Here is a 72089-nt window from a genome sequence, read left to right as displayed (position 1 = left end):
CGTTCCTAGAAGCATGCTGTTGTCTTTGCAAAACCGAAGCCCGCCTTTCCTGGATCCCTTCCTACTAAAGGTTTTCACACAAGCTTTAACATTGTACAGGGGCATGGAGCCTACAAAGGAAATATTTTTTAAATCACCTGCAGGACTACAAGATCCATCATGCTATGCGGCATCAATAACAGCCACGCCCACTAAAGGCTGTTCATGTTGAATTGAATAAAGAGAGAAAACACAGGTGATGTCTTTTCCAATGCCTCTGCACAACCGCTCATGATTAAGAGGCAGAATACCTCGAAACGCGTCGAGCATGAACAATAATTGGATGACAGGAGGGTGAGCTGCAGCGAGGCTACACAATCCCTGATGGGCACAGCAGCATCGAGTGCTCTCTCAAGCGCAAGGGCTTTTGTATGAACAGAAAGACGCGGCTGCCCTAGCCGCGGTAATGAGATGAGCACCATCCCTGGTGAATCAGGAAGGCTGTGGAGGACAACGTTCCGTTCCTAGAAGCATGCTGTTGTCTTTGCAAAACCGAAGCCCGCCTTTCCTGGATCCCTTCCTACTAAAGGTTTTCACACAAGCTTTAACATTGTACAGGGGCATGGAGCCTACAAAGGAAATATTTTTTAAATCACCTGCAGGACTACGAGATCCATCATGCTATGCGGCATCAATAACAGCCACGCCCACTAAAGGCGGTTCATGTTGAATTGAATAAAGAGAGAAAACACAGGTGATGTCTTTTCCAATGCCTCTGCACAACCGCTCATGATTAAGAGGCAGAATACCTCGAAACGCGTCGAGCATGAACAATAATTGGATGACAGGAGGGTGAGCTGCAGCGAGGCTACACAATCCCTGATGGGCACAGCAGCATCGAGTGCTCTCTCAAGCGCAAGGGCTTTTGTATGAATATATATATATATATATATATATATATATATATATATGTATATATATATATATATATATATATATATATCTCCAATGTTGCTCGATTCAGCCACCAACTCCAGCAGGGTTAGAAAAGAAAACGAGGCAGACCCATCTCAGTGCAGTTTAGTTTATTTCACCAGTCCTCACGACGCGTTTCGGCAGATCCCTGCCTTGATCACATGACAACACCTCAGTGAAGCACATCTCCTCTTAAAGTGCAAGTGCCCATTAATAAACATAGAAGAGATATTTACACATATAAATATAGACAGTCTTTCTTTCTATATCGTTTTGAAACTCCTTTTCAGCTTTGTAATTATATATATATATATATATATATATATATATATATATATATATATATATATATATATATATATATATATATATATATATATACATATATCCACAAGTGCAGGAAACCCACATTGAAGAAAGGCCACAGGAAGTTGGATAATCTGCTCACTTTATTACTTGTTTGGCAGCTTGCTGGCAGGCCCCCTGCACTGAAACACACATCCCAGGTTCAAACACCAGACGGGTTTCGGGTAATAAAGTCCCTTCCTCAGCACTGTAGGTCCTTTGAAGAAATGGAAGCACAGTTCATTGCACACTCTTTTCTTATACACATCTTCCCAGTTGGGTATGGCCATCACTCTAGCCTTCTGGGATGTGTAGTGCCAAGACGTAATCAATCAATCAATCAGTGACACTTATAGAGCGCGCTACATACCCGTAGGGTCTCAAGGCGCTGGGGGAGGGGGGTGCCGCTACTGCTCGAACAGCCAGGTCTTCAGCTTCTTCCTGAAGGAGAGGTGGTCTTGGGTCAGGCGCAGGTCGGCCAGGAGGGAGTTCCAGGTCTTGGCGGCCAGGTAGGAGAAGGACCTTCCTCCTGTAGTCGCTCTTCGGATGCGGGGGACGGCGATGAGGGCGTGGTTGGCTGATCGGAGGTGGCGTTTGGGAGCGTAGAAGTTGATCCGGCTGTTGAGGTAGCTCGGGCCTTGGTCGTGTAGGGCTTTGTGTGCGTGCGTGAGGAGGCGGAAGGTGATTCTTTTGTTGACGGGGAGCCAGTGAAGGTCTCTCAGATGTCCGGAGATGTGGCTGGTTCGTGGGATGTCGAGGATGAGTCTGGCTGAGGCGTTCTGGATCCGCTGGAGTCTCTTCTGGAGCTTGGCGGTGGTACCGGCGTAGAGGGCGTTGCCGTAGTCCAGTCGGCTGGTGACGAGGGCCTGGGTGACGGTCTTCCTGGTCTCGGTGGGGATCCACCAGAAGATCTTCCGTAGCATGCGTAGGATGTTGAAGCACGCCGAGGAGACGTTGTTGACTTGCCTGGTCATGGAGAGGGAGGAGTCCAGGATGAAGCCCAGGTTGCGTGCATGGTCTGTCGGTTTGGGTGCGGTGCCCAGGGCGGGAGGCCACCAGGAGTCGTCCCAGGCGGAGGGTGAAGAGCCCAGGATGAGGACCTCCGTCTTGTCAGAGTTCAGTTTCAGGCGGCTGGTCGTCATCCACTCGGCTACCTCTTTCATCCCTTCGTGTAGGTTGGCTCTGGCGGTGGCGGGGTCGTTGGTCAGGGAGAGGATCAGCTGGGTGTCGTCGGCGTAGGAGATTATGCTGAGGTTGTGTTGGCGTGCGATGGCCGCGAGGGGGCTCATGTAGACGTTGAAGAGGGTGGGGCTCAGAGAGGATCCTTGAGGGACGCCGCGTAATCCCACGTGGGTGCGCTGTCATTTCTTGCCAAAATAAAACCGACTAAAACCCATGTGGGCTGACATGAAGTCCTGGCGGGCGTCTGCCTTGCTTTGTAGATGCGGATGCGAGTGTCAAGCAGCCAGCTCCCTGCAAAGCGCCAACTTGGCTTCCTTCCAAAGTTCGAACACCAGTGTGGTGCCAGAACGGACCCGCAGCAGCGGTGGGCCTCCTTTCACGACTGGGAAAGCCATAGTAAATCCACAAGAGCCGGAACCCACATTGAAGAAAGGCCACAGGAAGTTGCATAATATGCTCACTTTATTAGTTGTTTGGCAGCTTGCTAGCTGCCCCCTGGCCAGAAATACACATCAAAGGTTCAAACGCCTGACGCGTTTTGGGTAATAAAATCCCTTCCTCAGCCGCCTAGGTTTGTTGAAGAAATGGAAGCACAGTTCACTGCGCCTTCTGGGATTCAAAACGTAATTCAAAGTGGGTGCGCTGTCATTTCTTGCCAAAATAAAACCAACTAAAACCCATGTGGGCTGACGTGAAGTCCTGGCGGTTATCTGCCTGACTTTGAAGATGCCAATGTGGGCGTCAAGCAGGCTGCACACTGCAAAGCGCCACCTTGGCTTCCTTCCAAAGTTCGAACACCAGTGTGGTGTCAGAATGGAAAGGGGCGACCACTCTGTCCCCCCGAACGTATGATTGGGTGCCCCGATCCCCCGGGAAACCATTTTGGGCGGGGGGCGTGGCTCGGCTGGTATGCCCAAAGTGGCGTAGCCGGGGCGCGCCCTTTCCCGCCCAGGAGGGGTTGTCCTAGACACCCGCACGGAAGACCACACCCAGTAGGCGTACCGGAGGAGGGTCCCCGCCCTCCCGCAGACGGATAAAAGAGCGGGAATCTGAACAAGCGTCCTCTTGTTCCTGTGCTCTGAAGGCTGCACCAACTCGTTGCTCGTGAGCCCTCGACGGAACAAGCGGCAATTTTGAGAACTTGTAATCTTGTTGTTTCTCTTTCAGTTATTTGGAGTACGAAGGACCTGGGACCTCGTTGATCGACTAGAGCGGAGTAAACGAAGCTATGGCCGGCAAAAAAGCAGGAAAGAGCTCCGAGTTGGAGAAGGTACTGCGCACCTTGTCGAATCGGATGGCGATCATGGACCGAAAAATCAGTAAAGTTGACTCGATCGGTCGAGGTTTGGCCGAAGTTAAAAAACAGTTAGCAGCTCAGAACAGCTCAGGCCATCCTAAGAAGGTAATAGGCCCGGCCTTGCCGGGAATCGTCCCTGAGGGTAGGGGGAAGCATATTAAGAAGAGGGCGGTCTCCGGGGAGGATCCGGTTCCTGAGGTGCCCCCAGTCGCCCCCATCACACCAGCAGACACCCCGGTACCAAACCCAGATATAGGTTTACCAATCCCGGTTGTAATTACCCCTGTTAATGATGAGGAGATGCCCCCGGAACTGGCCATCCAGTGGGGGGCAGTGTTACCCTGGCTCAAAAAGAAAGCGGGGGGCAGTGGCCGCGGGGGACCCGGACGAGGAGGCTAGACTAATAATCGAGCAGTTACGGCAGTCGAGAGAAGCCGGGACGGCGAGTGTTCCTCTTGTTCCCCCACAGGTGGCGCCAGGAGTACCTACGGTTAGCCGGGAAAAAGCGGCGGACACGACGGTAGAACCCGGTAAGCACACATTGCCAATGGCAGGGGAAGGTTCGTTACCTTCAAGGCGCGAAAGGGTGGCCCAGCACATCCCTGCGGCCACAAAGGAATTGATATGGGGGGAAAAATATGTGAATATGTTTTCATTGTTGACTGACCATCGCGAGATGGAATATGCAAAATCGTAGAAAGATTTATGGCACCCCAGTGTATGGCGGGCCAAGATGGCGGAATTTAGGGTCGATGAGACCGTAGCGAATTGGGTGAAGGCGTTTTCGATATTTACGGCAGTCATGGGTGAACGAAAGCCGGAAGTACTTACAGAGTTGTCCTGTTACCAGAATAGGATTATGGATTTTTATACTATGTATGAGGGGGACGAGTGGAAAGGATATGACATGAAATTCCGAAAAGCTACAGAGTTTGATACATCTTTGACCTGGGACTGCCTCGACTCGGTGTCATGGCACAAGCAGCTCTTGCCTGGTGCGGCGGGTACGTCCTCGCCGGGCGGGAGCGGGTCGGGGTCAGTTCGCCAGAAGCCTGCGGTGCCCTTTCGAGCTGGCGCCGGTGGGGAAATTCAGCCCAAGACCGGTGGAAATGGCGGCAAGCGGGGGGTTTGTTGGGGCTTCAATAGAGGCAACTGTAGCAGGCCCCAGGGAACATGTAGGTTCAGGCATGCGTGTGCGGGCTGTGGAAACTCCTCACACCCGTAGAATAACTGTAGATCTAAGAACAGCGGAACGGGAGGAAAAGGAGGGTCTAAGCAAGAATGAGGTGATGCTTGTGAACCGATTGCCTACACCTGTCGATATCATGGCTCTGACTCCTTGGTTGAACAAATACCCTGATCATGTATCCGCCGGGGTGTTGAGGAATGGATTCCTATATGGCTTCAACATCCCGGCGGGGGATTTTCTGGGGGACTCCTTTTGTAAAAATCAGTTATCTGTCCAACAGAACCCAAGCATAGCAGCAAAGAAAATTTCCAAAGAAGTCGGCTTGGGGCGGGTGGCGGGGCCTTTTCATTGCCCGCCGGTGGCGGATTTTGTGTGTTCCCCGCTGGGGGTGGTTCCAAAGAAAGACCCAGGGGAGTTTAGACTGATTCACAACTTGGAATCTATATTATCTTCAATTCTGAGTTTACTTGAAAAATTTGTTGGAGGTTCTGAGTGTATTTTTGACACGGTAACTCAAATTTTACAAGTTCTCTTGCTAAGTAAGAATGGTCTAGTGTCAGATCGCCCTCCAACATCGGCTACTCTGTTGGTGCCTCCCAAAATGAGTTCTCCTACTGCTCAAGCAGTGTTGGATTCAGCTCAATCTCCTCTTTTGACGGAAGGCCAAAAAGCAACGAATCCAGTAGCGCTTCCAGCTGACCCTAAGTTTTCCAAAGCGGTCTCGGCTGGTGCTAATTGCATAGCTTCCATTAGTGATAAGATAGAGGTAGTATCAACGTCCCCACTCATCCATAAAATTGAAACTCCCTCTCTCTTCCCCATATTTTCCTTGCCGTCAAACAAAGAGGAGGAAATCACTAAAGCAAATCCTGGAATGATTGAAAAATCGATTCCCCCTAAACACAAAAAGATCAGAATAAAGAAGAGAAAACCCATTCGAAGATTCTCTAAAAAAAGACAGAGAAAACTTCTATTTGATAAGAGTGCGGAACCAATACTAGAAGATCTCCCTCAGGCTGAGCAGTCTTCTACCCCTCATGAAGAAGATATGATTGTTTCCCCTAAAGGGGAACTCCCGTCTATAGGTTTAGGTCCCATAAGTTTCACTAACCCTTTCTTCCCCAAGGTCACCCTACCCTCCGTCAACCCTTTCCTTTCATATTGCAAACCAACAGCAGGGCCCTTCCAAGTTGTTCCCAAGGTTACTGCTCCCTCTGTTAATCCTTCCCTCTCCTCTCTCAATCCTTCAGCAAGACCCTTCCAGGATCCTTCCTCAATTGTAGTCATTCCTCCTAAAGAAAAAATTAATGTAGATACTTTGTTTCTTGATTTTTCTCCCTTATTTGAACCCGATTTAATTCTAAATAGATCTGCCCTACTTATCTGCTTCAAAGAGATTGAAAGTTTAAAATTAATTCAAACGTCTGATTTAGACGTAGTATTCCTTCTTAACTCCTTGGTAGGGAGATCTACAAGATCTACAAGGGTGAAATTCCAATCTAAAGTTGTGTCAAACCTTATTCTACAGTGGGCCGAGGAATTACAAGTTAGAGGGATAGATGTTATGCCATACTTTGGGGAAAAACGAACTCAAAGTATTCTTTCCAATTTATCATCTCCCTCCAATACGGGTGTGTTGTTGTCGGATTGGTCTAGTTGTAGATCGGAGGACTTAAAAATATGTGTGTCTAGGAATGAAAGGCAAGTTTCATATAAAAATCCTCCTCTTAAACAAACGGTGAAGGATGATCAGTCTAAATGGAGTTGGTTACCTGGAGTTCTAGCGAGTAAATCTGCTCTCTGCCCCAAACCGCATTCAAATTTTTAACAGAGAGCTGAAGCTCATCTCATGGAACACTGCAGGTTTTAAAGATTATAAGGAGAAATTATGCTTCTTGCATTCCCAAAAGGCAGATATAATCTGTTTACAAGAAACATGGGTGGAAGGTAGATTAGCTTTAGAAAAAGATTACTTTGTTTTGGAAAACAGTGCAACCACCTCCAGAAGAGGCCATGCAAAGGGAGGAATAGCATGCTTGTTATCAAATAGATTACAATGGAATTATTCACATTATCTCGATCCAGGGAAACTGTTCCAAGCAATAACCTTAAAAGATGTATTTGAGGATTGCCCTAATAGATCGTTGGTTGTGATAAATATCTACATTCCCCCAAATTGTTGCTTTAATGATGGTCTAAAAACTTTGTTCTCTTTTTTAACTAAAACGATGGACACTTCCCCGTCTCCTCATGTATTAATGTTTGGGGATTTGAACTGTAATATATCCAATTGTGGGTTGGATTTGTTTAGAAATATTCAAAGGGAAAAGTCCCTGAATATACCATCGGCCCAGTTACCTGCCTAAATTAAAACTAACAAAAGAGGCAAACTTGTTCTAGAAGGTCTACATAAAGTTGACTGTTTAATAGTAAATGGGAGGCTTCCTTCCGACACCCCGGCAGCCTTTACGCATAAATCAAATAAGGGAAAATCTATTATTGACTTTGTTATGGTAGATTATGCTTTTTTTTCCCAGTTGAAAGATATGAAAGTCATTGAGTCCAACCTTAGTGACCATAATGCGTTGATGCTTTCAGTCTCCGTCAGTCTCCCGAAAGTGGATTCCTGGAGTTTGGATACAGATTTGGTGAATTTTGACTCCAACTCAGGGAAATGTTTCTGGAATTCTCGTTCCTTTGAAAGTTTGGTGTCTCTTTTGTATCTAACTGTCGAGAATTTACCTCTCTGGGAAGGGAGAGAGCTGTTGGGATTTGCTAATTTTTTAGAATCTGTAACTTCCATAGCGAAAAAGAAATCATGTGTGAAACAATCTTTTGCAGTCCCTCATCCCCTACGGGCTATAAATATATAAATAAATAAAGTTATAAGGGGGCAATTTTTATTTTTTACCCAAGAAGCCAAGCACAAGTTGTCAATTTTAAAAAGAAGGAGAGTTAGGCTTAAGGCCCGTTTAAAACGCACCAAGGAAGATGCTCTTTGGGTACAACTGAGGGAAGCTTCTTACAACGGCCAAGCCAAGACGTTCTGGTCTTTAATCGGCAAGGGTTGTGGTACCAGAGCCAGTCCCACTCCTATTGCCATTGAGGAACAGGTGTGGGTTCAATACATTGAGAATTTGTACAGTAACAATAATTCACAAGTATACAAAGTGGAATTTAATAATGTATCACGTGTATTTGATTGTCCAACGGAAAAGGAAATTGAATTTGCTATTAAGAATATGCGTTCCTCTGGTGCGATGGGTCCAGATAAAGTCCCAATCTCGGTATTAAAACAACAGAGTGAACTTTGGAGCAAAATTCTCTTTCCAGTGTTTAAATTTTGCTTTTCCAGTGGAACAGTCCCCCCCTCCTGGAAAGGAAGTATCATTGTTGCTTTATATAAAAAAGGGGCAAGAGATCTTCCCCAAAATTATCGTCAAATCGCTTTACTTGATGCCATTGGTAAGGTTTTCGCAAAATGTATTCTTATTTTAATGAACCATTGGGTAACCGAATCTAAAATCCTCCCCATTGAACAAACAGGTTTCAGACAAAATCACGGAACTCTAGATAACTTGACGGCATTGCAAGTTATCACGGAAAAATATGTGAAAGTCCGTGGTGGGCAGGTATATGGCGCTTTTATTGACTTCTCCACCGCATTTGATAAAGTGGATAGAATACTGCTGTGGAGAAAGTTATTTGATTTAGGTATGCCCCCCTTTCTTATTAAGTTAATTCGCGCCCTCTACTCAGATACCTGGTGTAGAGTTCTACTGGGAGGTGAACGTGGTTTATCTAAAATAATTTCTACTTCTAATGGGTTGAAGCAAGGTTGCCTTCTGGCTCCCTTGCTATTTTCCCTCTATACAGTTGATTTACCCGTTGCCCTCCAAGCCTGCGCCGGTATTGCCCCGTCTTTGGGTGGAGTTCCAATTGCATGCCTTATGTATGCAGATGACATCTTGATTTTGGATCTGACCCCGAAGGGCTTAAATAATCGGTTGCAAGCGCTTTCTGAATTCGCTGAAAACCATTACCTATTGATAAACACGGCAAAAAGTAAAGTGATGTGCTTCTCTGGTAGGAAGAAACCCAAATTCCCTAACTTTCCTTGGGTTGTGGGGGGTCAAAAATTGGAAATTGTGAAATCCTACACCTTCCTTGGCAAAATTGTCACAAATAACCTAAGTGACAAAGCACATATAGACAATAACTCTCGGAAGGCTATTTCACAGGGAAAGAGCCTAGTTTCCTTGTATAAAGCCACAGGTAGAAGGCATTTTTCTATTCTTCTAGATGTATTTAGAGCGAAAGTTCCTGCCTCCCTGTTATACGGAATAGAGTTAATTGATCTAAAAAAGTGGAGTTTTTTAAACTCAGCGGAAGGGAAAATTTTGCGTAGTTTAATGTCTGTTGGTACAGCAAATTCGACTGCTTCCCTGAGACAGGAACTTGGTATACGCAGTAGCTGGGTTCAAGGTTTGGCCAGTATTATACGTTGGGTAGTAGGTTTATCTAAAAGTGAGTCTAACACCTTAAGACATCTTATAAAAAATGAATTATTGGGAACCTTTAATGACTTTTCCTTGATTGTAAAAAATTTCAGATTTGCTGTGGCACAATTGAAATTGGATAAAGAGATTTTATTTTCTTTATCCTCTTATCAATTAAAAACCATCTTGAAGTCTGCCACATGGGAACTGGGGTTCAGTCAGGATAGAGATTCCCGACTGTTGAAAAAAGGTTGTACTCCTGTTATCGAGTCTTGTATTTTGCGGAAAGCTCAACCTTATATGTACTGGAACATCTCTCATGGCGTTAGACGCTTAGTGTACTTAATAAGACAAAATTTGCTTCCGTTGAAAGTCCTCTGTGCCAGTTGGTATGGCCATTCGGCACTCTGTGATCTTTGTCAATTGTATGACCAGGACTTAGATCATGTTATTTTTGTTTGTCCTGCCCTAATGCCTTTCAGGCGTAGATGGTTAAGACCAATTTGCTTTCAACTCAACATTTTATCAGCTTCTTCATTTAAGGCGGCCTTGATTAACCCACCTAATGAAATGTTTTGTTTTAAACTGTACAATTTTTTTAAATGTTTCTTGGACCTGTATTAAGATGTTTTCCTCTATTGTTGTTAAATGATATCTTATGTGCTTCTTGTTTTGTATGTATATTTTTGCTTTTATGTGGACCTCATAAAGAGTTCCTTTATCATAATAAAATAAAAAAACTTGATTCACAACTTGTCTGCCCCAAGAGGTTCCTCGGTGAACAAAGCCATTGACCCGGATATTTGTTCGGTGCGGTACGCATCGTTCGACGATGCCGTTGCCATATTAAATCACCTAGGCCCCGGGGCGCTGATGGCGAAATCGGACATCGAATCAGCATTCAGGTTGCTCCTGGTACACCCGCGAGACCAGCGCTTGCTAGGTTTTGCGTTTCAAGGGAGTTATTACATGGATAAATGCATGCCTATGGGTTGCTCCATTTCTTGTGCATATTTTGAAATGTTCAGCTGTTTTTTAGAGTGGGCATTCACCGAGGCCACGGGGCATAGGCACGTTATGCACTATCTAGATGACTTTCTGTTCTTGGGAGCGGCCGGCAATGCGAAATGTGCGCAGGCGCTGCAGGATTTCTGCATCCTCATGCGGGAGTTCGGAGTCCCATTGGCACCAGGTAAGACGGTTGGACCATCTACTTCACTGGAGTTTTTGGGAATTGAGCTCGATTCTGTGGAAGGATGTTTCCGTTTACCGAGGGAAAAGGTGGCCAAGTTTAGGGCTTCCTTGACGCAATGCCTGGGCAAGGAGAAAGTGACCCTGCACCAGTTACAACAAACAGTGGGTCAGCTTAACTTTGCCTTAAGGGTGATACCAATGGCCCGCCCCTTCTCACGCTCCATTGCACAAGCTATGGTTGGCCTCAGGGAGGGACACCACTGTACGAGACTGTCGGCCGAGGTTCGCCAGGACATGCGCATTTGGTTGGCATTTCTGGCAGACTTCAATGGTCGAGTTGTGTGGAACAAACCACCAGCATCTTCGGATGAACTAGGTTTGTGGACCGACTCAGCTGGGAGCGTGGGATTTGGCGCCATCTTTGGTAACCGATGGTCGGCACAAGTATGGCCGACGTGGTGGCACTCCAGCGGTCTGACAGGTAACATTGGATTCTTAGAGCTATTTCTCATTTGGGTTGCTCTCATGGCATGGCCAGACGACTTCAGGGACCGCTCGGTGGTGTTTTTATCGGATAATATGACTGTGGTTGAGTGCATTAATCAGCAGGAAGCCCGCTGCAAGTGGATCTTGAGATTGTTGAAAGAAATTGTTTTACGTTGCATGAAATTGAATGATCAGTTCAGGGCAAAACATGTGCCAGGCGTACTGAATTTTGCAGCTGATGCACTCTCTCGTTCACAAATGCAGGTTTTCAGGGGCCGTCTACCCACAGCGGACCTAGTGGCGGCACCATTCCCGAAGTGCTATGGCTAATCGGTGCTCCGGATTACAAGACCTCGTGGCAGCCAGCTTAGCTCCCAGGACAAGGAAGGCTTACGAAGGAGCGTTTCATTCCTACTGCACATTGTTGGGTCCGACAGGGAGACAGAGCTGGGGGCAGGAGGAATCCTTCCTGGGGTTCCTGGTAGCGCTGCACAGAGAAGGCCGATCAGTGGCAACTGCCAACAGACATAGGGCGGCCATTTCGTTCATGGCACAGCTGCACGGCATAAGTGACCCGACGGGTTCCTTTTTGGTTAGGCAGGCACTCCGCGGCTGGCAACGCCTCGAGGGTCGCAAACAGGATACGAGGTGCCCGATTGGCTTAGACAGATTGTCTCTGCTTTTAGCAAAGCTGGATGAGACGTGCTCCTCCCCTTTCGAAGCAGTTCTGTTCCGGGCAGCTTTCGCCTTGGCATTCCATGGGGCTATGCGGGTAAGCGAGCTCGTAGCAAGGAACAAGAAGGATATGGAGGGAGGCTTGTGCAGGGATCACTTACAAATAAGGGGTGATTCGATGGTAATCTCGGTAGCCAGGTCCAAGACAGACCAGGGAGCTATGGGAGATAGTGTTGTCGTGCAGCGCGCACGAGGGTCTCCCACTTGTCCGATAAAGTGTTTAAAGGAATACTTGGCACTGAGGACGGCTAGATGGGGGGGGAGCCTGCTTAGGCACAATGATGGCACCCCACTGACGAGATTTCAGTTTCAGAGGGTGCTAGCACTGTCAATCGCTGCCGCGGGCATGGACCCGTGCGATTTTGGGACCCACTCATTTAGGATAGGGGCTGCTACTGAGGCTACGGCCCGGGGTCAGAGTGCGGAGGAAGTAAAACAGCTGGGCCGTTGGTCCTCGAATTGCTTCAAAAGGTATGTGCGATTGCACATGTTGTGAAGGTCAATTGACATGCACTCACGCTTCTTGTCTTTTGTTTGAATTACAGTTTCGCGAGCCTGTCACGTGGGGCGGAATTGGAAGTCGACCCAACATCAGAAGACCAGCGGTCGAGGATCACCGACTGGTGAGAGAGTGGTATGGGTCGTGGGCCACTCATATGTGAGGCGCGCCGGGGACGTATTCAAGGCAGGTGGCGCGACTCGTGCATCTGGGGAATACGGGTACAGAGTGACCTTCCATGGGAAGGGCGGGCTCTGTTTTGACCAATTTCAATCGTTTTTTGAGGGTCTTTTAGGGCGGCAAAGGTCACCGCCATCTATAGTCATAGTACACCTGGGGGGCAATGACTTAGTAAAGCTGGGAAGACGAGTGTTATTAGAACACATCCTGTCGGCAGTTGGCTGGTTGGCTAAGAAACTCCCGGGGTGCACGATTGCCTGGTCCCACATGATCCCCAGGAAGATTTGGCGGGGGGGTCTTTCAGTGTCAGCGTTGAACCACTCAGTGAAAAGGGTCAACAATAAAATTGGGAAATTGTTTTGCTCCGCGCAGTTGCATAGCATTCCTCACGGGTGTATTCGGGGTGATCACATGTATCTGAATGATGGGGTTCACTTGTCCAAGGAGGGGAATGATTTACTCATAGGAGACTTCATAGCTTGGCTAAGGGGTGTGAGGAAGCATGACCTTTAGGAGGAGTGGGGGGGCCGGATAGTCGGTCAACTATCCGGCCTGTGGCGGTAAGGTCATGATCGGTGAGCAGTAATTTCAAGGTCCCTAGAGGGGGGCGCCACCCAGAATGGATGGGAGCGCCCGGGGGGAGGCGGCCATTGGCCCCTTCCACGGGGAGGCGGCACCCACTAAGGATGGGTCGCCTAGTGGGAGACGGCCATAGGCCCCTCCCAGGGGGGAGGCGGCTAGATGCCCCTCCTACGAATTTCCCGGGGGCCGGATATCCGCGACGGCGGAAGAGAGTGTGGGGATAGGGGGGAATCCACGCTGTCCTTCCTACAGATACCTCACACGGGAACTCGGACGACCTTTAAGATGGCGTCGGGTGAAAGGGGGCCCCCACGACAAGGGAAGTTACAGTTGGCAATGAGGGTAAAGACCTCTGCGCATGCGCCACTCACACCGTGAGGGCGGGATTTGGTAGTAGGGATCTGACACCGGTTAAGACCTTGCCGTTGGCCCTTAATGCTAGGATGTACAATTTTAATTTAGAATGTATGCATTTTTCAGGATGCTAGACTCGGCTAGGAAACCTTTGTATTAGAGATCTGTTAAGGTTAGCCAAAGAACATGTCTTCATCAAAATGTAAGAAAAGTAAAATTGTACATAATTCATGAAACTTTTATTTAATGTTTTAAATTTTGTTTCATATTTTAATAAATACGGCCGGGGGGGTTACTCCCCCCCCCCCGCCTTCCAAAAGTTCAAACCTGTGTCTGTCTTCTCCCGTTGGGAAGTGGTGTTAGGAGGGGGTGGCGGGCATCCCGGCCATATGGAAAGGGGCGACCGCTCGGTCCCCCCGAATGTATGGTTGGGTGCCCCGATCCCCCCGGGTAACCATTTTGGGCGGGGGGCGGGGCTCGGCTGGTATGCCCAAAGTGGCGTAGCCAGGGCGCGCCCTTTCCCGCCCAGGAGGGGTTGTCCTAGACACCCGCATGGAAGACCACACCCAGTAGGCGTACCGGAGGAGGGTCCCCGCCCTCCCGCAGACGGATAAAAGAGCGGGAATCTGAAGAAGCGTCCTCTTGTTCCTGTGCTCTGAAGGCTGCACCAACTCGTTGCTCGTGAGCCCTCGACGGAACAAGCGGCAATTTTGACCCACCCACCAGCCCCTATGGCAATGTTTGTTTAAATAAAGTTTGATTAGAAAGAAGTGTATAAGCCTTTTTTCCTTTGTAGAGAAGTAAGGGAATGTTTCATATAATGAGGTTGCTTCTGCTTTTAGGACAATTTTTTCCTTTGTAGAAAGGTTAAGTTGATGACTCATCAAGGCTATGTCAGAATTTTCTTCCCTTAGTAGATAAAACAACTGTCGTATTTATTTTTGGTCGGGCGGTAAGGTCATGATCGGTGAGCAGTAATTTCAAGGTCCCTAGAGGGGGGCGCCACCCAGAATGAATGGGAGCGCCCGGGGGAGGCGGCCATTGGCCCCTTCCACGGGGAGGCGGCACCAACTAAGGATGGGTCGCCTAGGGGGAGACGGCCATAGGCCCCTCCCAGGGGGGAGGCGGCTAGATGCCCCTCCTACGAATTTCCCGGGGGCCGGATATCAGCGACGGCGGAAGAGAGTGTGGGGATGGGGGGGGAGTCCACGCTGTCCTTCCTACAGATACCTCACACGGGAACTCGGACGACCTTTAAGATGGCATCGGGTGAAAGGGGGCCCCCACGACAAGGGAAGTTACAGTTGGCAATGAGGGTAGAGACCTCTGCGCATGCGCCACTCACACAGTGAGGGCTGGATTTGGTAGTAGGGATCTGACACCGGTTAAGACCTTGCCGTTGGCCCTTAATGCTAGGATGTACAATTTTAATTTAGAATGTATGCATTTTTCAGGATGCTAGACTCGGCTAGGAAACCTTTGTATTAGAGATCTGTTAAGGTTAGCCAAAGAACATGTCTTCATCAAAATGTAAGAAAAGTAAAATTGTACATAATTCATGAAACTTTTATTTAATGTTTTACATTTTGTTTCATATTTTAATAAATACGGCCGGGGGGTTACTCCCCCCGCCTTCCAAAAGTTCAAACCTGTGTCTGTCTTCTCCCGTTGGGAAGTGGTGTTGGGAGGGGGTGGCAGGCATCCCGGCCATATGGACTCGTAGCAGCGGTGGGCCTCCTTTCACGACCGGGAAAGCCATAATAAATCCACAAGAGCAGGAACCCACATTGAAGAAAGTCCACCGTAAGTTGGATAAGCTGCTCACTTTATTAGTTGTTCGGCAGCTTGCTGGCAGGCCCCCTGCCCAGAAAAACACATCAAAGGTTTAAACGCAAGATGCATTTCGGGTAATAAAATCCCTTCCTCAGCGGCGTAGGTTCTTTGAAGAAATGGAAGCACAGTTCATTGTCCACTCTTTTCTTATACACACTTATATATATATATCTATAGGGCTCTGTGAATCCCGAAACGAGTCATGGCGGCCGAAAAAAAGCACAAAGTTAAATAATGCTGCACCAAGGCAAGAGGAGTCCGTTCCGTTATTTCTTCGAAAATTGGTGAAGAAAGGAGGTATCGAATATATATATATATATATATATATACATGGATTATACTTAGCTGGTAAGTTTGTACCACACATATGTCTTTGTCAAACATACCTTAACAACGCATATTTCATCGTAAAGGCATGCTTGGTCAAGGCATATATGTGGTTAAGACTTGCGTGGTTAAGACCACGTTGTACCGGTATGTGTGGTAATGGCCTGCATGGTTACATCATACAACCGTTCAATAAATATAAAATAAAATGGGAGAATGCCTGGCTCCACCTCTTTAACATATATAAATTATAAGAGAGAACTACTTTACGTTTCGCAGTGAAATCAAGACTTTGTCAATATGTAAAATTCTGCATTGTGCTGTGTCACCTTAAACCCATGGATTGTGCCCTAGAACAGTATAAATACACATTCAGTCATCAAGGACGTTCAGTCAAAGATGCTGGACACGGCATCCATATTGTTTTCAGCCATCAGGTGTTCAGGCCAGGATGGTGGATAAGCAATCTGTATTGTAGTCAGCCAACAATGATGTCCAGGCCATGATGACTGACAAGGCGTCCACATTTGAGAGCTCAAAGAGACCTATTATGTGTAACTGCCACATGCAAACAGATGTCTTACGCAAAGGTTTGTTGACAGTCATTCTAATGACATGGACAGCACAATGCTTTTAAAATGCCTTCAGGAAATATTTAATCACTCTATTTTAATCAGCAGTATCAGAGTCTACTAAATGGGCATATTATAGAAATTTTGCACTGGTGCAAAAAACATGATAAATCCCTTTTCTGCTGTTTTGGAGAGGGTGCAATAGGGAATGGAGTGAGCAGAATATTCCTGCCGTCCACATTATAGAAATCGTTTTTTATCAGGGCAAAAATGGGGAGACGGGATTGCACTACTAAAGATAATCACATATTGCACTCTTTTTCGATCGATTTGTTTGTACGAATGCAATTGGGACTATGGTACAGAAACCACAGGCCTTGAACAACCCTTTAAAAAACAGAAAAAAAACAACTTGCACTTTTTTTGCTACTAAAATAACACAAGTGGAACTAACTGATGTACCTTCATTCTTTGTGACATTTTTCATATTTGAAATGGAGAACATTTATTTTTCCAGTTTAATATGTAACAAGCACTGACAAAGCTAATTCTTGTGACCGTGGCAAGTTGGCCCAATGCTATATTTTTTAAAAACAATATGATGTCTATACGCTTGCAATATGACATATTACATTGAAAACACACATTCACCGTTGGATATAATTTTAAGTGAAAAATATAGGTGCTTCCTAGCAGCCAAGTGTACTTAGGTAGAGAAAACTTTTTTTAGTTTTAATGTACATCACAGGAAATGTTGATACTTATAAGTTCAAACACTTCTCTTGGCTTTAAATTACTGTAACTTGAAGACATAGTATAACGGAAAAAATATATAAAAGATAAATAGTGGAAAGAAAAGGTATCAGTTGCCAACCTTGATGCTCAAGTTCACTTCTGTTAGGCAGACATACACATCTCATCGCAGACATTTTTTTTCTCACAGTGCAAAGATGCATTTTAAAGCGGGCTGACCCATTGCCCAATGGTATTTGCTACAATGGGCGGAAGCAAAACTAAATGACCATTTAACAGAACAATGGACGTATAGCTAACCAAAAACCCCTCTATGTGTGAATATATGTATATATTTTTTATGACTTTCTTTTAGACCACGACACTGGCAAGAAAGCTAAAGTCCTTTGTAGGCCGCCTAAAAAACACAATTAAATCATTTTGCATCAGGTTTTCCCTGCCACACATACAGTTTGCAACATTCCATATTGCACAAGCTGATAAAATGGTGCAAGCACTGTTTGTCATTTTTACACCAGTGCGAAGCTACTTTTATATGACCCAGCTCTTAACTGAGTGTTAAATTCAGATTGATGCATCAACTTTATATTGTGACCTCTGACCTTTCTATTCCACCTCCTTCTATTTACTACATTAAGCTGCAGGAGGCAGTTTTTAGCCTGAGCCTTGTGGAACCTTAGAAATATTTACTACCCCAGCAGCCGTAATGTACACATTGAACCAGACACAATCAGAAGCCTTCATTCTTGAAATGTAAACTGTGAGCCACATTTACATTGGAAAGTGTCTGTAACTCCTCACATTCATCCTGTTTATTGATTGCTATGGGATCTACGCCAGGAATATTACACCTCACTATGTAAGTGTATATATGAATTGAAATGTGCATGAAGCAGAAATGTAATTAGAATAAACTATTATTTGATAACTAGAAAACCTTTAGAATCCTTTATTGTGGAAGCCACTATAAACAGTTTGACTATCCGTTTCTCTTGTATCACTATTCCACCATTTCAGATGGAACCCCTGATAGTGTCAAGGTATAGCATGACGTCTATATTGGTTCATTGCCATCTCACCCACTAAATGGCATAATCATGTTGCACCATCATAGAATATAGTGCACGGTACTGGTGGATGCACATGAGGGAGAACAGCCTTTACAACGCGGGTATTAGCACGCGCTACCATTACAACGCTGCTATTACAACGCAAGTCGTTACAACGACTTGCGATGGAGGGCGGTGTTGGATAGGGAATAGTTTAATGTTCTATTCCAACACCTTCTCTACTGTAACGTGGGCTGGAGTTGGAATAGAAAATTAAACTATTCCACTATCCAGCGCTTACAGCGCAAGTCGTTGTAACGACTTGCGTTGTAAAAACAGCGTTGTAATGGCACTCATGGCAAAAGCCTGCGTTGTAATGCCATACAACCTGCTCGTGTAGAACTCTTTCATGCCTTTGATTTGCCCCAAACATCTAAACGTGGGAATGAAATGGGAATATTCATATTCAATTAGCACTGCATTGTACTGTAACATTTGTATAGTGCTTACTGCAGATAGAAAGGACTGTGCCTTCTTTGCACTTTTACTAATAGGGAATTGGATGTTTCGGAGCTGATTCACAAAGGTGTGCAAGAGTACGTAAAAGAGTACTACTGTAGTATTACTTTCCATACTCATAAATACAATTATGTATCGTCTGTGTAGTTTCTCAAACAGACGCACAGAGCACTTCCACAATGGAGTGAACAGCACACAGTCATGTAGTGTCAGCTGCACTTGGCTTGTTTCTCACGAGTGTGTGAGTCTGACCCATTCCCCTAAACTTGGGAGGAAACTGCCGACTGCCACAAGAGTGAGCGCAGTCCCAGCATGCACCGACAGGCTGCATGCGTGTACACTCTTGGCCACATCCTGGAATAAGGCCAGTTTTGTTTACTGTGTTCTCATGAATTAAAAGCTGTGAACAACTCAGTAAAGCACTGGGCCATGTGCAGGCACACACTATTTGATGTCTTATAAATGTAAGAATACAATATTTAGGTACACTGTAGTTAAAGATTAGGGGTCTGATTAATAAGGAGGTCCCACAATGCAGTTACTGCACCGTGTTGCCTGAATGGGATAGAGCAGAACAGCATCATATCTACTAAAAAGTAGTGCAGTTCTGCTCTCTCCCTGCTCTGGTGCACTTGTGGCAGCCATGCGCCATTGCAGACACCCCTGCGCTATGATGCATCGTTTTTCGGTAGGAAGCGGTCGCATCCTGTACAAAAACTATGCTTTTAAGGCATTTTCCACTTTCTATGTGTGCTGTAGAATGCAGCACATAGACAAAGAGAAACAAATGAGGCGCAGGAAATTGAAGCAAATCCCTTCCTATATTTCTTTTTTGTCAATGCCCTTGGGTGGATGTTTGGGAACGCCCACGCACCCCTCAAGGAAAGTCCCCTTGATGCAAAGTAATGGAAGGCAGCACTTTGTGTTGCTAATATTGAGTTGCAATCCTAAAGAAATTCTGATTTGCGTTGGATTGTAAATCCCACTTGAACACCTTGCATTGGCTTTGCATTAGAAAAGTAGTGTAAACCCAACAGGGCCGGACTGGCAGTTGCGGCACCGGGCAATTCCCCGGTGTGCCGCAAGGGAGGGGGGTGGTTTTGGGCCCCTGGGGGCCGTTCTTGCAGTATAGCTGCAAAATCGTCCCTGAAACAAAATCGGCCGAAAACCGGCCACAGCAAAGAGCTTGGTCGCACCCCCAACCCTCTCCTCCAACCCCCCCAACCTCCCCCTCCCCGGGGGGCCAGCCGAGCACTTTGCCAGGGCCGGTTTTGGTTCCTAGTCCGGCCCTGAAAACCAAGAAAAAGTTTTTGTTAATCTGGGTCTTTTACTTTTGGAATCTCAGTATGGCTGTATAGGATGGCATCCATGCCAGATAATGAACCGGCCTCGTCATAGCTCTCCTGGCTCTTCACCTGATGCGCTCCTCACTGGACTCGGCCGATGTGGCCAGTGTTACTTCAAGGTTTGGTCAAATAGGCTCCAGAAAAGTGTCTACATTTCCATGATGGGTCTGTCTAGATCAGTGTAACAACACATCACACTTTCCAAAGCCACTACGGCTCGAGCTCACATTTCCTACTAAAAACAGCTTGTAAGTTGTCAGCAAGTAAGTTATGGCCCACGGAAAATCCTTCAGGGTCAGCTACTACTCACTATAGATGAAAAGATGTTATAAACATAAAGTTAGATTTTTGTCAGTAACAGGAAAGCTGCTTATCAACTGACAATATTGAGACTAGGTAGCTAATTTGAGAGGCGCTACTTTGTGGGTGCCCACAAACACCCACACTCGTCTGTCGACCAGCAATAGAGGTGCATAAAAAACATCAATACATGTTTGCTGGACAAAAAGAGTACAGAAGGTAGAGGTCTCATTCCATAGCAAGCATCAAAAATCCGAAAGTTTGAGAACGATATGAAATTTTGAGAACAGCAAAAGGAAAGTGACACAAGACAGATACAGGATGCATTTTAGGTGATACAAGTGTGAACATTTTAATCGAATGTCTGGAACGAGGTCTGGGGCGATCTTCCAGACAGGGTTTCATGAAACGGTGAGTGGGCTGCACTGCCTCCCGAGCACACTTCCTTTTTTAGGAAGCAGAGATTCTCCAAGGATAAATCTGACTCCTTGCAAGGATTGTGTGTTTGCACTGTTACTTCTATTAAAACCCTCTACACTCCCCATACACAGCATCCAATGAGAAGTGCAGATCTGAGCTTGAGTGCACATTTCAGTACAATCTAGACCAGGTGTCTCCAACCAGTCGATCTCAAGCTACCAGTAGCTCCCAGACACCTTCAAAGTAGCTTGCAGCCTTGAATTCATTTTTATATAAGCACAGGGTCATAATTTTGTTTAGAGTTAAGGGAAAGCTGTGTTTATTTTCCATTATTATCATCAGGTTGCAGATATCAGGGCATTATAATGAGGTGTGATCAGTCAGATATATTACCCAGACTGCGCCTGGGTCACAGAGGTGAAGAACTGAAGCACTGAGGTATTTACCTCTTCAATAGAAGTCTTTATCAACGCAACATTGGGGCATGAGTACAGAATGATGTTTCTAAATGCTTTTAAATGGGAGAAATGTAAAATTAAAAGTTTAATTAAAGATTAAGTTAACTCTTCATTTGAATTTTCTCCCATTTCAAAGTGTTGCGTTTACAAACAGCAGACCTTTTGCTCCTTGTGGCCAGTAGACATAGTGCCATTTATATTTACCTGGAAAAGGCAGTATTTTTTTAATGGGATACATTTAAAGTGCAGAAATATGTTCCATATTTTTAACATTTTTCCAGAAAGGTTTTCCACACGTTAAATTTCTCCCATTTAAAAAAATGGTTGTAGGTTTGTGTGATACGTGTAATGGTGCCACATATGGCGAAAGGTATATCCTGTGCCATAAGTACATACTACACAGACTCATTTACCCATACACATATAGCTCATTCATACACACATATGCTCCTACAGCCGCAAAGACCACATTCTCACTGACACACATGGCAGCCCTGTCATTGTGCCCCTAATCAAACCATAGTATCTGGATCTATAGACTTTCTGCTTAAAGTCAGTGCAGCTGGGCATCTGTTTTTCTGGAAACAATGCACAAGTGGCTTGGCCTTCTGTAGCTCACGATGACTTTCACTGATAAGAAGTAGCACTCACTACAGAAAAGGTTGGAAACCCCCTATTTAGGCTAACTACAGTTAAAAGGAACTGTGCTTCCCTCTGTGTTGTCCCCTTACACACTTAGATTAACATTTCACATCCAAGGGGCAAGCTATTTTATTTTCAAACACTGCGTGCTGGTGTGTACTACGTGCTGGCAAGGGTTGAAAGCTGCTGCAAGAAATCATTTCTGCCTCAAAAACATGTTTCTTGAGACCTGAAGGGTTATTGACTCCCTGAAGGCTGCCTGGTATCCTTCATGGTAACAGCATGCACGCTGGAAGGTCACAGCAACCTCTCCTCAGCTCCTGCACTGTTTGTGCACCCTTACCATGTATGGAATGAGAGTCGTGCAGGATGAGCCTGTCTCTGCAGTGTAGCTGACAGCATCCCCTCTCCTGCAAACACTACTTCTGTGCAGTGTGCGCAATGCATGTACACCAGGGAGTCAGATACTACGGGGCAGATTCACAAAAGCAATTGTGAGTTCAGGAAGGAGTATAATAGGAGTACTCTTTTACAAACACTTACGTATCTTTGTGTATTGGCCACAAAACACCCAGCTCTCTGTCACTAAAAGTGCAAAGGGCACCATCACAGTTCTTTCTATTTGGAATAATGTTATGTGTAAATTACATAGTATCGCCATTTTAGATGTGTTGGGACCAATTCACAAACGGACACACAAGTACTAAAATGAGTACTACTTTATATTACATTCCTATTAGGCTACCCGCACCCTGTAATCCACGTCCTTATTATATTTAACTGAAATAATGTTTTGGAGTCTGTTGTTTATATTCACAGTGTCTGTAAATCCTTCAATCAAATAACGTTTCCTGCAGTTGGATCACCTGACCTCACTTCGTTAAAAAAATCGGGTGAGTACATGTGAAATCACATATACTTTCACCTTACAGGGATTGCTGCCTCCATTTTGGACATGAGGGTGCATTCTGAGCTAAGAAAATAGGGCTACATGTTTGGTTATGATCCTCACATAATTCTGGCCGATCTAGAGTAGTTCTGCTGTAATCTCGCAAAATTATGCTACAGCAAATTACATGAGTTATGCCCACCCCAATTGTTAACTGGGAGACATCAAGGTATGACTTCCCATAAAGTTTCTCATTAATTTCATCCTAGGTAAGCACAGTTTCAGTTAGAATTCCTTAGCTTACAATGGTAGCTTTGGCACAAAAACAACAGACATAAGTAAAGTATTTAAACAATCCCAAACAACGTTAAGGTAAAAAAAATCAAACCATAAAATTTGCTAACCTATGTAGTGAAAAAGACAAAACATGTAATGGATAAAGCTGGTTCTTCTAAAAGACGCCCTCCTTTTGTCCTTCATAACCTGGGGAGTACTGAAAGTCACCTGGCCTGACTCTTAAGAAGCACAGCTGAGCTATGGTACAAGACAAAGCAGTCTCTAGGTCCCAGTCCACTCCCAGGCAGGAAGTAATATTTTCTTCCTTCTTCAGATGTTTGTTGTAAGTAAAATAATACTCCTTGGAGACTCTATCCAGGTAAACAGATAAGTTTAATGAAGAGTAGAAGTCAACGCTACATCTCTCCAGCTGACCAGACTCCAACTATCAAGTCTGGAATTGTTCGTATCCCATCCTCGTCGCCAAATTGCTGTAAGTAGAATAATACTCCTTGGAGACGCTATACAGGTACGTTTAATGAAGAGTAGAAGTAAACGCTACATTTCTTCAGCTGACCAGACTCCAACTGGCAAGTCTGGAATACTAAATCCCTGATGACATAGGAGAGAACATTAAAGAGTTCTATTTGGAAGAACTAAGGGTAAACATAAAGAAAGGGCTAATTAGAATTGTGAGCAACAGAGAATAATATTTACAGCAATGTTCAACCAAGTTCCGATGTGTTCTACTTCTATGGTAGTGAGAGCCCAAAATATAGCAGCACTTCAGCTGTTTTTGGTGGATGGCCATTAACCTGTTCTTTCTACCTTCCCCACAATATCCAATCCCACTTTTGAACTGAGGGAAAAATAATTGATGGGTGAAATGCTTGAATCAATCTCAGCCATTGGTAATTACTCTGCGGCGCATTTCAATTCATTGTTGTTTGCCCACTTTGGCACTCTATACAGGAACCTCCCACATGCAAAGCAGGTTTGGTCCTACTCCATCAGTAACAGTCCAGCCAAACTGTCAACCCAAGACCCTTTTGAGGGGGAAACAAGAGACTGCACTCTAGTTTTGGCAGATTTGGGCCAAGCAGTGAGGTGCAGTTTAATTCCTATGGCACAATGAGCGCAAGACATACCCACCCCTATGGTATTGCTGTGAGAAAAACAAAAGGATGATTGGTTGAAAAGCTTGGATTCATCTAATTTCTGCAGCATTTCCTCTGGCATGGGGTATACCTTTCCCAGGAGGCACTGTTTTGGGGCTCTTCCAAAACACTGGCTTTGTCATCCCACCCAGGAGCTGTGAGATGTTTAGCAGCTTCCCAAGACCCAGACTCAAAGTACGTCAGAAAATTCAGCTGTTAAAAGCAAAAGAATTTGAGGAGACAAGCTAATTTGTGTACGGATATCTTTCAGGTACACAGTGATTGTTTAGGAAACATTCTAACAAGATTTTCATCTACAATATATGGGATTTTATTCAGTTATCTTGGGTGCAGATTGAAACTCCATTTGCTCTCTACCTTTCATCAGTCAAAAGCCATTACTTTGCATTTTGCGTATATTTGTTTCTAATTTGTTATCACAGTAGAAGACGAAGGCACTCTGAGCATGCCGGAGATGGCAAGATGTGTGGTCTGTGGTTGCTTGTGTTCCCTTCTAGAGGAGGCCTCGTCTGGCAGCTAAGGATGGTTTGTTCCCATTAGGAGCAGAGTCAGTACTGAGCTGCACAAGGCAGGTCTCTGTCAAAAGTTACCCTTTGGCGTAAAAAGTGTGGTACAGAGTCGAATGCTACCCTGTGTGTTTAATTCATTAATTATTAATTTCAAGAATTCAGCGCATCACCTTGTGTGTGTTTGCTGCATCTAGGCTCAGACTGGCCATACTGCGATTCGATCACCGCATCGGACCATTACCGACCAGCAACAGAGTAATTACTCGATTGCGCAGTACCCGCTACAGGCGACAGCTTTGCTACATTGAAAACTCAACTTTTAAACACCTTGCTGGGATTAGATAATTCAAATTCTTGGGCAATTGCCCACCTTGATCAATAACGATCGGCTTATCCAGAGCCGGACCCACGCAGCGTTAGAACCTGAACGATAATTTTGGAAGTGCAGTCACCCGGCCCTTTCCAGGCTGCAACAATTTATTCCAAGACAGGCATGTTCATAATTACTGTCCTGAAGATGATCCCATGTATCTGAGTTAAGGGATCGAAACGTCGACACCAATGTACAATATGGCACTAAATACTGTGAATATAATACACAATGGTACTAACACACAATCAAGTCTGTCTACTGATTACTAGAAAACAGACCTTTCCTTTCCTTGCCTGAACCCCCTCCCTCCAACTTTGTTCCTTGTTTTGTATGTGTGGGTCGCAGGTTGCGCTCCACTAAAAAAATGTCTTCACTAAAAAAGTATTGTTTAAATAAATTCTGGCCGGCTGGACAAAGAACATATTGTCTATTTAGCATATTTTGATTACCTGATGTATACTCATTGTCTAGGTACCCCTGTCTTTAGTAACAATTCTGCCACCCTGGCATTTCCCCAGTAGGTTGCAGAGTAGGGGGCTGCTTTCAAAGCAGGACAGGCTGCCATTTCAAATAGCTTTATTCATCAGCATGTGTCATAAAAGCATCGAATAGCATATCTATCTATACTAATCCATACTAATATAATAAAGAGAGAGCCCAAACATTTGAGGCGGGTAATCTCAGGAACCACAGCACCAATCACAACACCCAATACAGCGTTGGAAAGAGCAGTTGCAGCAGAAGGACATAGGCTATGCAGACGCCCACCATATACATTTAAAAGGTAAAAGAACCGTGCCAGCAAAGTAGTCCCTTGTGGGCGTGTCTGCGTTGTGCTGTGGGCGTGTGCTGAGGGCGTGACAAACGCTGGGGGCGTGTGGTACGTTCCGCCCTTCATGCCATGTGTGAGTGATGGTATGCGGAAAGAAAGTTGCGGAATAATGGGTGTTTACCCTCCCCCGGTAAGTACATTGGTGGCACGGCGGCCCACATCTCCAGCAACATACTCATATTTTTTCACCACCCATTTCAAAAATGCACAGGTCTCTCTCATTGATGGCCAGCACCGACATACACTTTTAGACACACCTCCCGCCACAAGTTCTAGAATTGCAAACTTTAGAGCTGGGGAGCTACGTTCGAATCTCGGCATCAGCTCAACATCCTGTGATTCCAGGTAAATCGCTTTGTCTCCCCGTGCCTACCACAAATGTATGTGTTCTTCTGTAATGTAAATTGTGCTCATGCCATGTTGTCGAGTTCACGCTATATAATATTGCAAGGAAAAATAAAGTAGGGAAACTCGAGTTCACACACTACTGAACGCGCACTCTTAAGTGCATCAGCAGTGCACTCTGAATCAGAGCGTTTCACAGGCCTGTCACAGATAAGAAATGCTATCAAAACGAAATCCTGCAAAACAATATACTACTGGCCGGCAGCAATTCATACCCGGACAACGTCGGGACGGGCTGCTAGTAATATAATAAAGAGAGAGCCCAAACCTTTGAGGCGGGTAATCTCAGGAGCCACAGCACCAATCACAACACCCAATACAGCGTTGGAAAGGGCAGTTGCAGCAGAAGGTCATAGGCTATGCAGACGCCCACCATATACATTTAAAAGGTAAAAGAACCGTGCCAGCAAAGTAGTCCCTTGTGGGCGTGTCTGCGTTGTGCTGTGGGCGTGTGCTGGGGGCGTTACAAACACTGGGGTCGTGTGGTACGTTCCGCCCTTCATGCCATGTCTCATATCGTGTGCTAATCCCACCCTGCTCCCTTGAAATACCCCTGCACCCCATAATCATAACCCACCCTTACTCCTTAAAATACTCCAACACCCTTAAACACTAACCCATCTTAACCCTATAAATATACCCTGTACCCAAAACCCAAACCTATCCATAAACCATAAAAAATACCCCTGTACCCCAAAACCCAAACTTAGCCCTGAACCCTATAAATACCCCTGTACCTCAAAACCCAAACCTAGCCCTGAACCCTAAAAATACCCCTGTACCCCATAACCCAAAACGATATCTGAACCCTTAAAATACCCAAACACCCCAAAACATATACCTCAGTACCGCAAAACATATACCCCTATACCCATACTTACCTTATCCAAACATTAAAAAAAAACATACTTTTACCATTCATGCATTTACAACGAATTTCGTTGTAAATGTATGCGTGGTATAAGCATATAAAATGTAATGCCAAGCGTTATAATGGCATTGCGGAGTCATGGTACTTTCGTAATGAAAGTATGCGGAGTGATGGTATGCGGAAATAAAGTTGCGGAATAATGGGTGTTTACCCTCCCCCGGTAAGTACATTGGTGGCACGGCGGCCCACATCTCCAGCAACATACTCATATTTTTTCACCACCCATTTCAAAAATGCACAGGTCTCTCTCATTGATGGCCAGCACCGACATACACTTTTAGACACGCCTCCCGCCACAAGTTCTAGAATTGCGAACTTTAGAGCTGGGGAGCTACATTCGCATCTCGGCATCAGCTCAACATCCTGTGATTCCAGGAAAATCGCTTTGTCTCCCCGTGCCTACCACAAATGAATGTGTTCTTCTGTAATGTAAATTGTGCTCATGCCATGTTGTCGAGTTTGCGCTATATAATATTGCAAGGAAAAATAAAGTAGGGAAACTCGAGTTCACACACTACTGAACGCGCACTCTTAAGTGCATCAGCAGTGCACTCTGAATCGGAGCGTTTCACAGGCCTGTCACAGATAAGAAGTGCTATCAAAACGAAATCCTACAAAACAATATACTACTGGCCGGCAGCAATTCATACCCGGACAACGTCGGGACGGGCTGCTAGTAATATAATAAAGAGAGAGCCCAAACCTCTGAGGCGGGTAATCTCAGGAACCACAGTACCAATCACAACACCCAATACAGCGTTGGAAAGGGCAGTTGCAGCAGAAGGACATAGGCTATGCAGACGCCCACCATATACATTTAAAAGGTAAAAGAACCGTGCCAGCAAAGTAGTCCCTTGTGGGCGTGTCTGCGTTGTGCTGTGGGCGTGTGCTGGGGGCGTGACAAACGCTGGGGGCATGTGGTACGTTCCGCCCTTCATGCCATGTCTCATATCGTGTGCTCATCCCACCCTGCTCCCTTTAAATACCCCTGCACCCCATAATCATAGCCCACCCTTACTCCTTAAAATACTCCAACACCCTTAAACACTAACCCATATTAACCCTATAAATATACCCTGTACCCCAAATCCCAAACCTAATCCTAAACCATAAACCTACCCCAAAACCCAAACCTAGCCCTGAACCCTATAAATACCCCTGTACCTCAAAACCCAAACCTACCCCTGAACGCTAAAAATACCCCTGTACACCAAAACCCAAACCTAGCCCTGAACCCTAAAAATACCACTGTACCCCAAAACCAAAACCTACCCCATAACCCTAAAATACCCCTGTTCCCCAAAACCCAAACCTAGCCCTGAACCCTTAAAATACCCCTGTACCCCAAAACCCAAACCTACCCCTGAACCCTAAAAATACCCCTGTACCCCAAAACCCAAACCTAGCCCTGAACCCTAAAAATAACCCTGTACCCCAAAACTCAAACCTACCCCTGAACTCTAAAATACCCTTGTACCCCAAAACCCAAACCTAGCCCTGAACCTTAAAAATACCCCTGTACCCCAAAACCCAAACCTAGCCCTGAACCCTTAAAATACCCCTGTACCCCAAAACCCAAACCTACCCCTGAACCCTAAAAATACCCCTATACCCCAAAACCCAAACCTAGCCCTAAACCCTAAAAATACCCCTATACCCCAAAACCCATACCTATCCCTAAACCCTAAAACTACCCCTGTACCCCATAACCCAAAACTATATCTGAACCCTTAAAATATCCAAACACCCCAAAACATATACCTCAGTACCCCAAAACATATACCCCTATACCCATAGTTACCTTATCCAAACATTAAAAAAACATGCTTTTACCATTCATGCATTTACAACGAATTTCGTTGTAAATGTATGCGTGGTAAAAGCATATAAAATGTAATGCCATGTGTTATAATGGCATTGCGGAGTCATGGTACTTTCATAATGAAAGTATGCGGAGTGATGGTATGCGGAAAGAAAGTTGCGGAATAATGGGTGTTTACCCTCCCCCGGTAAGTACATTAGTGGCACAGTGGCCCACATCTCCAGCAACATACTCATATGTTTTTCACCACCCATTTGAAAAATGCACAGGTCTCTCTCATTGATGGCCAGCACCGACTTACACTTTTAGACACACCTCCCGCCACAAGATCTAGGATTGCGAACTTTAGAGCTGGGGATCTACGTTCGAATCTCGGCATCAGCTCAACATCCTGTGATTCTAGGAAAATCGCTTTGTCTCCCCGTGCCTACCACAAATGAATGTGTTCTTCTGTAATGTAAATTGTGCTCATGCCATGTTGTCGAGTTCGCGCTAAATAATATTGCAAGGAAAAATAAAGTAGGGAAACTCGAGTTAACACACTACTGAACGCGCACTCTTAAGTGCATCAGCAATGCACTGTGAATCGGAGCGTTTCACAGGCCTGTCACAGATAAGAAATGCTATCAAAACGAAATCCTACAAAACAATATACTATTGGCCGGCAGCAATTCATACCCGGACAACGTCGGGACGGGCTGCTATATACAAGTCAAGTCAAGTCAAAACCACTTTATTCGATTAATTAAAATCATAAAAGTATACTAAAGCAATGCTAGGTACATAATTAAAAACAGAATAAAATCAAATTAATACAATTAAATTCATGAAAAAAGTTTTAAAAAACGATTTTCTCTCCATTTTCCTCCTCCTAAGAGGAGAACTACAGCAGTGTTCCCATTCCTCACTGAGAATCACCAACATTAATTCATATACAAAGTACAGATTAAAAAGGATATTTTTACAGTATTAAAAATCCAATCTTTTTTTCCTAATTCTTACGGCAACTGTTAAAAACCTAGCTATACAATACATAATGAAAGGGGTTTCCAACATTAATAAAAATAACAGTGCAGGTTTATATTGGGTAAAACTCATCTCTTTCAGCAAAGGCTTAACATAGCGCTTCCTTGGTTCGCTATACCATGGGCAAAAGCAGAAGAAATGCGCAGTGTCCTGAACAGACTTATCATCGCATTTGCACGGGGTAGAATCCTCTATCTTGCACCAATTTTTCATGTCCCATAAGACCGTATGAATTTGGTTGAAGCGGAACTTTGACAGTAGCCATCTATGAAAGAAATTTGTTAGCACTGACAGATAAGGCGCCATTTCTGAAGTAGTGGTTATCATTATATGACTCCTCACTGAAGGTTTACATAATTCCTCAGCCTCTCGTTCCACATCACAGAGCTTGATGAAATTAGTTTTCACCCATACTAGATCTTCTTTACATAGGGATTCTGGGCTTCCGAAAATCTCAGGGCGTCCTAGCTTTTTAGCCACATTCTCAACATAAGACAGCCACTGAATGTCCCTCACATTATCTAGTTTCATACAGTCTTTGATAATTTTATGATTCAGAGTAAGGTGCTGATTTAGCCAAAGTTTTATCCATAGCACACCGGGTGCTAATTTTAACAAGTCAGTAATAAAACCCACCCCTAATTCCAGGTGTACGGGATAAGATGCTGTTTGCTGGGGCAAACCAAGCAGTGATTTTAAGAATTTGTTTTCTTCCACTTGGATGCGGTCAGTTTTTAAATATCCCCAGATAGCTGCCCCGTAACGTGCTATTGCAACTGATTTGGCTTTATAAATGGCCAGAATAGCCTCTATTGGTTTCCCCCCTAACCTTCTTGCGAACCCCAGTACTGCAGATGCAGAGCTTCTGACTGCATTTGCCTTGGTGGTTAGCTGCGGTACCCATGTTCCCCTTTGATCAAACACTACCCCTAGATAAGTAAAAGCCTTTACTCCGGAGATAACTTCACTGCCACAAAAAAATGTTTTTTCTTTACTTTTTGGACAACCCACTGACATTGTGTGCGACTTGGCACTATTAATAACCAAATCCAAATTGGACATAAAAGATCCAAAAGAATCAAGGAGTTTTTGTAGGGCAATCGGGGTCCTGGCTATCAGGACCGCATCATCGGCATAGAGGAGGACCGGAATTGGCCTCCCCCCCCATGCACGGGATGTCCTGAGTTGCTGCTGTTAGATTGGTCTCCAATGAATTCACATACAATGTGAACAGCATGGGGGCCAAAATACAGCCCTGTCGTACCCCTCGTCGGGACCTAAAGCTTGCTGTACACTTCCCGTCGGTAGTCATCCTAATGGAGGCATTTAGATCTTTATGCAACTCCGCCAGGAAGTGTACCAGAGAGATGTCAAGGCCCATATTCAATAGCATCGTCCACAGCTTTGATCTATTGACTAGATCAAAAGCTGTGGATAAATCCATAAAGCCTAGGAATATGGATCCCCTTTTAGCCTCGTGTACTTTGCTATTATCAGGTGAAGGTTAAGACATTGGTCTTCTGTGCTCCTCCCCGCTCTGAAGCCGTACTGTACTTCCGTCAAGATATTATTCCTAGTAGCCCAGGAAGTTATTCTGGCTAATACAACTTTTCCTAGGATCTTGACAGAGGAGTCCAGTAATGAAATGGGCCTGTAGCACCTTGGATCTCCACTCTGGCCTTTTTTGAACACGGGGATTATGGTAGCTCTAGACCAAGATTTCGGGAATCCCACAACAGTTGAAGCATTATATACAATAAAATAGAATCTGTACAATAAAAAGAGAAAAAGATCATGTAATACAGAGGGCTATTTAAAAGATTTCATGAGATAAAATTAATAGCAGCATATTTGGTTAAAAAACATTAAACGAGTATCATAAAAGAGATTTCATTCTGGGGCACTATGTGCATATAGGGGACAAGTCAGTTGTAGTGAGCAGTGTATAACAATGTGTAGGGTACTAGTGCTATCTATATCATAATTAATATTTTGAGAGTTACATTGCAGACCAATAAATTATATGGTTTAAACACATATAATAAGTCATGTGTCTACATTAGGGTCACACCTTGTATGGCTCTATTTCTGATTAGCCAGGCTCGGCCTAGGAACTTGGCCACTCCGCATGAAAATAGGACACTGGAATCAGATTTTAGAATGCACAGAGCAGACCGAAAGTCGCGGATGCCCATGTCGCTACATATTGGTTTTATCCACTTGCTCCTAGCTGTAGCGAGTGCGGGGCAAGCAAAGAGGACATGGGCAATGCACTCGACCAAAGCTACGCAACACGGACAGTGCTCTGTCATGTTCTCGGCTATATGCCACTTTGCCCTATGGGTGTTAACAGGGAGCGTGCTAAACCTAAACTGAATGTACAAGGTCCTCTCTCGTGGGACCTGGATCACATCTAGGTAAGGCTCCAGACATCTGGCTTGCTTAAACAAGAGGAACTCTATTGTCAATCTACCCAACATTGGCTTGTATAATTCTTGCCTGTCAAACCAGTCCCAATAGTATCTCTTAAGGTACGCTATACACTGCGGAGTCTGGGTATCCCATGAATCTTTAAGGCCAAGTTGCTTGCATCATTGTTTTCTTCACATATGATAGCCACTTGACCTTATGGTTCACATCCAGGTTCATTACCCCCGTTAGAGCTAAGGCGTTGTTGGTAAGCTCTTCGGTACGCCGTATGCGAGCCCAGAAGGTCGTAGCCTGGCTATAGCTCCAAACAGACCCCTACCCATGTCGTACATTAATGGTGTTAAAGGGGTGTTTCATGGGAGCGTCACCAAATCTCTCAGAAATTTGTGCTCTGCCCTACTTATTTCGTCCACATTTTTGAACCCCCATAGCTCGGCTCCTTACAGAGCCGAGCTAACTGCTTTTGCTTCATAGACTGCGAGCGCAGGGGCAACTGGCCTACTATATGAGGAGCGATGTTCTTTGCTTATTGCCCCTGTCCCGTCTATGATTCATTAGCATTTTGGCTATATGGGGCCTCCAGAGCATTTTATCCGAGAGCCGTAAGCCCAGATATTCAAAATTCCCGACTCTCTCAAGGGGGGTGCCATTTAGTAAGAATTTTTTCCTGAAGGATTTGGGAGGGTTGAAAGCCATAAGCTTTGTCTGTGTAGTATTAATAACTAAGCCCCGAGCATCGCAGAACGATTGATGCCTTCTCAACAATTTTTGTAGCCCAACTGGAGTCTTTGTCACCAACAAAGTATCGTTGGCGAACAGGAGTGTTGGCACTTTGTCACCCACTAAGATAGGTGCGTCTACTACAGTTTAGGGCTAGCTTTAACATTTTTGCCAGAGCTGATTTTGGTTTCCAGTCCAGCCATCGATGTAGAGCCTGAAGTGGCCAAGGGTATGTCTGGAAGTGGGTCCCTTGCTTGCTGTGCCACAGGATTCAAGCTACACCTTTCTCTCGAGGCCTCAGTAAGGTTGAAATCGGTGTGGGGTTATTTGTGTTACCTTTGAAGGTGCCTCACCTGGCAGTTTGGAATGAGCTGCTCTAATCAGGAGTAGGATTAGCAATGCTATCCATAAGGTGGGTTTCTGTCTAGAACGCAGTGGCGGCTACTCCACTAAAGCAGAGGAGCATTGCCCCACTGCTCTCTGAGTAATGCAAAAACAAAAAATAAAATGATAATAACACAATGTTATTACCATATCATTTTTCTGCACTAGCTCAGTTCCTTTGCATTTTGGGTACAGTTCGGGCTGAGCTGTTGTCACAGCCAGCAGGGGGAGGAGTGGTCGGCACTTTCTAAGTGCGCGTGACAGTTTGGTCAACCATCTTGGGTTAGCCAAACGTCATGCTCACTTAGCATTTTTCCACTCTGCTGTATTGCACAGCCTGGGTGGAGAACATGCACAGTCCCCCACTCCCTGTCTGAGCAGTGACCAGGGAGCTCAGACCATTCACTAGGCTGCTGTCATGCTGGTGACAGCAACATTGTGATTGGCTAATGGAGTCTGGGAGGCTGGGTGCTTCCTTCTTCATCAACAGAAAAAGGACAGAGGAGAAGCACAGCAGCTATGTCAAATATTATTTTGTTTTCTAATCCTCCCTGCCCCCGGCAGCCATCCCCCACCAGTCCAATTCATTAGCAGACACCACTGCTAGAATGGCACAGTGAGTAAAACCCGAGGGGTTGGAATGCTACCCAAGCCATTGCCAGTTATTCAGCGATTTGCAAGCGTTCCTTCCATTACCTTTTGTGAGTAAGATACATGGTTCTTCTCTTCAGTGAATACTGTACGCCTAATGGGATGAACACCAGCAGCTCAAACACAAACTCTTATGGCCTTATCAATGAAGCCACAGTTTGGGTTTCCCTTCCTACGAGCACCTCTCGCTAGCTGAGTAACTACAGTGTATCCCTCTATTGTCAGAACTGTGGCTTTGGTATCAAGGGCTCATCATCCATGATAAGCAATAGCCTTTGGGCTCAACAGCTGGGACCTTCTTACAAACAGAACTGTTTTGGAGCCCAAACAAGTTTCCTTACTTCCCACAAGTGGATGACTGATTGCCAGCCTCCAGATTGCATCTTTAACCCCTTCGCTGCGGGGGTTATTCCCCCGCTGTGCTGGGGGTGGGGGGGCGCGCACAGCGCCCGCATACTCATGACGAGCTGAGCTCGTCATGAGCTACAGTGCTCCTGTGCTCAGGTACATTGGCTCCGTGGAACGTTCAGCACAGTGAGGGAATTCTCCCCGCACCTGAGTGTTCCACGGGCCATGACGAGCTGAGCTCATCATGAGCACCGGAGCACCGTGGCTCATGACGAGCTCGTCATGAGCATGGAAGAGGTTAAGTACATTGGAAATTTGACAGAAGCAACTGAGAAAAAAAATCCAGAAAGCACAATGTCCCCTTGATTGTCTTGGGGTCACATCATGGGCTCGTACATTACAAGAGGTACTTTTCTAATCACTGTCCCACCACATCATGTCCCCTGGCGACTACCCCATATCGCGCCTGCAAAGGGAAAACATTGGTCTAAGAGTATTATAAGTTCTAGGTAAACATGCAAGCTAGTTAAAGAAATCATATTTATTCAAGATCTATAACGAGGCCTATAAACCCAATAAAATAAGTGCCCACTCCTGCTTAATCTTCTGCAGCTTGTAAATGTAGGCTATTTAGCCATGATGGGTTCTTTTCTTGCTCTTTGTAAGAGCTGCAGACAGCTTCTCTCTTTTCTCTGTGTTTACTAAAGCTGCATGGCACTCTGAGGATAAAACTGAACCAGCTCTCTTCTTGTGTGGCCCGTTGTAAACAACAGATGAAAGACACCAGTGGACTGCACTCTCAATGATCATGTTATTGCATTGGTCTACCACATCACAGCGCGCATGGTACTCCTCACAGTAAATGTAAGGAGCGATGTACTGGTCCAGTTTTGACATTAAACACTATTTTAAACAAAATGGTAAGGGCATGATTCACTACTGCGAACTTACACTTTTGTGTAATCTTACAATTGTATGCTATTCTCAAAGGTATTTTACTAGTAGAGTTTTTAGGACTGTGGAGTCTCCGCACATAAAAAGACAGGATCGTCCTATCTTGTGAGTAGCAAACAATCGTAAACGTACAAAAAAAGTAAGTTTCCATTTGTGAATTAGGCCCTAGGTTTGGAGACTGTTGACAGTCAAGTTATTGTTCAGAATCAATCAATCAATGAATCAGGTGACTTGTAAAGTGCGACTACTCACCCGTAAGGAGTACTGCTGGTCCGTTGAGGGTACTGTGGTTCAGTCGAATACTGCTATTAACAGCCCTACCCTAGAGCACCTTTGGGACATTTTGACTTATGTAGCTGAAATTAAATGGCTCTTTTAACATAAGTCAGATGCAATGAAAGATTGCTCAATATGAGCCAATGCAACCACCTATTAAGCATTACAGGCCTGAGTGCAGAGGTGTGACATTGCCCTGACTCCTGGTTGGGTAGAGGCGACACTTAGGCTCCTGGTTCCCTTAAGTAGTAAACACGTGGAGTCTGTTCCCTCAGAATCTTGAGCAACCATTACTTTTACCACCTGGCCACCCCTGGTTGACGTCTATAGCTTGTCTCTGATGATGTCACAGAATTGACGGTTACATCTCTCAACAACCTCTTAGGGTCGTATTTATGAGAGCCTTGTGCCTTTTTTGCACCCCGCAACGCCGTACCTGCACAACGCAAACCTCTAAGTCATATTTATGAAGCCACGCAAAGCCACTTTGCAGGGCTTTGAATGGCTAACACAAATATAGAGTAATGCAGCGCAGCGCAAATCTCTGCGTTCTAATACTCTGCACAAGGGAGGCGTTCCATGGGTGTTACGATAGGTGTTCCCACTCAAATCCCATGTTGCTTGACACATTCCCAGATTGGCTAAACCTGTAACACCTGTGAATGTGCCAAAAAGATAAGCCTCGCCAAGTGAGGCGTAACGAGGAGAAATATCTTTATTTCTCCTTGCTTTTTCCTCTTCCTGTGTGAGCTGCATTCTGCAGCACACATAGAAAGAGGAAAAACCCTCACAGGTTTGTTTTTGAGCAGGAAGTTGTCCCTTCCTGCAGAAATACAATGCTGCCTACAATGCAGGCACCCGGGCACCCTGGTGCAAGGGTGTTTGCGTTAGCGCTAGACTGACAAAATGGCACCAGCGCAGGGGGAAAGGACAGGAATGCGCCATATTGGATAAATATAGCTCATTCCTGCACTTTCGATGTGATGTGGGCTGCACCACAAATTGCTGGGATATGTCCCATAGTTGTTGCCCAGGAGCTCAAGGAGATGCAATGGACTTAAACTATGTAAGTTAAACAGAGTACTGTTGACTTTCTGCTTCATCCTTCATGGCTCTTGAGACCAAGGGTAGAGAGGGTAGTGCCAGGGGTAACACTGGACAAGCTAAAGCTGGCAGCTGCTACCTTCTTTAACTCCTAACTGCGTCTGAGGATGCTGTCACACCAGTTCTTAAGGCTTGTGTGTATCGATACAAGCACAAGCCTCTTTTAAAGAAAGGGTGTAGACCAACTGCACAGTAGATGCATACAACATGTCCACTGCTAGTGCCAGTGCTTAATTTGAGCTGGTGGTGGCAGGTGAGACCCACTGGCACTCATTTTTGGGGACCAATACTTATTTTTCCGTATCAGACTTCGACCCAGAACAAGAGAGAGAAAAACACACAAGTGGGAAAGAAGGAGGACGATGATAGTGGAAAAACAGTGGCCAAGGCAGAAAGCAGGAACTTGCAAGAGTGAGATAAAGGGGCAGGGAGCTCTGATGGTGGATTAAAGAAAAATGAAATGGAATCAAGAATATGCAGGCTATATTTAAAAGTGCTGGGCGCTGGCTTCAGAGGACAACGTTGTGCCCCGGCACTTATTCCTTTACAAATTAAGCATTGGAGGGTGCACCAAAAGCAATCCCTATTGCACCTGTCAATGTTCCAGAGAAGCAAAGCGAGCTCATCCCATACCTCATCAAATGTACTGTTGTACAAAGACTACAGGAATAGCTATCCTAACGAAAGATTATTTCATCATTCTCTCAGGTAATTATTGTAGGAAAGACTGGAGGACACGAGGAGATGAATTGTAGCAGGAGTTTATTAGAGACACGTCCTGTTAAGTCCAGTGCATCAGTTCATAATGCCACAATTCTAAACCACAGATCTCAGCAAGTGCATTCAAAAGATGCTGCACAAGGCATGTGCACAGCAGCTAGAAACAGCCACGAGATGTCACAGGCAAAGCACAGCCACGTGCCATCTCGTGGTCACAGATAACAGTATGGGCAGAATACAGTATACAACACACCTCCCTTCCTGTAAATAAAAAAAAACAACAAAAAAAAAAAAAAAAAACTATACAGTAGTAAATCTTAACACATGACAAAATTCTAGTAGTGAACAAGAAAAGAAAATAATAGCCTAAGCAATCCTAAAATTTTAATTCATGACAAAATCCTTGTATCTCTCGGGGAGACGGTGAGGCCTCAGACATTTTTTTGAAACCACAGTGGGAGGAAAAGACCTTACATCCTCAGGATTCCCATTCTCGTTCAAAAGACATCCTGAAGGTGTTCCCACACCACCAGATTCAAAATCAAGAAAAACATTGCTGTCATCGCTTGACACGACACCCCCATTCAGCATACCTTGACCTTTAAACACAGAAACTCTGTTCAAGTTCCAAACACTTCCATCCTCAATTCTGACAGCATGCTTGAAAACTTCAATAACTTCCATGGGACCGGACCAAATTTGACCCCCTTTTGGAACACCTTCCTTTCTTTTAATACGGACAAGATCTCCAACTGAGATGATTTGTTTACTAACAGATCCCTGCTTTGCTTCCATCCTTTCCTTCATCTTATCCTTATATGCGCTGACTCTATCTCGAACCAACTTATAATCTACTCTTGAAGAAACCCCATTCTCACCTAAACTTTTTTTTAACCACCATGGAGTTAAACGAGTACTGGGTTTACGACCCCTTAAAAGTTCAAATGGACTTACCAAAGTGACAGAGTTGGGAGATGTCCTATAAGACAGTAACATAGACTGAAGAGCATTGCGCCAATTTAATTGACCTTTAACAGAAAGCTGGATCGCCTCCTTTACAACTCTGTTGAATCTTTCAACTTGGCCATTGGCTTCAGGGTGGAACACAGCAATCCTATTGTGCAAAATCCCACATTTGGTGATAAAGCCTTGAAAATCCCTACTACTAAACTGTGGTCCATTGTCCGTCACTATCTCTTCTGGAATTCCTTCCCTGCAAAATACATCATCCAAAAACTCTATTACGTTCTTGGTTGTTATCTCTTTAACCATCTTTACCTCTGGCCACTTTGAGAAGTAATCTATTAAAACCATTCCAAATCTCTCACGCTCAGGTAGAACAGAAAATGGACCAATGAAATCAAGACCTAATTTCCGCCAGGGACCAAGAGGATATTCTACAGGACAAGGTTCAGGACGCAGAGGAACAGCAGACTTGTCACTGTTGACACATTCTGGACACTTCTGGACATAGTGTTCCACACAACCATCCACTCCTGGCCACCAAAAGAAATCTTTTACGCGTCTCCTGGTAAAAGAAATGCCTAAGTGCCCTTCATGGGCAATACTAATAATAGTATTTCTTAAAGCAAAAGGAGGGATGAATTTGTCACCTCGCATTAGAACCCCATTTTCAACCGCTAACTCATCTTGAATTTTGGCATAACTCATCATATCGCCAGAAAACTTCCTTTGTTCAGGCCATCCTTGTAGAATGTAATTCTTAACCTGAGTCAATTCAACACTCTTCTCCATTTCTCTTGCCCAGGACTCTTTACTCAAATCAAACTTCTCCCCAAAGACTAACATGATGTCTTGCGAAGTGAACGCAACCTCACATTCGTCATTGTCAGGTGGAAAATCGCAGGGAGTGTGCAACCTAGACATACAATCAGCATGAATGTTGGTTTTCCCCTTTACATACACCAACTCAAAATGAAAAGACTGTAGCCTAGATGCCAACCTGGCTAAGCGAGCTGATAAAGTTCGACCTCCACCAGGCGCCATCATGTAAATGAGAGGCTTATGGTCCGTCTTGATAACGAATTTTGTTCCCCACAAAAATGTTTTAAAGTGTTCGGCTGCCCAAACTGACGCCAATAGTTCTCTTTCAATAACTGAATAGTGTTTTTCAGCGTCCCTCAAAGCCCTTGATGCATAGGCGATTACCCATTCTTTTCCACAGTCATTCTGCATGAGCACGGCTCCTAGCCCTGTGCTACTTGCATCTACCATGATGGTACACTTTTTTCCAATGACAAAAGGTCTTAAACAAGGTGCATTGACAATATACGCTTTAAGATTCTGAAATGCCTCAGTCATAACATCAGACCATAAGAATCTTGCGTTCTTCTTTAGAAGTGGTCTAAAGGAATCAACTTTGGAAGAGAAATTTGGAATAAATTTAGCATAGAATTCAATTAATCCTAAGAAAGCTACCAATTGTTCTTTTGAAACGGGCACAGGTGCTTTAATGATGCTCTCTATGTGTTTTTGCTTAGGTCTGATCCCAGAACCACTTATGGAATGTCCCAAATATTCCACTTCTCTTTCTCTTATTTTACACTTATCAAGACGAAGAGTAAGACCTTTAGAAGACAAGGCGGAAATGACATTCCTTAAATTAATATCATGCTCCTCAACATTTTTCCCAAATACAAGAATATCGTCTTGAAAGGCTATTGCCCCTGACAACCCTTCAAGTGTCTCTTTCATAAGTCTTTGGAAGACGGAGGCAGCGCTAGCTAACCCAAAAGGCATGCGTTTGTATCTAAAGAGGCCTTCTGGTGTAATAAAAGCCGTCAAATTTTTGGAATCATCATCTAGGACGACTTGATGATAGGCGCTTGCCAAATCTATACACGAAAAAATCACAGCACCTCCCAATGTTGAAACCATCTCATGCAAATTTGGCAAGGGATGAGCATCCACCCAAATAGAGTTGTTTAAACTGCGAAGATCAACACAGAGTCTCAACTCGCCGTTGGATTTGACCGAAATGACGATCGGGGAAACCCACGGGGAGGACTCAATGGGCTCAATGATATCCTTGTCACATAAATCTTTGAGAAGCACCTTAAGTTTATCCCTGTAAGTAATAGGGACGTTCCTGACTCTGTGCCGAACAGGAACAACACCATCGTTGAGTTTAATAGTATGTTTAAAACCCAAAAACTGACCAAGTTTTCCACTGAAGACATGAGTAAACTCAGACTTTAGATTATCAACCATGAACTCACGATCTGGATCATTGGTGTTAGTAACAGAGTAAACAGGGGGATTAGCTCTAGGGTCTATCTTAATGCCCAATTGATCTTGATGTGGCCATCCTAACAAGGGCTGGCCAGACTTAGCGACGTATATTTTACCGTATGTGGATTCCCCTGAGAAGGTGATTTTCCCCCAAAAATAACCTACCAATTCAATCCTGTGTCCGGTGTAACCCCCTGGAGAAATGTCGGACTCAAGTAAAATTTTGTTGGGCCAATTTTTTTTTACAACATCTAAACCCAATAATGTATACCATGCACAGGTGTCCACAAAAATGTTAATTGTTCTCCCCTCTATAATCACATCACAGGATGGAAATTTACTTACACCTTCACTACCACAAATATTAATAACTGTATTAATATCATTTTCATTAGAATCGTATTCATCAAAATCTTGAACTATGTTAACTTTTTTCGTAGTAGATTTACAAAACTTTGTTAAGTGCCCTTTCTTATTGCATTTCATACACATTTTATCAAGGGCAGGGCAAACTTTGGAATTTGCTAAATGGTTTGGACTTCCACATCTGAAGCAAATCCACTGAGTGTTGCTCTTCTTATCACTTTTAGTGTACTTAAATTTTGAGTCACTCTTATTACTAGCAGAATCACTTCTAGAAGTGAATGGTTTCCTGAGACGCCTTCGCGTAGTGCGCGCATGCGCGCGTGACGTCAGAAGCTCGTAGTGCAGACAGAGGCGCGCGCTGGGAACTCGCGCTATGAGACAGTCTTCCGAGTCTGAAAAAAACGCTGAAAATGCATTAAAATACCTCCGAAACAGAAGGGCGAGTCGTCGGAGTAGCTGCGAAGGGCCGCTTGCGTCGCTGCGAAGATCTTCAGATCGAGTAGACCAGGGAAGTATTTGTTGAAAATTCTCTTCGTTTTTTTTTTTTTAAAATGTTGACAAAATCTTCAATGAGGTGATGAGAACGACCTTTCACCCTCGTCGCCAGTGTAGGAAAGACTGGAGGACACGAGGAGATGAATTGTAGCAGGAGTTTATTAGAGACACGTCCTGTTAAGTCCAGTGCATCAGTTCATAATGCCACAATTCTAAACCACAGATCTCAGCAAGTGCATTCAAAAGATGCTGCACAAGGCATGTGCACAGCAGCTAGAAACAGCCACGAGATGTCACAGGCAAAGCACAGCCACGTGCCATCTCGTGGTCACAGATAACAGTATGGGCAGAATACAGTATACAACAATTATACATCAAATTGATGATCTAAATGATTTGTTTAGAAGCAGTACCCCAAGATTTATGGTTTAAATCTTTTGTTGAGTTTTCAGAACAGAGAAAAACAAATAGGCTACATTTCCCCATCAGATGCAATAGTACTAAGTCGTGCGGCAAAAACCCCTGGCATACCCCAAGATTTAAAAAATGCTTTGACTTGTTACGATGCTATCTTAGGCAAAGGAAAGTCTGTGAACAAACATCCATTCAAAGTTTTTGACTTTCTAGAATCTAACAAGCTAGATTTCCTCCTTATTACAGAGGCATGGATGGGTGATAACAGTAGCCATCTGTATCTGCCACCCTACCACTGGGTTACTCCTTCACAGGTGACATCCACAACACCGGCTGAGGCGGGTTGCAATTGTTTCACAAGACAACATATAAGCATCTTCTCTCAAACATGCTTGTATCCCTCCGTCAGGAGCTTGCTCATCATGTGCTGGCATCTGATCCAACTGTGGGCGACCCATAGCAGGGAGCAAAGGTCATCCGTGTTGGCACGCTTGCTCCTCTGCTTTTGAAGGTACATAGATCTATACATAGCTACATACCAAGACGATATAGTGGTAGTCGATATTCTGGAGTTTGTATTTTTGCAGGACAATATTTCTGTCCTTAATTGTGTGGTATCCAACACAGTAGGTACATCAGAAGTGCTATATAACTACAGATATTCATAGTTTTGCAGTGTGCTCTCCCTCCATCCATTATTTGAACTAGACAGCTGATATTTTGGCCTATGAAGAGGCTGCCTTCTTAAGGATCCGCATGTTTATTTGCAAATTGACTTAACTGTCACTCTGACATGACAGCTCTCTGCATCTTCACAAAGTCCTGGTATGGGATGCAGAAGGGAAGGACATGCATTTATCCTATCGGCTTTTAACTCCTTCGACGCTCATGACGAGCTCAGCTCGTCATGAACAATGGGAATAAATAATGTTCAGCACAGGAGGAAAATAACACTAGCATCGATGTGGTTAAAACATAATATGGGGGGGGGCGTGGCTAGCAGCCGATGATGGCGGCAGCAACCTAGAGAGGCTCCCGTAGCAAGGCGGCATCCCGCAACAATCCGCATGCCTATCCGTTCACTGATCAGTCCAGAAGGGGTGTCCTGGGTGCGGTGGCCAAACGGCGCACGCAAGGAGAATTTGGGAGCGCTCAGACCCCAGCAACAGGACGAAACTTTGTCCGCGCCCCTCACGGTTGAAAGGCCTGGTGACACGAGGCGAGCACCGGTGACGAGTGGAACCTTGGGCCGGGCGGAAGTCTAACCTCCCCGGCACGACCAACCGGAAGTAGCCGCTGACGACGGCACTCGACACCACCGGCTGGCAATCTTTCCCGCCGACCACTTCACCCTTCACGCGGCATATCCAGTGGATGCACTCGACATACACTGTGGGACTTGCGAAGCACCAGTAGCCATTTGGCCTGAATTTGCCGAGACCGCAACAGCTCAGCGGCCGTCGGCAGCACCTTGCCATCGTCAGCGGCCCCCGGCCTGTATCCAGTCTAAACCTCCTACATACCCCCTCCCCCCAAGCGGACGGCTACGGGCGTCCGGCCCGCTCCATCATAAACGGCGCCTCGCCGCAAAGGGACAATGGCGGGGAAGGGGCTACGACAGACCGCCGCTCAGGCGAAGCTCGGAAAATATGCTTATGACAACCAGACGTCCACTCAACCTGAGCAGCGCAAATCACTGGGGAAGGGCGCGGACAACGACGGGACAAAAAAAGCCACGCTGGACGATGTGCTGCGAGCACTGGAGCAGGTACAGGCCACGGTGGGTTCGACTGCAGCCGAGGTTACCCTTATTAGAGCCGACCTCCAGAAAATGAGCGAAAGGGTGAAGCAGGTGGAGGTGGTGACCAAATCGTTGATAGAGGACGTTTCCGATCTACAAGTGGCAATGGAGAGACTACAAGCGGACAATAAACTTCTAAAAAGCAAGCTGGACGACCAGGAAGGGCGTTCCAGACGCAACAATGTCCGTATCTTGGGAGTCCCGGAGTCGGAAACAAAGGGAGCCATGGATCTGTATGTTGAGGAACTTATAAAGACAAAACTGGCCCCGAAGGGACTCTCCAACTTCTTTACAGTAGAGCGGGCCCACCGGGTCCCTGGAGGGACACCTACGCCGGGGGCCGCCCCGCGCCCCATCCTGGCAAGACTTTTTAACTTTAGAGACCGGGATGCAGTCCTCCAGTCAGCCAGGGTGGCACCGCCCATCCAAATCCAAAATTCACGGATATCCTTCTTCCCGGACTACACGGCGGAGGTCACCCGCAGAAGGAGGACCTTCTTCGAGGTTAAAAAATCACTCCGCGACCAAGAACTGCCGTACTCCATGTTGTTTCCGGCCCGACTGAGAGTTGTGGCCGATAAGAAGGTCTGGTTCTTTGACTCGGCGGAGTCTGCAAGAGAATGGCTGGATGGTTGGCGCACGGTGGACCGCACTTCCAACCGCCGACGCAACAGGACGGGAGAGGAGAGCCGGCCGGGCTCGCAATCATCGACCAGGGGCAGTGCAAATGGATCGCCATCGCAGGACCACGTGGGGGCCGATGGAGGCGAATGACACTACCATGAGGGACTAAATGTGTGACCAGGACCTTACTCCCACTATGATTGTTCATCAAGTCGTTCTTGGACGCTGGCCCGGACAGCCCGAGGACAGCAGAGGGACCGCCTGCTTTGGGGGACACTCTCCCCTGACGTGCAAGTACTCTGTTTTTGGCATGGGATAAGCGCTCTGCTAAGTTGGGGTGGCGGGCAGTTCTGAGTCCGTTTGGCAGGGAGGCAGGGTGGGGGGGTTGGGGGGGGTTTGTTCGTTTTTACGGGACATTCACAGAATCGATCACAAACTGTGCAAAGTGCTATGCTGCCTATTGAAATGGTGCTGGGGAGGTGGAGTCTATTCCGATGGTTTATGTTTCTGATGTTTACTGATGGTGGATGTACAGCCTAACGTAATTCGAGCGGAGGAGACGCGATTGGGCGGCTCCTCCCTCAAACTTCTTGCCTGGAACGTGCGCGGCCTAGGTGATAAAGTGAAACGCGGCCTCGTTCTGTCCGAGGTGAAACGTCACAAACCTGACCTAATACTCCTCCAAGAGACCCACCTAATGGGTAGCGCTACCAAGGCCCTGGACAGAAGGGGGTATAAAATGTTAGCCCACTCGGAATTCTCCACTGGGTCCCGGGGTACAGGTATCCTACTCAGAAAATCTTCCAACTTTATCACCCTCAGCACTAGGACTGACACACAGGGCTGTTTTGCGGCAGTGGCAGGACAATGGGACGGGCGCCCCTTGACAATAGTTTCAGTTTACATCCCGCCCTCATTACACTCGGTGATGTTACCAGCCCTGGGTGACTTCTTACTGTCCCTCCCCGAGGGAGACATGCTTCTAGGCGGGGACTTCAACGCACCTGCAGACCCACAACTCGACAGGTTCCCAGCAGCTGCCCTCCCGGGGGGTCCCTCCAAGTTTCAGCGCTTCACAGAGGCACTAGGGCTGGTGGACGTATGGCGCCATGTTCACCCTACACTGCGACAGTACACGTTCCACTCTACCGTCCACAATAGTCTATCCCGCATTGATCACTTCCTGGCGTTAGGGGATGGGTTGCAGCGCGTAGAGGAGGTGCTCATACACCCAGGGGCATCTCAGACCACTCACCACTAACTCTCACCATTACCTCGCGGACACAAACACGCCGCCGCATCTTCCCTATACACGCCTCTTATCTTAAGGTCCCTAAGGTCAGGAAGGCCCTGCTGACCGCCACGACACATTACTTCATGGAAAACGAACCGACCGCAGCCTCGGCTGAGGTCCTCTGGGAGGCCTACAAGACAGTCTTGAGGGGGCAAGCTATCAGTTCTATAACGTCACATAGAAGAGAACAGGCAGCTGAACACGCGGCCCTTGAGCTCCGACTGCGTGAAGCCACCACTGCCCATGAAGCAGGCCCCACGGATGACACAACACATGCACTCGCACTTGCCCAGCGCCTATATACAGACCACGCTCGGCTCATCACACAAGGCCACATCTCAGATACACAGAATCGAGTATATGATGTTGGAGATAAAGCGGGAAAGATGTTGGTCTTAAAGTCCGTAACATCCCAGGACTCTTTGTCCACCACAGACCATTCCTTGAAAAATGGAGCCTCATTGCTAATAGATGCTCCCGAGATTTAATGCTCTTAATTGTCGCAACTGCTAAAGAGTTAGCTTTGGCAATTAAGACCGAGATTGAAGAACTGGAAACAAAGATTAAAGCAGCAGGCAACATAGAAGAAGCTTTGAAAAAGATAGAAGAAGCGAACAAAGAACTAGAATCCTTCAGTGCCTACCTTGATAAACGTAAGAACGATAAATTATCCAAAGATATACGCTATTATACACTAGAAGGTACCTATCCATATCTAAAGCAGGATTTTTATAAACAAAATCACTTTATAGATGAGACAAGGTCAACCCCTCAAAGAGTTAACAACTTTACAGATTCCTCAGACTCTGAAAATGAAAACGCAAATACCACATATGAAAGAGAAGGTAATTACAATCAATACAATGGCCCCCGATCTAAGCCTTTTTTATCCAACAGGGGCCTCCGCCGGGGTCGTCCTCGGGTGCATTTTCAGAGTCACAACAGAGGACATTTTCAGCAATCACACCAGCAACACCAACCCCAACACCAACAACATCAACAGGAACCCCTATTTATTCGCGAAACACGAAATCGCCAATATTGGGGCCAGGGGATGTGATTCCCATATTTAACCTCTCATCTACTATCATTGAACCTCAAGTAGAATCTCTGTTATCCAAGGGCCTTTCATTTGTTCCTCATACATATGCTAACATCTTCGAATTACAATCAGATATCATTTCCTTTTTTAGACGGATTAGGCTAAAAAAATTCTTTGCATCAATGCCTGACTCTGAAGAGACCCCCCATCTAGGTAGACGTCCTTCCCTTCCTTCAACTTTCTATCCTACATTGGACCAACTCGGCCCTGAAGTAGCGACATTTGAATTAGTAGTTCTACAACAACTCGAAAGGGCACTTAGGTTTATACCTAAACCCATATACAATCTTAGTAAAGAAGAATCCGAATCCTTGAAATCCTTAAAGACCAATGACAAATTAGTAATCAAAAGTTGCGACAAAGGTGGAGGGATTGTATTGCTGGACTCCAACCTTTATGAATTAAAAATGAACATGATGCTGGCCGATACCACCACCTACTCACAAATTAAAGTAAACCCACTTGGTAAAATATCTAGCAGGATTCTCAGCCTTACAAATAGATCTCTAACTTCAGGCGATATAGATCAGAAGGATTTTGAGTTTCTGAATTTCCATCAGGGCAAAACTGCATGCATCTATGGCATGCCCAAAATACATAAAAGTATCTTAGACCCTCCATATAGACCTATTGTATCAACCATTGGTACAAACACCGAACCTCTTTCCAAATTCATTGACTTCTTTCTGCGTCCATATATATCCAAAATCAGATCTTATGTCAGAGATACCAGTGATATGATAAATCATGTGGAGAATTTAAGTTTCAACTCCAACACAGACATCCTGGTCACCATGGATGTTGAAGCACTTTATAGTAATATACCCCAGACAGAAGCGCTTCTTACAACGAGTTGGTTTATCGACCAGTTTAACATCAAATGCCCTAAAGCACTCATTCTAGATCTCCTACATATAGTACTCACAGAGAATATCTTTGAGTTTGGCGGCACTCTTTATCGTCAAATAAGGGGAGTCAGTATGGGGGCATCTGTGGCACCCTCAATTGCCAATATCTATATGGCAGCATTCGAAACTAAGTTTATTTACAACGAGGTAGCCCCCTTCTATGAGTCAATTTCCCATTGGTCCAGATACATCGACGACATCTTTTTTATCTGGACCAATGGGAAAGATACTCTCTGTGAATTTCTTGAGTGGATTAACCTCACAGATATTAATTTGAAATTCACAGCCCATTATGATACCGAACAGGTAGAATTCCTTGACTTAATGATTAAACATCAGAATGATAAATTGTTTGTTGATCTCTTTGTGAAACCCACCGCGAGGAATACCCTTCTTCATTTTAACAGTTTCCATCCTCGCTGCCAACGCAAGAGTATTCCTTTTTCACAATTTCTCCGTATTCGGAGAAACTGTACTAATTTAACAGATTATGACATTCAAGCAAACATCATGCGTCAAAAATTTCTAAATAGAGGATATCCTCACAGATTAGTGAGAGATTCATTCAAACGAGCCAGATTCTATGATCGAGACGCTCTCCTTAGGAAAAAAATAGTGAAAGATAACACCCAACTTGTCTGTGTAACGAAACACTCCACCCTAGACAATACAGTGAAGCACGTCATAAATACGAACTGGCACATTTTAAATTCAAACCCAACATCCGAAATTAAACTAGACAAACCTCTGTTTGCCCACAAGCGGAATAAAATTTTGAAGGACTTAATTGTGCATTCACGATTTACTGTCAACCAACCGAGATCTGAATTTGTTCAAAGATCCATAGATAACAACTTCCCTGTTAAGGGTACAGTGAAATGTTCCTCCTGTAAATCATGCATAAATATTTTGGCAGGTGAGTCATTTGAACATAATGGTTGCCATGTTAGTGCGAGAGACATGTGGAATTGCAAAACTGCGAACTGCATATATTTCATCCTATGCCCATGTCAACTAGGATATGTGGGCGAAACGTCAAGATCTGTACAGGTAAGGCTCACGGAACATCGTTCAGCCATTCGCACCCAGAAACATACTGCACCACTGGTGAAACACTTTCTCGAGAAAGGTCATGCGCCAGACGAATTCAGATGGCGTATCATTGAAAAAATCAGACTACCTGACAACAAAGGTGGACACTTAGTTCGGAAAAAGCGAGAAGTTTTTTGGATCTTTTCACTAGGTACCTTTAAAAATGGATTAAATTCAGAATTGCCCTGGGAAAACGCGATTACCTAAATTTCCCTTTGTTATTACTCTTTTCTGTGAGCATGAATAAGTGCTCTCTCTATATTGGTAGATCTTGTTTGACCCTCATTGTCCTTTTATTGGGCACTTATACAACAATTTATTTGGGTGATGGTTGCTGAAGATATATTTATATATCTGTTATTATTTTATTATACCATTATAGGTTATCATTTTTTATCATCAATTATTAATTATTACATTCTCATTGTATTGTCTTTTGTAGTATTCTCCATATTCAACTCTTGTTATATATCTAACTATCACCTACACCATCTAGATTGTGCCCTTTATTATATACACCTCATCCATATGGTCGATTCCACATTTGCCAAACATCGCTTTTTGGTCTTTTTATCTAATTTCCGACAATATCCTGGTTTCCTTTACCAGTTCCGTTGTGGTTGCATCGAGTGGAACCTCTACCGGTCTTTACTCGTACACCGTCCTTTGTTTGTTTTTATTACCATCTCGTGTTTAGACGGCCATCCGAACCATCCATCTTTCCCCTTTAAATATATGCAGTCCTTCATTTGTGTTTATCATATTCCGGAAACTTAGATCCACAGCCCCGCCTCTTACGGCACAGATTTAAAAGGATTGGCCAGCCCTTCGCGGTTGATCAATTACCAAATCGACGGCACGCCACATCCCGGTACCGCCACAGAATCCACCTCGACTACGGGCGTATTTTCGCTATCAGGTACCCTGTGTGTATTCTCCTTCTCTTGGATTAATTTAAAGGCAACACATAATTCGGTTGCTGTGTTTAGGATTGGTTCCGTTTCTCAAAAGGGCCGAACAATATGTTTGAATGGCTGCACTATCTTGCGGTATGAAATTTGCTGGCTAGTTCCATGGCTACGCGGTCTACTCGTTTTATAGTTAGCGTTAGCGGCCACATTTAACCTTTCAATGGTCGTGCCTTAGCTTAATTATAAAATTATAGCATACTATTGCTTAGAGCCTAAGTATAAAATATATATATATATATTTAAATTCCTTATCTCATAAGGGCCGAACTACAGGTTCTAACCACTGCATTATCTTGTGGTATGAGATTCGCTTACTAGTTACATGGCTACGCGGTATACTCGTTATATAGTTAGCGTTAACGGCCATACCTACATCTTCGAATGATCATGCCTCAATGTAATTACAGAATTAATGCATGCTACTGCTTAGAGCCCAAGTATAAAGTATATATATACATTTAAATACGAGAACCGCGTTACCCTTTTCGCATGAAACATAGAAAACGGCCATAACTATAGACACTTTCTCCTCATCATCTATCCTTTTAGCTTCCCGGTTTGGCATTCCAGCCATCGCTCAATTCATTTTAAATACAAGTCTACGCACGTAGCAAATCGTCAGCTACAATCACAGATATTTATCTGTTTGTGCAGGTAATTACATGAATGTTTCACTGTTTGACATGTTTTATTCACATTGGACTCCATCCATTGAACCTGATGTATCGCCCATATTTAAATTTTTTTTCAGAATTACCATATATATGCGGGCAAATTCATTGCTGCTTTGTTGTATCTGCACATCAATCTCTATGCACATCAGCACCCGCATACTCTTTAAAAGGTAAACACCAGATTAAGACCATTGCGAGTGCATATGTATTTAAATGCCTCTTATGACCCACTATACTAGTCTATACCCACCATCTGATAGACATCCTTTCATCTTTCAGAGATCTCTTGCTGATATTATCCAAGTCTGTTAGCGTCTATTGGCCTGATCTCTATATTCTTCATCAAGTATCAGAACCCATCCCAGCTATACAGGTACTATAGATCATATCCTCTATGTGTTATCTTAGGCAGACGTTGAATGAATTTAGATACAGCTACCCTTGCTATGCTTCATAGTTCCGTATGTTGATATGCAGAAATAGCTTCATTGGCAGTTCCCTTGAACTCGCATACCATGGAACCATTATCTGTTGTTGATTCATTGATAACTCTGCCATAATATTTTTTTAGTCGGGTTATTTTACATATATAGATATCTCCTATATTTATCAGACATTTTTTCTCTCTATCTATGTTATAGGGACTCTATTACAGTACCTTTTACCTGAGAACGACACCTCTCGGTTGATTCTTGACTAGTAAGTCATGAATATATTGATGCTGTATTAATATATTTGTCATGTGATGCTATTAGGATGTCTATTTGTTCTGTAATCAGAAAATCATAACCATATTGGAGCTATGTCGATATACATGTTAGATAATACCAGTATGACATGCAATAGGAAATAATTCTTTATTCTAACAAAGTGTAATCACCCTACATCGAGACTACATCATAAAGATATATCAAAGTGCTAACTATATACATGTTATTAAAAAAGAGATCTCATTGAAATGTCTCCTGTATCTCTAGATATTCCAGCAATATGAGAAAATATGTTATATATAGATGTCATGTCTAATATAAGTTTCTCTATATTTAGTATCTAGCTGAATGAGTACGACACAATCTGTTTTCCATTATAGGTCTATTTATATGACTATCCAGAAACAAGCCGTTCTGATTGGACCGTTTTTGTCTAGGCGAAGGGCCACATATATATTAACTATATGTAAGCAGTTGATGTAAATGTGACTAACAATAAATTTCCTTGATTATGTACCTATGTTTAACGCCAATCTCCATAGAGCTATGTTGGTAATAAATGTTTTTATATGTAATTACAGATTGTAACTTGCGGCTCCTGAAGAAGGCGGCTTCGCCGAAACGCGCGTCGAGTAATTTATTTTCATTAGTTTTATTACAGGCACTATTTAATTTATGCTGGTGTCCTTTTTAATTATATTGAGTATATACTGTATTGTTTTACTGTAACTGTGTCATATAAAGTGAATTTTCCGTTCTTTATATGATTTTTTAACTTGTTGATTAAAACTATGATCTCTTTCTACTAAGGTCTATTGTATTGTTTGTCCCTTTTCCTAGCCCTTATTGGTCCAATCACCTGTTTTCTGGTTTTAGACTGCCTAGGAAGTTTCTGTACACATATCTGATTTACCCTGCCCTAGGAGTTTTTTGTGATCACTACCCAGGGGGTCCTTGTTTCTCTGCACTTTGGTGGACGTATGGCGCCATGTTCACCCTACACTGCGACAGTACACGTTCCACTCTACCGTCCACAATAGTCTATCCCGCATTGATCACTTCCTGGCGTTAGGGGATGGGTTGCAGCGCGTAGAGGAGGTGCTCATACACCCAGGGGCATCTCAGACCACTCACCACTAACTCTCACCATTACCTCGCGGACACAAACACGCCGCTGCATCTTCCCTATACACGCCTCTTATCTTAAGGTCCCTAAGGTCAGGAAGGCCCTGCTGACCGCCACGACACATTACTTCATGGAAAACGAACCGACCGCAGCCTCGGCTGAGGTCCTCTGGGAGGCCTACAAGACAGTCTTGAGGGGGCAAGCTATCAGTTCTATAACGTCACATAGAAGAGAACAGGCAGCTGAACACGCGGCCCTTGAGCTCCGACTGCGTGAAGCCACCACTGCCCATGAAGCAGGCCCCACGGATGACACAACACATGCACTCGCACTTGCCCAGCGCCTATATACAGACCACGCTCGGCTCATCACACAAGGCCACATCTCAGATACACAGAATCGAGTATATGATGTTGGAGATAAAGCGGGAAAGATGTTGGCCTGGCTCGATAAGAGAGGGGGTAGCTCCAGAGGGATCCAACAGGTGAAAGACGAGGAGGGAAGTACGCAGACGGACCCGGATCGCGTGGTAGAGGCACTGGCTACCCATTTTGAAAAAGTATACACTCCGGAACGGGACATCACCGCGATTGCAGCCCAAAGCACACTGTATGACATAAACATCCCAACACTGACACCGGAGGCCGTAACAGAGCTGGAGGCACCATTTACCGCTGACGAACTGCGGATAGCCGTTGGGGCCCTCCGTACGGGCAAAGCGCTAGGGCCAAACGGCATCCCAGTCGAATGGTTCCAAGCACGCACAGACGTTCTTAGCCCGTACCTGCTCCAAATGTATGAAGAGTGTCGTGATAAGGGGGTGCTCCCATTAGACCAACGGACGGCCACGATTGTGGCTATTCCTAAGCCCGGTAAGCCCCCTGGGGAATGCTCCTCATACCGCCCTATATCTCTGCTCAACGCAGAAAGTAAAATTCTGGCGAAGCTTCTGGCAAATCGTCTCCTGCCTCATCTGTCCGATCTTATTCACCCGGACCAGTCAGGTTTCATGCCCCACAGGAACACCTCGCTCAATCTCAGACGGGTGCATGGGGTGTTAGCTAAAGCGGATGACATAGGCGAACCTGCGGCTATATTGGCGCTTGACGCTAAAATGGCCTTCGACATGGTGGAGTGGGCCTATCTCTTTGAGGTTCTTCAATATATGGGATTCGGACCCGTCTTCATCTCCTGGATCAAATTGCTGTACACTGCACCGGTAGCACAGGTGGTAGCGAACGGCCACATTTCACGCTCCTTCCCACTCAGGCGAGGCACCCGACAAGGCTGCCCTCTTTCCCCCCTTCTTTTTGCACTCTCACTGGAGCCTCTGGCTATCCGCATCAGGACTACCCCTTTACTTAAAGGGATTAAATGGAGGGAGGGCTGGGAGGACCGCATATCGCTTTACGCGGATGATATGCTGGTGTACCTGACGGACCCTGATCAAGGCATACCGGCCCTCTTGCGCCTCTGTAATGACCACGGAGAGATGTCAGGCTACACTATTAATTGGAGTAAATCAGAATTGTACGCCCTGACGGGTGGTCACCCAACGCTTGGTCCGGACTGCCCTCTGCGGTTGGCCGGCTCCTCATTCAAGTACCTCGGTATCCACGTCACGGGTGACCCGGCAGAGCACGAAAAACTGAACCTCATGCCACCGCTTGAACGCCTCAAACAAGATGCAAGCTTCTGGGCGGGATTACCGTTGACGATGCTAGGGAAAGCAGCCCTGTTTAAGATGAAATCCCTGCCCCGCTTCCTATATATCCTAGACAATACCCCATTTGCTGTACCCCAAAAATACTTCAAGAGGGTGGCGGCAGTGGTCTCTGGTCTGCTGTGGGGCAACCGCCCGGCGCGTATAGCACACGCCAAGCTATGTAGGAGCTGGTACGAGGGCGGCATCGCACTCCCCAACCTTCAACTCTACTACTGGGCGGCACAGCTCAGACCGATCAACCAGTGGCTGCATGCATCGCAATCAGACCCAGCGTTCCAGGCAGACAGGGCCCAACTGGGCGCCAGTACCCTGTTAGCACCGCTTTATGATAGACGGAAACTCAGACCACTGAAGGGCCCTACTAGGCTCACAGTGGCCACCTGGCACGCAGCCACCGCTGCGCTAGGGTGGAAAGACACACTCACTAAACTCACTCCACTCTGGGACTCACGAGCCCTAGGCAATCTTCGGACCAGTAAGGGGTTCTCCCGCTGGGACGATATCGGCATTTCTACGGTGGGGGACATGTGGGAGCATGGGGGAGTCATGACCTTCGCCCGTCTGAAAGAACTCTATGACCTAGGGCCACATGAAACCTACAGGTATGTCCAAATCCGTCATGCATTACTGGCAGCTATCCCGGCGGGATCGACTCTCCCCGAGTCCTCCCCGCTAGAAGATCGCCTTTTGACGGATTACATGATAGAAAAGGCCACCTCCCTCACCTACCGAAAACTCCTTAACAATTCCCCAGACCCGCTAGTGCCTCTTAAGGAGAAATGGGAGCATGAAGTGGGCGAGCTGGATGAACATGAATGGAACGAGGCACTGGCGTCCCCTAAGGAAGCGGGCATATCGTCTAGAATGAGGCTCATCCAACTCAAAGTTCTACACAGAACATATTACACCAGGACATTGCTTCACCGCATACAACGGTCCCCTGACCCCTTCTGCTTGTGAGGCTGCGGGGAAGAGGGCACACTCTTCCACACATTCTGGGATTGTTCAGTTATACACACCTATTGGCGTCAAGTCATGCGCACCGTGTCACAGGTGCTGGAGGTCTCGGTGCTGCCGGAACCGCGGCGATGCCTCCTCAATGTGTGGGAGCCAACTGACTTGTCCCGGCATGGCCGCCTCTGGGTAACATTGGGGATGATGATGGCCAAGAGGGATATCGCGCAGCGCTGGGGGGTGGCGGACCCCCCGACGGCCTCACAATGGTGCGTAAATATGGACAGGGCCATGATCACAGAACGGGCAGTTTACTTGAACAGGGCTTGTCCGGCCAAGTGGAATAAGGTGTGGTCCCCGTGGAACGCATACCGGGGCGACATCTGCGATCTGCTACCTGAAGATGACCCATTAGACTCAGACGAGGAAGACGGGTTGGGCTGAGGAGGGCTGATTAGTGTGGGGGGGTCCTTCTGGGGGGATGGGGGGGTAAAGATGGTTCGCTCACACCCTACCTTGCATAGTGGGCGTGCATGGGGTTGGTTTCAACTCAGGAATAAACTCATGTCTAACTGGCAATAAGCATATTCATTGATCGTACTGTGACTTCCCGAAGTTTTGAATGTTCTTTCCTTAGGTATAAAACAGAAAATGAAAACCTCGTACACCAAGCATGGACCATTTGCATTTTACCTTCACCACTTGTTTACCGATCTTTACCTTCATGACTTCGGCGACTACCTGCACAAATGTATTGTAAAGAACGTTTTTCTTTGACACCTTGATTAGCGGCCGGCCCAGTTGGGTTGTAGGCGACAAGCTGTGTAAAACTGTGAAGGTACAATAAAGGTTTTCAAAAAAAAAAAAAACCATAATATGGGACTTCTACCGTACACATTTTCTTGATGCACCCTTCTTCAGGACTTACCACCTGCTAAATAAGGTGCCATTTAATTTGAAGGTTTAGACTAGATAATGCTATCAAAAGTACATTCTTAGGCTAAAGAGCAGTGGTACAGTTTCCAGTATCAATTACCATTCCAGCAGTTAGATGAGAAGAAAGGCACTCGGCATGAGTTCAACTGTGGTGCATTGGAATGGCCTACACACGGTTTGGATTCACACTCGCATCATGACGTGTAATGACACAGGTCTCCACCTGCCACTTCAAAGGAATGGTCATGCTTCATAGAGTAGGAGAGGCAGATCTCTGAAGCCAGATAAATGGGCACCCCTGTCAGTAACCCCATGAGAATATATATTACTGATATGTTATTCCAATACCTCAAAATGTAAGCCAGATAATCCTCAAGTGTTCTTGGCAAAATGACTGACCCAATTTGACATAAATCGGTAATAAGATGGTTCAAACTGACACAAAATAAAACACCAGATGTCAAAGTCCACAGCGTCAGTGTGACAGATCCAATGAGTAGTAAGCAGAGACCGAGGAAACATCAACGGACTACAAGCAAAAGTTGGGGCCAGCCTTTTTGCCAAGAGCATTTGGTCCTGAGGATGGTCTCGCTTAATCGCTAGCTCAGAGACTGAAACATTGATGTTATATCCGCTCCACTTGTTACTTCCCAGAAAAGTGAGTGCCAATTTAACGACAATGCAAACAAACTCATGGATGTTTTATGAACAGTATACCATGCAAGGACAGATTAGCACATGTGTGCATCTCAACCTTGTCCACTGACATATTATTTTGTTGTTGACACCTAGGTGCATATATTGCATTTGAACCCCTTATATTTTGAAATATTGAAATAACATTATTATCAATTAATTACACTTTTTTTGTGTATACCTAAATTGTCTTCATCTAAATTATGTTGGATTAAGTCTACATTAATTGCATTAACAAAGTGTGATGCTGTTTCACCTTCCTCTAGAAGATTTATTCGAATACTTATAAGTGTACAAATAATTATTTTTAGGGCATCTTTTTATTTGTGTATGAATACGAACTGTAGCACTTCCGCCAAAAGAGAATAGACTCCAGGAAGATTTAGCAGAGCCAAGCTCAATCTGAAGCCTGCTGCAAGTGTTGCCTACATAGAGATGATTTGCTATGAAGCTAATTGGGCTATACTGGGAGGGTCTGTGGATGAGCTGCAAGGCAGACGGTACACCATTCTGGATCTTTGGTGCAGAGAATTCTGGGATCGTTTTGAGTCCACAAAGCATGTCCCATTTATAGTGCATCACTTCACTGAAAAGCTGGGACTGGGTAGCCAGGGAATTATATTAAGATTGGCTATCTCTCATGCCAATCACTGACCTTTTTACCCTGGGCAACGCGCTGCGTAACCAATTGTAGAGTGGATGCCTAGAACGTAACAGCAAAGGTGACTTTTCTACCAGCTTCAATGCAGTTCTTCAGGACCTGCAAAAAAACTACTGGAGAAATGAGTCTCCTGCTTTGCCTGAATTTCTTCTTCCTGTATTTCTCTACAGCACCGGAGGCACCCGTCCACCACTGACCTACAGCGCTATAGAAGTCGAGGCGCTGACAGTGAAGCTTGCTAGCTGTAATAGAGTTTGCCTCCTCGTGCTTTCCTGCAACAGGGTAAGGTGTTGCCATTTTAGAAGAATTCCATTTCTCCATTTAGTTCGGGTATTTAATGAAAACCTGTAATAAGAGGTGTGGGGGAGGGGGGCTCTGCAGTATCTAAAATAGATGAACTGGACTGTGATGAGCTAATCCTGCACAGTTGAGGACTTTTTTCAAAATAGCATTGCTACAAAAACTTGTTAACTTGCTCTGGAACTTGAGATCAACTTCCACAGAATGACTAGGGGATTCAGCAGCCCTACAGTGACAAATAGATGATCTCAGAGGGTTCAGTGTGAAAGTGTTGTGCTTTTTGGCATGAATTTGCATGGACCGCCCAGTTATCAGATCGAAACGTGTGCAGTATTCGTCAGATGTAGCAATCGGGGATGCCAGAACTGGCTGTGCTTCTACACTCAAGCAACTACAAATGAAACAATTTATATACAAGATCCTGCCCTTGGGGTGAGCTGGTGTTTGACTTTCGGTTCCAAAAGTCTGCCCCTCAACAGTCAAGTGACCCTAGCAAAAACTGTAAGTTATGGACTAACCGGAACTGCATTTACCAGAATGCACTTGGGGACTGTGCTAGACTTATGACCAGTGTGCCACTCCACCCCTAACAATGTATATACAAGCTCCTGATCCTTGCGGAAAGTTGCTGTTCAGTTTCTGTAGCCACAAGTTTGCAGCTGGAAGCTGTCTGGCACTCATCAACAGACAAGCAGAAGCTCATGTTCCACCCCAACAGACTGAAGAGTTGAGAAGAGCAAAACACAAGGGTCAAGGGCATTGACTGAGTTTTAACACTCAAGCGGCCTCAACGAATAATGAATCAGTTGCATTGTTATTGTGATGATAATGCATTTAAACTCACTTTGTCAAAGACAAAAACCATAGCCTTTTCTAATGAAATAGTAAAGACGTTTGGCATTTTATTAACTCTGTAATTGAACATTTACATGAATATACATGCCGGGGTTATGATCATAGCTGGATTGGCCAGCCGGGCAAGCAGGCAACCCCCCAGGAGGCCGGTTTTGACACTAGGAGGAGGGGTATGGCCTCAGGCGTAGTGGTGCATGTTATGTGATCTCAGTGGCAACTTGAAAGACTTGCTCTGGTTTTAGCGCGCATTAGCACGTCTGCACATGGGACTGAATTTATCATTTTTGCCTGGGCTGTTTTATGTTCCCAGTCCGGTCCTGGGCATGAGAGACTGGGCACAAGTAAAAGAAAGAAAGAATCAGAACAGATGACGGTGAAAGCGGAGTGCGGGAAGAGTGCCAGTCGATGAGTGGGAAAACTCACATTTACGATTTAAGTAATTGTATGGTTCGCCTAAAACGCAAAATAAAATTGAGCAACTACTTTTCCATTTGCTTTTGAAATACGAAGTATTTGTATTTTGTATTTATTTAATAGTAGCCAGCCGTTCTGAAACCAAAGCAAGTATTTCCCTCCGATGTGGCACAATCTCATATTATTACATTTTAAAATTGCATTCATTAAATCACGAACCCAATGAACCTGTACAATTCTAATAACAGGTAATAGCAAACCTACTTGTTCTTTATCAAATCAAGTGCAAAATTCAATTAAACGAGGTATAGACAACGATGCAAGTTCCCCTCACCCCTCCCCACCGCTCTTACCTGCACGGCCGCTCATGCTGCTTAAAATGGAATATTATATTGGTGAGACCCAGCTCCACCCTCAGGGCGCTGTTCACCTAGCCTCTGAGGTTCCGTGACAATTTGAACCCGTGTTTTCAATATTGTCGGAAATACATAATTTTGGTATCAATGAACCGCAAATGATCCATTTAGCATATCCTGGTGTTTTCGCTATGCTACGAGCAAGAGTACTCCTGTTACAAACACATTTCCGATCTACCCATGGCATCCATCTTAGATCATGGCAGCCATTTTGTGTTTCTTGCCCTCACATACGCAATAACCTCTGATCACTTCATTCCGATTAAGGACACGTAGGCTTAGCCGGCGATTCACCTTTCTAGCAACACGTGCACCTTAGATCAGAACACGCTGTAGCTGCATGACTCGACAAAGGCTACCTCCTCTGCCCGAGGCCAGTCCTGCTATACTGGTTCTTGTGTTCGTTGGCCTGATCATGATTAGGCGGCCGAAGCTGGTAGCCTTGCCCATTTACGACCCACAAACATCTCTTATCCTGCTTTTCTATCTTCTGCACCTGGCTCTGCTCCTTTCCTTCTGGGCCTTTATTAGGGGGAGGTAACGAAATTTACGATGAGGCGGTCCGGGTCTTGAATGAAAAGTTGACATGAGATTATGATGGAAAAGTGGGAACCCCTCGTTCGTAATGTTTTGACATCAGATATTGTCGACGATTCCTGTGCAACGCCAAATATTTATTGTTTAGGACACAAAGGTTTGGGAATGTACTAACATGTAAAGAATTTGCCCGAAGCCCAATTTTTAGTATATAAGGAGCAACCCTCTTTGTACAAATCGAACAGGCTCCTAGAATCTGCCCGTGTGTAGTTTCTGTGACTTCTGTGTCCCTGCAGTAATAAACCTTTGGTCTTTGACGCCACCATCGAGAAGCCCGTGTTTCTGTTTATTTGTGCACCAAGACAGGTGGAACTCCGGGGTCTTCGGGTGTTATCCCTGACACCTCTGGACGGAACCAAAAAGTCCAGAACTCCAATTGGCGCCCAACGTTGGGCGACGTCATTCGGTACCGGTCCAAAAGCCTGAAGAGTTCGAGAAGCTTCGTGTGAAGATTCCTGAGGGAGGCGCCCCACTTCATCGATCCCGGCATATCGCAAAAGTGGCCCGACGTTCTCTTCCACGAGGGTTCCCGTTCAGGACGGCTGCAGTGGTCCGTTGCCTTGACCGTCGCCCTGTCTTGGACCCGAGGTGCAGTCCTTAGTACGGCGAAACGTGACGGGTTTCTCCTTGGTGACGTCTTCAGTGCCTCAGTTAAGTATTTAGTGGTTGCTAGTTGGTTACTTCGTAAGGGTTGTTAAAATCCTTTTAGTTCTTGGTTTGGTTTGGTTTCGTAAGATTATCACTGATTGTTCTGGTTACGATAATCTATTTGGTTCAGTTTTGGGTATCGATACATTTGTTCGCTTTTGGTAGGCCTAAGTTCTTGGTTCGAGTGCACATTCCTGTTTTTGTTTGTTTGTTTTGTGTTCCGGATTACAAAATGGTAAGTCGGAAAAATTGTATGTTGTCGTGCTTTGGTTGCAACAGTGATTCCCGGTTGGAAGACTCATGTCTGGTTCCTCCGATCGGAACTCCCCTATATGATCTTTATTGTAAGCATGGTGTGGGTCCTATATCTTATAATGAGGTGTGGGTCCGATACACTGAGAAAGATGGTGTCCTTAGTTGGCCACTGCATGGTAGTTTTGAACCTGAAATCCTTGACAATTTAGAAGTGAAATTGTTTAAGAAGAAAGCCCGGCCGGCAATGTTTGATTCTTTCCGTTACTGGCGAAAAGAATCTAAACAGAGAGAAGTTAAAAGGTTGAAAAAAGAACAGAAAGAGCAAGAGTTAACTTTAGAACAAGCGGCTAAGCAGCTGCAAGTCAACGAGTCTGAGAAGGCTATAGAGGTGGCTATTAGAGAACGTAATTTAGCGATCGACAAGTGCTATCCTGCTTTGCCATCGAGTACAACTAAGATAATAGAGGACCCTGAAAGCGATCCCCTGTTGTCTTACTTGTTACGGTCACCTCCACCGTATGCACAAGGTGCTACGGCTCCACCTGTACCAAATGTTCAATTGCCGGTTGCTGGACAACCTGGTATTCCTGCTCCTGCCCCTCACAATCAAGCTCCTGTACCTCCTGTGGTTAATGTGAATGTTCCTACGGCACCTCCTCTTCCTGGGTTGCCGACTTCTTTACCTATACTTGTATCGCTTACATCTACTGTTCCACAAGCTACCTTACCTGATACTCCTACTGTTTCTGGTCTATCTATTCCAACTGCTACTGTGTTTTCTACATCTGCTAGTATTATGACTCCGCTTTCTGTTCGTCGAAGAATCACTGACTCTGTCTCTAACATTCTGTCTCCTTTCTATAAATCTTTAATTAAGACTCCTACTTCTGACTCTGTACAAAGACGTAGTCAGCTCCCAAGTACTGAGGAACGGGGAATATTAGATTCCACGGCTCTCAGATGGATTTCGAAGAGTAGAAGATATAGTACGAGAGATGTACTAGATACATTTATGCAGTGGAATGAACCAACACAACGATATGTTTTTGACGAGATGTGCTCTCTTTTACGTGAGGAACCAGAAGAAGATGACTCTGAATCGAATTTAGAAGAATTAATTAAGGTTCAGAAAGAGTTTGCTGCAGGCATGATAGTAGGTCAAAATATAAAAGATGCGATGGAACTGATTTTAAGTTTTTTTTTTTTTTTTGGTAAAACAATTTTTATTGCAGAGATCAAGGAGAGTAGAACAGAGTACTAGCATTATTTGTCGCGGGACCCACAGTCCTTCGGTTCCATCCGGTAATCAAGCACACAGCCATACAACCCACATCCCGGAGGCTGGGTGGCGTTCTCATAACAACGGTAGGTTGTATATTCCATCGATGAGTGCTGTCATCACATTTGGTCTTCCGCGCTCTGCTTTTAATTTTTCCCCCTCCCCCCAAACAACTATGTGGTGCTTATATGCCCGCTATCATTATCCTGATTCATCCCCCCTCACCCTCCCCCCTCCCCCCAGATGTCTGGACCTAGTCTGGTGCCGGGAGTTCCAGCTGTATTAGGAATGCCAGGAGTCGTACGCCTAGTGTTGTGTTCATGTGTCCGGTGTTAGTGCCGGGTTCAGGACCGCCTCCCCCAGGGCCCCAGGGTCTATTGCCTCCTCCTCCTCGTCACTCTCCACTGCATTATCTCTGAGAGCCTGGACCAGGATTTCCCATGCCATTGCTGCTTCCTGAGCCTTCTCATCTGATCCACGCCGGGCCAGTTGGTACCTAATTGTGCTCTCCGCCGCAGCCCATTTCAGGAACTCGTTCAGCCATCGTCTGTGTGTCGGTGCCGCATTTGACTTCCACCCTCTAGTTAGCTCCCTCTTCGCAATAAGTAAGCCCATGTCTATGAATTTACTTGATAGTTTGGTTTTGCGTGTGTGCGGGAACCAGTGTAAGATCGCAACTGCGCCGTCGTACAGCAGGTCTCTGTCTGTTACTTCGTTCAGGGTGTCGCCCACCTCCCTCCAGTAATCCTGCAAATGCGGACAGTCCCGTAGCATATGTAGGAGGTCAGCTCTCAGTCGCGCACACCTGGGGCATGCTGCGTCCTCCGCATCAAAGTATGTTGCTATTTTGAGTGGGGTGAGGTAAGCCCTATGGATAATATAAAGATGTATTAACTGGAAGCGGGCGTTCCTGGTGCTTTTCCTGGCTCTCTGAACCAGTTGGGACCACGTTGTGTCAGGGATCTCTCTTTGTAGATCAGCTTCCCATTGAGTTTTGAGGCGAGTAAGAGGTTGGATGTTCTCCGTATGCATTCTGGAGTAAAGGCATGTAACTGCCTTGTATGTACCCGCCGTCATCATCGTGTATTGGCATGCTGATGTTGTTTTGGGTTCAATCAGTCCCTCCCCCCAGTGTGCCTGTATGGCCCTTGTCACAGCCGCATGTAATAAGTAGTCGCCTCTGGGGAGGTCATAACGCTCTAGCAGGGTCTGGTATGGAGCCATTACTCCGTTGTCAAAGAGGTCCCCCACCATTTGCAGTCCAGCCTCCTCCCAAAGTTGGAGTCTCGACCAGTCTCCACCATGTGGCAGCGCTGTTAACATGCCTAACTGGATTTCAGGCGCATAGGGGTGTTCAGGACCAGCTCGCTTTTGCATGCGGTTCCAACATAACCTCATCGTCCGTTCTTCCAGGGATAGCCCACCAAGTACCAACCTTTGTTGGAGGGTTATAAACGCCAACACGTGGCGGGGGGTGCCAAGATCCCTCTCCTGATCTGGGCCCCGGTACACCCTCGCCACCTCCTGCGTGAAGTACTGCAGTTGCGCCGCCAGGTAATATAACTCGAAGTCAGGGACCGCCAGTCCCCCCTCGTTCTTTGGGCGGATCAGGGTCGCCAGTGCTATTCTCCGCCTGCCTGCTCCCCATAGGAAGGACACTATTTGGGATTTTAAGCGTGTAAAGACCGCTCCCGGTATCCATATGGGGAGGGTCCTAAAGAAATATAGCAATCGCGGCAGGGCTATCATCTTGAGTAGTGATACTCGGCCTGTCATGGAAAGGGGGAGGGTGGCCCAGAAGGACATGGCGCCCTGCAGTGCTCGAATGCAGCGGCCTATATTGCCATCTAAGAGGTCTGCGGGTGTGTGGTAAATATATACCCCGAGGTAGTGTAAGCAGTCTGCCTCCCAGCGTAGTAGAGGATGGACCAGGGAGCATTTTTCTGTCTTTCGTATGGGGAAAAGGCAAGATTTCGACCAGTTGACTTTTAAACCAGAGACATCCCTGAACCGTGCCAGGAGCTTCTCTGCCCCCGCCACTGCCTCCTCGGCGTTATCTAAAAACAGCAGGAGGTCGTCCGCGTATAGTGATATATAGTGGTGGGCTCCTCCAACCTCCAGGCCGTGGAAATAACTACCAATCCTAGCCAGTGCAGCTAAGGGCTCCACCGCTAGCGCGAACAAGAGAGGGGATAGTGCGCATCCCTGTCTAGTACCCCTGTGCACCTCATATCGATCCGATATCAGAGTGCCCACCCTCACTCTAGCGCCCGCCGATGCATAGAGCACTTTCGTCCATCGTATGTAACCCTCGCCTAGGCCGAACCTGTGCATTACTTTGTATAAATAGTTCCACTCTAGGCTATCGAAGGCCTTCTCTATGTCGATCGCCAGCACCATGGGGGCTCTCGCATTCGGTGGGGGCTCTGCTATGAACCGAAGTAACCTGCGGATGTTGTGCGAAGTGTTCCTGGTAGGAATGAAATCCGACTGGTCTGTATGGATCAGGTCTTGCATGTGGGCTACCAGTCTAGTGGCCAAAATCGTACTTAGGATTTTATAGTCAGTTGTCAACATTGACAACGGCCGATATGAAGCCGGTTCAGCGCTGTCCCTTCGTGGTTTTAAGATTGGGATCATGATCGCCTCGCGCATGGAGTGGGGTAACATGCCCTTCACTTTGGCTTCGGTATAAATTATCTGGAGTCTCGGGGCTAGTAGATCTATATATTTCCCGTAAAATTCTATGGGCAGTCCGTCCATTCCTGGCGTTTTATTACGCGCCATCCTTTTTATCGCTCCCCTGATTTCCGTCAATGTGATCGGTCCCCCGATGGCAGCAGCCTGTTCTTGGTCTAGGTGAGGCAGATGTACCTCAGTCAGTAGCGCTTCTATCGCCTCGTGGCGATCTCCCAGGCCCCTTCTATATAGTTGTTCATAATACACTCTAAAGCAATCTAAAATATCCGGCTGGGTAGTATAAACTTCGCCATCCGATCCTTTCAAGGACAGGATCGGAGTGTTGCCCCTGGTAGGGTTGGCGAGCCAGGCCAGGAGCGTCCCCGTTTTATCCCCTTCAGCTAGCGTTTTAGTCAGGTAAGTTTTATAATCAAAGCTACAAAGGCGCTCTACTTCTACTGCCACCGCCTCCCGCGCAGTACAGACCCTCTCTTGGAGTTCGGGGTGATTAGGCCGTTCTTTTTCTGCCCTTCTCAAGGTTTGCTCCGCTCTGTCTAAATCATCTAGCAATGTTCGTCGCGCGCCCGCAAACTTTCCTATGCAGTGCCCTCGTACCACCACCTTGAGCGCGTCCCATTCCGCGGCTCTAGATGAAGCAGTACCCTCGTTCTCTGCAAAGTATTGGGAGATCCTATCCTCTAACGCTGCTCGGAACGGTGGGTCGTCCAGCGTGTCAGGCCGAAGCCGCCACGTCGGGATCCGCGTAATACCGTTCATCCAATCCAGCGTCAGGAGCAGGGGGTTGTGGTCTGAAATCGTGCGTGTTAAATATTCAGTCCGGGCCACCATCGGCAACACCGGTGGAGAGCACAAGAAGGCATCCAATCGGACATGCAGGTCGTGTAAGCCGGAATAAAAGGAATAGTCCCTCTCAGTAGGATGTTGGATTCGCCATACATCCGTCAGGTCCCATTGCTGTCGCCAGTCTAATCTATGTTTCGCTAGTCTGTGTATTGGGGATGTATGCAGTGGTGGGTGTGATCTATCTAGTGTGATGTCTTCGATAGAATTAAAGTCCCCTCCCATCAGTAGTGGCCCGGTAAGGTAGGTAACCAATGACTTGGAGAGTCTAGTGAAGTATGCCGCTTGCTCTATATTTGGCGCATAAGTACTGCATAGTGCTATATGGCGGCCTCTGAGTAGTCCCTCAACCGCTACAAATCTCCCATCTGGATCTATAGTGTGCCTATTAAACTGGAAGGGAACCCCCGCCCGAATCCAAATTAGTGCTCCCCTAGCAAATGCTGAATATGAGGTGTAGAACAGTTGCCCCCTCCATCTCTTTTGCAGTGCTATACCTTCTTTCTTGGTGAGGTGGGTTTCTTGTAGAAAGGCTATGTGAATCCCCCTACGGACCAGGTAGGAGTGCACTTTGTATCTCTTCGCCATTGAGTTCAACCCTCGCACATTCCAGGACACACATTTTAATGATCCCACATTATCCATTGTCTCGTTGCAGTCGGATTAAGCCCATTTCCGTTCGCGCCCAGACTACAGGTGTGACATCAACCCCACTTGCCCCAAACAAAACCCCAAAACTTCTTCTCTGAGCATTGGCTTTTCCCAGCTCAGACCCTTCCCCCTCCCCCCCAACTACGCCCTGAGAAACCCCAACCTCTCCAGGCCCCCCCTCCCCAGAACAGGACCTAACCGCAAAAGAGTTATCCCCATCCAAACTGGAGAGCAACGTGCTCTCAATTCTTCGTATTCCGCAGTTTGTACTGCGGTGGCCTTATGGGCCTCTGGGTGCTATTAGCTTTGTTACGTTCAGTTCGCTTACCCCATTCCCTCGCCCTGGGATGCGTATCAAGGCTTACGCAGTATAGTCTTACAGCTGCCTTGTTCAAGTGTTCGTGAGCGCCGGAGCAGCCATGGCAGTCCTTGTCAGATCTGTATGTTCCATGCTCAGATGCCGAAGATTTCTTCCGCCGTTTGCGGTGTAACCTTTGGGTCTTTTGTGCTGTCTTCTTCTGACAATTCCGTCTCCGTGCCTGTTTTTGGTTCCTCTGAGTTCGAGTCCCTCTCCGTTAGTGTCGGCGTTGTGCCAGAAACCTTCTTCACTGCTAGCAGTGCCGCTTTCCGTTCTTCTTCCGTCTGAGAGTCCGTCGGTTTTTTGGAGTTTCGCCTATACGTCCGTAGCCTCCTGGATTGTCGTGCCGGGTGCAGGTGAAGCTCTTCTTCCGCTCTGTGGCGAGCTCCGTCCGTCCCAGCCTTATAAGTTTCCCACCAGTCCCATGCCTCCGCAGATGTCATGAAGAATAAGGCCTTCCCATCTACTAGTACCCGCAGCTTGGCCGGGAATAACAGCGAGTATTGCAGCCCCTCCGTACGCAGTTCTTTTTTGATGGATAGGAAGGAGGCGCGTAGTTTTTGAGTCTCGAAGGTGTAATCCGGGAAGAGCGTGACATTTTTATTGTCGACCTGGAAGGGCCCCACGTCTCTTGCTCGCTGCAGTAGCCAGTCTCTGTCTTTGTAGTGGAGTAATTTGATTACCACCGGACGAGGGGGTAGACCCGGCTTCGGAGGTCTGGCCGGGACTCGATGTGCCCGTTCTATGGTGAAGAAGGGGGATAGGCCCTCCGGGGCCACCACAGTCCTCAACCAATCGTCTAGGTAGCCTGCCATGTTCGTCCCCTCCTTTTTCTCCGGAAGGCCTACTAAGCGTACATTATTCCGCCGACTGCGATTTTCGGCGTCTTCCGCCCGTTTCTCCAGTGCTTGTATGCGGTCCAGCGCTTCAGTTAGCCTCCCCATCGTCGCAGCATGTTCCGGCACGATGTCCTTCAGGGTGGCCTCCGCCTCCTTCACCCTGTCGGCCAATTTTCCGTGGTCTGCTCTTAGGAGGCCCAGCCCTGTCGATACCTGGGCAATATCACGGTGTAGGGCGTCTTTTGTGGCCGCGATAGCGTTGAGGATCTTGTCTTGCATCTGTTGCAGCTCCGATGGGGGTTGCTGAGTGTTCTCTGGAGTTTCCACGGTCGGGCCACCGTCTCCCTTCGGACCCCGCGGCTTCCCCATGTCGCTCTGGTAGGAACAGCTGGCTCCGACGAGGCAGTCGTTGGTCGCCGGGTCTCCCAGCAGGTGGCCAGTTCGCACTCCCCAGCCCTGTGCGCGTTGCTGAAAGGTGTTTCTCGTGTCGCGGAAGTTGTCAATTCCCTTCCGGCGGTGCCTGTCGGGGTTCTGCCGCCTCAGTGGTGCGTTCACCTTTTATAGGGAGCAGTAATGGTGTCTGTGGGCGTTCTTCCCAGTGATGGGGCTCAGTCGCGCCTGGATTCCTCTCTCCACTTAGTTCCCGGTCACCAATACTAGGCACCCCACCTCTAGGCACTCTACACTGCTGTTGTTGCCGTACGCCTCGACGGCTGCTGTGCTGGGTTCCTGGCTGTATTTTGTGCACAGCAGGGGGGGGTTAGTAGGGTCTAAAACCGGGAGGTCAAGGTGTCGTGCCCAGGGTGGGCTACCCCTTCTCACTTCTGCCGTTTCTCCGGGTCCCGTACTGGGTAGTGCAGGGGTCCCACATCGGTGGCGTCACTAGCAGCTCGGAGCAGCCGTGTGGACCCTCATGGGTTGCCCCCCCCCCCGGTGGGCTGCTTGGTGCGTAGTTCGAGGGTGCACCCCCGCGAAGCCGGGGCTCGGGCGCAACTGTCGCGGAGGAGGTGAGGCCCCCGCTTATCAGTGCTGTCTATGGCCAGTAAAGTCCGCAGCAGTAGGGCGCACTTATTGGGCAATTGAGCCCGGTTCCGGGACACACACAGCGTAGCACCCGGCTGGGTAGGGCTCCGCTAATGGCGCTGGCTGCGTCCGAGTAATCCAGGCGGATTCCCGGGCAATCTCCGCGCGCCGTCTCTGTTGCTCTCCTACCTTCAGGCCGAGAGACTGAGTCACTGACAGCAGATGGTTGGAGCGGCTCCCGCCACTCAGCAGCCCCGGATCAGGCTCCCCGCTGACTTCGCAGGTATTTCGGCTCGCCTCCGCCGTACTCGCATCTCCGGTCCCGCCGTGCACACTCACTGTGGGGTTCGGCCGATAGGGTTACAGGCCCCCCAGCCGGGGTGTAGATTTCGGCCGCTCCGGGCCGGGACTCCGCCAGGCCACTCGGGTCCCGCCTCGCTGCTCACCAACCTCGGATCCGCCGGAGCGCTGAGTCAGGCCGAGGGCTGCACTCGCCCGTTCACTGGACGGCGGCCGTTGTCCGCCTGGGCACTGGAACAGATCTAGTGTTTACCAGCAGTCGTCGGAGATCTCTGCGCCGCCATTTCGTGTCACCCCGGCCCGGGCTCTTTATGACTCGATTCACCCTTTAGAGGCGTCCGGCCGGCTCGTCACTCGACCTGAATATGCACAGATGGTATTTATGGGATCGACCTGAGTTTCACGGGGATCCCTCTTCTGGTTCCGGATTCTTACAGGATTATCGGGCTGTGGGCGAGGAGCCTCGCTAGGCTGCGTCTGTTCCCATCGGCTGCTAGCCACGCCCCCCATGGAACTGATTTTAAGTTATAGGAATGATCCATCACTTCGTTCACCGAGGGACTTAGAGAAAAGTAGTACGAAGCAGAATCGCCAATATCCAATGAGAGAGGTTCCTCCAATTTGGCGTGAAGCTGTGCAAGCTAATGTAAACCTTGGTATTGCAGCTGCTCCGGCACAATTCCAGAGAGTGTGGATACACATTCCGTGGAAGCGAGCCGAAGTGTTAGCAGTGAAACAGGCCTTGCCAGATCCGCGTAAGAATCCTGCCGGATACTATAAGGAGTTGGCGCAGACAGTTGAGGCTTGTGTAATGAATCTAGCGGACATCGACATGTTATTTGGGAATGTAGTTCCACAACCAATTTGGGCTAAAATTCGTAAAGAGAATCATCCAATTGCCCTAGGTGGTGATTGGGCAGCTATCATTGCAGCAGATGGTCAGCAAATAGGTGGTTCCAAACCCGAACCTCTAATTGCTAATCTTCCAGGTAGGATAATCGACCTAATGAAGACTCTGATGCCAGCATTGCGTGTTAATTGGGACAAGTTGTCCGCATGCAGGCAAAAGAAAGACGAAAGTGTCTCTGACTTTTTCACGAGGTTCGAAGAAACTTTTGTAGATCACAGTGGTCATGATATGAGCACAGAAGGAGGACAGAGATTGTTTGTCGATAAATTTGTACATAATCTGCTACCCGAGCTATGCAATAAATTAAAAGATTCCGAGAGTGCGTGGGCTGTCTCTACAACTGCGCAAATACTTGCAACTGCACAGTATTATGAAAACAGGGATAAAGAGGAGAAAGAGAAATCAGATAAGAAAACGAAAGATTTAAAAACTAAAGTTCTTTTGCAACAAGCATATCCGCCTCGCACGAATCAGACTAATACACAGCAAGGGTCATATCAAAGGACAGATTATAGTTCACCGAGACCGCAATACCAGTGGAATCAGTGTGCGTATTGTAAGAAAGAGGGTCATTATAAGAATGAGTGTCCAGTCTTAGCGCAAAATAACGCAGCAGCAGCTCAGAGAGGTCGTGGTGGTTTTGTGCAAAGTTCTAGAGGTCGAGGACGAGGTGCTATGCCTCCACAAACGAACGATCGCCCTTCCAACCACTTTGATCAACGAAATGGACAGTCTGCCCAACAAAATAGATCGCAACAGTATCATGTTGAAGACTATTGTGAAAATGTTGAGGGATTTCAACAAAATGAGCACTAGGACAGCCATGGACAGAGAGAGGGAGTAGTATCAGTTCCAGTGGATCAGAGTGGACCTTATGTCGCAGTAGCAACATCAGGTGTAGTCGAACCGTTTCTGTTGGATACTGGTGCCGCAAAAAGTTCTATCATTCATGCGAAACTCCCTGGCGCACCTTTGTCCGGCTTAACAAATGTTTCTGTAGGTTTTTCAGGCGCCCCTGTTTACAATCCAGTATCTGGTCCTTTATCTATTTCTGTTGGACCGTGTCAATTGAAAGCACCCCTGATTTTGACGACAGGTTGTAATAAAAATCTGCTTGGTTTAGACTTGTTAAAACGCCTATATGCGACATTGTACTGTTCTCCGAAAGGAGTACAGCTTACGTTGGGAAAACGAATCACCTCTCCGATGTACTTGTCAATGGATGCACTCCCGCCAGAGCTGCGTTCACTCCCTGATACTCTTTGGGCGACTGGTCCTAACGATGTAGGCCTTTTAGAAATTCCACCATATGTAGTCACTCTGAAAGCAAATGTAAAATTTCCACGAATTCCTCAATACAAGATTTCTACTGAAGGTGAACGAGCACTTTTATTGATTGTGCAAGATTTGATTAAGAAAGGGGTGGTTGAAGAAACTAGAGGTAATGTCTGTAATAGTCCTGTATTACCAATTTTGAAACGTACTGATCCTTCAAAGCCTCCAGTATATAGGTTTGTTATCGATCTCAGAGAGGTTAATAAAATTGTGGTTCCGCAGTTTCCTGTGGTTCCAGACATTACTGCATTGTTAACATTGATCCCTGCAACAGCTACATGGTTCTCAGTCATCGACTTGAAAAATGCATTTTTCAGCATTCCGATAGCCGAGGAAAGCAGAGATATTTTCAGCTTCTGTCTAGGAGGTCGAAGCTTCAGGTTTAAACGCGCTCCACAAGGCTATTGTGAGAGCCCATCCATTTACAGCCAAGCATTAAAAAGTCAGTTAGATTCGTTTGTACTTCCTCCAGGTTCTGCTCTGGTGCAGTATGTAGATGACCTTCTAGTGGCTGCCGATGACAAAGAAACTTGCAAAGCAGCTACGATTTCGTTATTGCATCATTTATCTAATTTGAATCACAAGGTGTCCCCTTCGAAAATGCAATACTGCTGCCAAGAAGTGACCTACCTAGGTCATCTCTTGTCAAAGGAGGGAAGGAAGTTGACCCCAGAGAGAATAAAAGCAATTACGCAGATGAGTGTTCCTCGCACACAAAGAGAAGTACGTGCCTTTTTAGGTATTACCTCGTACTGTAGGCAGTGGATCCCAAATTTTTCTCTTTTAGCGAAACCATTGGTAGCTTTGACTGGGAAAAATGTTCCGAGTCCGGTGCCATGGTCTGCTGAATGTCAGGAGAGTTTTTCTGAATTACGAAATGCCCTATGTTCAGCTCCTGTATTGGGTACACCTGATTACAGCAAGCCATTTACACTCTATGTTCACGAAAGAGAAGGTTGCGCGTTGAGTGTTCTGACACAGAGATTTGGTGATAAACAACGCCCTTGTGCGTACTTTTCATCAA

This window comes from Lissotriton vulgaris, chromosome 4_1 (genome assembly GCF_964263255.1).
Source record: "Lissotriton vulgaris chromosome 4_1, aLisVul1.2, whole genome shotgun sequence".
NCBI lineage: Eukaryota > Metazoa > Chordata > Amphibia > Caudata > Salamandridae > Lissotriton > Lissotriton vulgaris.
Note: the sequence above shows the minus strand (reverse complement) of the source record.